We start from the raw sequence: 72089 nt of genomic DNA, 5'->3' as shown, positions 1-72089 counted from the left end.
GTGCTCAGGACCCTCCCAGACCTCGTCCTATGTATCTCTTCATCTGGCTGTTCATCTGTATCCTTTTATAATAAAATGGTAAACATAAGTAAGTGTTTCCCTGAGTTCTGTGAGCTGCTCCAGCAAATTAATTGAACCCAAGGAGGGGGTCATAGGAACCTCAGATTTACAGCCCATCAGTTGGAAGTAGAGGTGACAACCTGAACTCACCATTGGCATCTGAAGTTGGGGGGGAGGCAGTAGTCTTGTGGGACTGAGCCCTTAACCTGTGCAATCTGATGCTCTCTCCAGGTAGAAAGTGTCAGAATTGAGTTAAAGTGTAGGACTCCCAGCTGGTGGCACCGAGTATTGCCTGTTTTAGGGAAACCCACATACACAACTGGCGTCAGAAGTGCTGTGAGTATGGCAGTTGTGTGAGAGTAAAGGAGAAACACAGGAAGGAAAAACAAGATGTTTCTAATTCACCATCTCATTCAGAACAAAAGCCAAAGTCATTACAATGGCTTACTAGACCTCAGCCAGTCATCTGGCTCAGCATCTCCCAAGCCCTGCATCTCCTGCTACTCCCCCTTGCTCACTCTGCGTCAGCCCCAGTGGCCTCCTTGCTGTTCCTTGAGCAAACTGGACATGTTCTATCACAGGACCATTTTGCACCAGCTGTTCTGTCTGCCTAGAATTCTCTTTCCCCCAGGTATTTGCATGGATTGCTCTATCACCTCCTTCAGGTCCTTACTCAGAATCTCCCCTTCTCAGAGAGATTTTCCCTGGCTACACTATTTGAAATTGCAGGCCCCCTCCCCCAAGAACTCCCTATATCCTTCTTCTGCTTTTTCTCCATAGCACTTACTGTCTTTTAACATACTATATATTTTAATTATTTATCTTACTTATTGTTGCTCTCCCCCACCGGGATGTAAACTCAATAAGAGCACGGATTTTTGTGTTTTGTTCACTGCTCTATCCCCAGTGCTGAGAACAGTGACTAGCACACAGTAGGTGCTTGTTATGGACTGAATTGCATGCTCCCAAAATTTATATGTTGAAGTCTCAACCTCCAGTACTTCAGAATGTAACGGTATTTGGAAATAAGGTCTTTAAAGACGTGATTAAATTAAAATGAGGCCGTTGGGAAGGGGTCATAATCCAGGATGACTGGTATCCTTATAAGAAGAGGAAGAGACACCAGGGGTGCACATGCACAGAGGAACAATCACGCAAAGACGCAGCAAGAGGGTGGCCATTTTTAAGCCAAGGAGAGAGGCCTGGAACGGATCCTTCCCAAATGGCCCTCAGAGGAAACCAAGCTTTCTGGAACCTTGATCCTGGACCTCCAGGCTCCACAACTGTGAGAGAATAAATTTCTGCTGTTTAAGCCTCTCAACCTGTGGTATTTTGTTACGCCAGCCCTAGCAAACTAACACAGTGCTCAATAAATATGTGGTTTGAGTGAATGGATAAACAGGTTGATGGATACTACAGGAACATTAGAAAAACCCAAACGAGAAATAGTTAAAAGTGGTAACCCTCAGGGAATGGGACCACAGGTGGGGAGGAGTGGGGCAGGAGATAGTTGCTTTTTATTGTAAGGAAGCCCTTTGGCACTATTTCATTTTTAACCACATGAATGTATCACTTTGATAAACATTTATAAGTGTTCATTTTTAAAAGGGGGTTTTACAGAACAACAACAAAAAACTACGTAAGTTCACCTGGGGACGATTTTGCACCAGAGGACATTGGCAACGTCTGGACGTTTTTTGGTTGTCACAACTGGGGGTGGAGTGCTACTGACATCAAGTGGGCCGAGGCCTGGGACGTTGCTAAATATCTTACAATGTACAAGACAGTGCCTCACAAAGAATTATTCGACCCAGAATGTCAAGAGTGGTCAGACTGAGAAACTGTTTTACATAAATGTGTGGATGATAGCTCCATAACAAGCTACTAAGGAAAGTTATGGCTGTTGAGTAAATAGAATTAACCTCTGAGAAGAACATCATGGAGGAGAAGTACCATACTATCCTACAATCCATTCTTTGGTGCCTCTGTTAGAGAAAAATTCTGGACTGATGGAAGTACTAGGAACGTGGAAGGCATAGAGGGACTGACTGACCTCTGTCCATAGATCCTTATACAAACTTCACTACACACAAACGCAAATGGCCATTCATCCCATATTACCTCACTTTCACTGCACTGCCTCTTCCTGCCAGTCCAATTCATCCCCTTGGCTCTTCACAAATCAACATTCAACACTCCCTTCTTTCTTTTATCCCAAACTCCAAATTGAAGATTTCCCCCAGACCACAACGCACGCTGGAATGCCTCTTCCGCACCTTCGAGGCCAAGGTTTCTCCGTTCTGTTATTTACACAACACCTTTCTGATGAAACCTTCTCCAACTCCTTGGAAAAGAGTGAACAATTGCTCACTGAGTCCATACTGCGTAAAAACAGAACCCCTTCCTGCTCAACAACTAGAAAAAGAATCTACTTTTTCACATACACAACTAAGTAAATATTTAATGTATGGATCTGTTAGGTGTTTCTGTTGCTGTGTATTCCTGATAAATGAATCTGTGTTAGTGTTATGTCCAGTTAGAAGTGGTTTAGACAAATGTCTTGTGATCTGCTTTGGGTATATGGTTTCCAAGGAGGGATGTGAGAACGAGCAAGGGCAGTCACTGTTCCTTGCTACTGCTTATAGCATTAGTTTTCACCTCAAAGAGCAGCATTTTCATGCTGCCAGGTACTGAGTGCCAATAAGGGAAGGGAAAGATCTGGTTCCACCATCAACGCACTGTGGAAGATCTGTAGAAGGAAACACAAGAGACTGGTAATAGTGCTTGCCTTCAGAGGTGGAAACTGGAGAACTTGGATATAAGGGTGGGAGAGAAAGCTAATTTTCAGTGTACACTCTTTTATAGCTTTGGAATTTTGCTCCATGTGCATATATTAGCTATACAGAAATTTTAATTAATTTCTATATCAATGTACTGTACAAAACTACGGTATTTGGATCTCAAGCCAAACATCTACCCAGCTACAAATGGATACAAAATTATCCCATTTCTTATATTCAGAACTAAAGTATTAAATATATATTCAGACAATCTGTTATACTGAATCCCACACCGAGAAAAAACTAAAAAGAAATTAATGTTTGTGAAGATATGTTCCTTGTTGATGTGATTTTCTTTGAATTGTGCTGAAATAGACAGAAGAAAATTGTCTATAGTAAACTATAATGTCCATCTACCTCACTAAAGCACTAATTTTAAGGACATTTAGAGGTCTGAGAAAACGCAGTGACAAAATTTTAATTACATTTTAATATGATATAGAATTGATTGACCAGGAGCTTTTAGCACTCTGTGTTATAGGTGACAAAAGAAGACCATTCTATCCAGGAATAAATAGTCTCTGCCTTGTTTTAATTTGGATGTAATGATGATAGAGACCAAATCCCTTGGCATGAGAGAATGCTTTATTGAGACCTTCATTTCCTGAAAATTTCCACGTTACCCAGTGACTGTAAAACCGAATGTCACAAGTTAAAAACAAAAACAACATAGAAATGTCCCTTGTCCAAACTGAGCCTCTCTTATGAAGATATACTCCTTTTTTATATGAACTTGAGAATGTCTACCAGATCTCTGGCCATCCAAGGTAAACGGTCACTAGTCTGATGTATCTTTCCCTGGAAACGCCACGAAATTGACTTTAATTCCCATTAAGGAACCTCACCCTACTGGCACCTCTCACCACATCTTGCTTCTAATCTCTGAATTCATTTGCATAGAAGGTAAGCTGAAGACTAATTTTCAAAAGGTGATATGAATATGTTAAAACAAAAAGAATGTGCTTCTTAACTTCTCTTCTAAATGCGGAAGGAAGCTGGCTAAGCTGAATCAGCTAAACCAGGCTATCTAACTACCTGGAGCTATTCAGTATATCTTTGCCCTTCTTCTCTCTGTGTTTCTGTTCCGGGTTGAATAATATCCCATTAGTTATTATATTTCTCTGTAGAAATTTGATCTCTGTTATTCTAAAATAAAAAAGGTATCTCTTCGCTCTTACAAAGTCTGCTCCTATCTGATAACAGCTTAATTGGTTGTGCATGTAACTCTGATATGTTCGTCTGCTCTCTCTGCCATAACAAAATACATAGACTGGGTTGTTTAAACACAGAAATTTATTTTCTCACAATTCTAGAGGCTAGAAGTCCCAGATCAAGGTACCAGCTTGATTAGGTTCCTGGTGAGAGCTCTCTTCCTGACTTGCAGACGGCTGTCTTCTTGCTGTGTCCTTACGTGGCCTTTTCCTCTCTGGCATGCAGAAAGAGAAAGAAATGGAGGTGGGGGTGAGGGAGAGAGATCTGGTCTTTCTTCCTCTTCTTATAAGGACACCAGTCTTATTAGATTAGGGCCCCACCCTTATGACCTCACTTAACCTTTATTGCTTCCTTATAAGCTCTATCTCCAAATACAGTCACGTTGGGGGTTAAGGCTTCAATATGTGAATTGAGGGAGAGGGACACAATTCAGTCCTTAACAACTGGTTTAACACTAAAACAGATTGTTTTATATTTTAGTAAATTATCAGTTTATCAGAGATATATATAGGGAGTATGTAGCTACCTACCTACATACAAACATAGAGAACATTAGAACCAGCCAAGAGGAAAAGTGAACAAATTGTTTTGAAATTGGTAGAGATGGTGCATAGAATGCATTTGGGGAAGGAAGAATAAGGATGTTAGGGAGGAATGGGAAAAATCAGCTGGTGGAATAAGAAAGGAGGAGCAGCAGCAACCTATACTGGTAGTCTTTAACCAGGAGAGTGTTGAGTTGCTAGCAAAGTCTTGCATCAAAGCAAACAAATTCCACAGGATTGAATAAGCTGCTTTGATTCCTTACTCCTCCCAATATTCACTGGGGCAAAGCTCTGTCTGGCAGGCTGGACTATGAACATTGGCCTAACCTGTCCCATCCTGATTGCAGGCTCACAGGAGAACAGCAACTATGTCCTTTTAACTCAGTTTCTACAGTATTATTGGGCAAAAAAACACATTTAAATGTTTTCAATGGTGATGATTATAAGAAAAATGGAATATAAATGGCTACTGACATGTTTCATTGTAACAACTTTTATAACCCCGTTATTAAGGAGATGAATATCTTCATATTCCTAAATAAGAAGTAATCACATGTCTAAAGCCTCTTCGCCCCTCACTTATTTTGTTAAAACGCTATTCTCATTTATTTTCCATCTTTTCCCCCGGGTGTGCACTAGTTACTATGGAAACATTGGGATACCATAGTTTGAGCATATCAACATTCCCAAGTTCTATTAGAGTATGAAGCCAATTTATATCAAGGTTATCCTCAGGAGAGGAGTTGTTGCTGAGGGTTATAAATGAATGCAAGACAAGATGAAATGTATGGCACTGCCAGGCAAACACGGGCCTCACTTAGCATCACAGAAGGGATGAGGCTCATTTCATCTGCCCACTCTGTGTACAGAATTCTGACTGTAGTTAACAGTGAGGTCGTGTTGGTCCATTGGTATTGCTATAACAAAATACCATAAACTGAGGGGCTTATAAACAACAAACACTTATTTCTCACAGTTCTGGAGGCTGGGAAGTCCAAGATAGGGAGGCAGCATATCCGGTGTCTGGTGAGAAACTGCTTCCTAGACAGCTGACGTCTTTTCACTGTGTTCTCACATGGTGGAAGAGGCAAGGGAGCTTTCTGGGGTGTCTTTCATAAGGGCACTAATACTTCTGTGGTTTTTTTGGTCTCACCGTGCGGCTTGCGGGATCTTAGCTCCCTGACCAGCAGTCAAACAGGGATGGAACCCAGGCCATGACAGCGAAAGCACAAAGTCCTAACCACTGGACTGCCAGGGAATTCCCTAGGGCACTAATCTTATTCATGAGGGCTCCACCCTGATGACCTAAGCACCTCCCTAAGGTCCCATCTCCTAATATCATCACCTTGGGGGTTCAGTTTCAACATATGCATTTTTGGCAGACATGAACATTCAGTCTACAGCAGAGGTCTACAAAGCAAAGATATTTATCTATAACAACAGTAGCATGGGTTCTTCTCTATTTTTGCTTTATCATGTATTCATAAACAATTTGTAATTTGTTTCTTTTCCACTTTAACCCAAGAGTTTTTAGACAAAGTCATTTAAAATTTCTAAGTGGCCAGATATTTTTTTGCTATGGTTTTATTGTTAATTTATCTTTTTTAATTTTATTGTGGTAAGAACTTTTGCCCACATGTGTATGTTTACCCACTATACATTCTCAACCACAATGCACCACATACGACTAAAACTGAGTTTATCATTTTCTCTCTTGAACTAGATACTCCTCTATTTTCTTTATCTCCATTGTAATGCCACATGCATCTAACCACTCAAGCTAGAAATCTGTAAATTACCTTTGCCTTCCCCCTCTCCCTTACTCACTAAATTAAATCAATCACCAAGCCCTGAAAATTTTACCTCCTAAAAATTCTTCAAATTTGTCCCCTCCTCTTTCTTCTTTGACATTACCTATTAAATAATGTGATGAGAGACGAGGATTAAGCTCACTTCGAGCACTCGCACCTCCCATCCATCCCTTCCAATATAATTTTCACATTAGCATTATTTCCTCTAATGGTTATCTTTTTTACTTTAAATAGTATGCTTAAACTTATGTTTCCTGTTCAACCCAACCAGAGGTATTTCCCCCCTCTTTGTAAGATGAAGAGATAAGTCTCCTATATTTCTCTCTACTTCTCGCCCCTATCTCTCAACCTATGTCCATTTCCATACGCCTCTATTTTCACACTTGTCCAAGCCATCATCTTATCAAGCCTCCTACCTGGTATCCTTATTTCCATTCTTGCCCCCTCTTAACTCTCCACACAATAGCCAGAGTTATCTTTCGTGAGTCTAAAGCAATTTCTGCTTCTGTCAGTGGTGGACTAACTTGTTTCAGACTAACCATCCCACTGAGAACAACTATAATCGCTGATCAACACATGAAAAGACATATTTTGGTCACATTGAAGGGTCCTCAAGGCAGCAAGGACTTGAGAGGCCAAGATTCTAGAGAATCTAGAAAGAGAGAGAGAGAAATGAGCCAGACATCTGGCTGCATTTTTGCTTTTAAGGCATTTGCCAGTCTGAAAGCTGTGAATTGAGAAGCTAAGAACCCAAGGAGAAAACAGTGCAGAAAATAGTGGCTGGGAGTCTGAGAAGCTGAGCAGAGATTTCAGAAGTTTCATGGAGCTGAAAGTGGTAAAATGGAGTTGAGTGCCCATGAAGGAGGAGGAGCCCTGATAAACACCACAGAATTTCAGCTGAATCCACCAAACAGCCATTACCGAGGGTAAAAGGGAATGGGAAACAGATCAGCACTCATAAAGACTGAAGCCCAGTCTTAATCTCTGATCAGATTAAGATGATCTATACCTACCTTGAGTGCTTGCCAGAGTGAAAAAATAAATCCCCTGTGTACAACATCAAGAATGAAGCCCAGGGTAAACTATGGACTAACAGTGATTATGATGTGTCAATGTAGGTTCATCAACTGTGACAAATGGACCACTCTGGTGTGAGAGGTTAATAATGCAGGAGGCAGTGCATGTGTGGGAGCAGGAGTATATGGGAAATCTCTGTATGTTCCCCTCAATATCACTATGAACCTAAAAGTCCCCTTAAAAAATAGAGTCTTACCAACAAAAAAATTTTTTTAATAAAACTAAATAAATCCCCTCTGGAGTAAGATAGCATCAGCCATCCATCACCTCAAATTATCTCTTCAACTTTTTATGTTGTGTCCAACATTTAATCACTAATAATGAAGCATGTTAAAAAATCAAGAGACTGAATAATCAAGAGAAAATAGGCAATAGATACAGACCCACAGAAGATCCAGATATTAGAGTTCTCAGACACAGGCTTGAAAATAATTATAATTAATATACTCATGAAATTAAATGACATATGGAGAATTATAGCTGCAGAAGATTGATTACATATAGGAGGATTATAATAAGAAAATAGGTACCGTATTTCTCACTATTAATCCACTGAGAGGGCCTGGGGGTAACAACACCCTTATCTTAGTCAGGTTGCTATAACAAAATGCCATAGACTGAGTGGTTTAAGCAACAGAAATTTATTTCTTATAGGTCTGAAGGCTGTGAATCTGAGATCAGGGGGCCAGCAGGGTTGGGTTCTAGTGATGGGCCTCTTCCTGGTTTGCAGACCTCTTCCTAGTTCCCACCTTCTCACTGTATCCTCACATGGTGGAGAGAGCTCTGGTATCTTCCTCTTCTTGTAAGGGGACCAATCTCACCATGGGGGCCCCATCCTCATGACCTCATCTAAACCTAATTATCTCTCAAAGGCCTCATCTCCAAATACTATCACATTGGGGATTAGGGCTTTAACATATGAATTTTGTAGGGACACATTCAGTCCATAACAACCCTAACAAGAATGAAAAGGCCTAGCTCCTAGATCTTGGTTTCTAAATACCATTCTCCGTTAAAAAGGAACCAGGCTTCTTGGAGAAAAAGCTAATTCTATAACTGGGGCACAGAAAGAATGAGCAGCTTGAAACTTATTTTTGTCCCTAAAAGTAAAGAAGTGCTCAGAGAATGATGGGGAAATGTCAAAAGGACACAGGAGGCAGCCTAAAAGGGCTCCCACTGGCTAATCTGAAAATCACAGTAAATAATGATAGTATTAGATTAAAACCCATTGAATAAAGTAAGAAGTCATGAGTCCATACTGATATGAATGAATGAATGAATGAATGAATAAGTAGTTTGATTAGGAACTGGGGAGATATATATGTATATAGCCTGGAAGATACCACCTTAATGTAATAAAAGATCAAAGCATCACTTCAGTGATATTCCTGCCAAAAAATTATAAACTGAATATGATCATGAGGAAACATGAGATAAACCCAAGTTGTGGGACATTTTATGAAATAACTGGGACATTTACAAAATAATAATCCTCAAGTGTCAAGGTCATGGAAGTCAAGGAAAGAGAGAGGAACCGTTGCAGATTGAAGAACACTAAATAGATATGCCAACCAAATGCAATGCTTGGTTCTGAATTGGATTCTTTGGCTATAAAGGATATTATTGGCAAAATTGGCAAAACTTGAATGGGATTTGAGTACTGGATAATAGTGATGTATCAGTGTTAATTTTCTTATTTGATGGTTATATTTAGTTTTGTAAGAGAATGGTCTTTGCTTTCTAGGAAATACACATGGAAATTTTTTTTTTTTGCTGTACGCGGGCCTCTCACTGTTGTGGCCTCTCCCGTTGTGGAGCACAGGCTCCGGACGCACAGGCTCTGCGGCCATGGCTCACGGGCCCAGCCACTCCGCGGCATGTGGGATCTTCCCAGACCAGGGCACGAACCCGTGTCCCCTGAATCGGCAGCCGGACTCTCAACCACTGCGCCACCAGGGAAGCCCCACATGGAAATATTTTGAAGTGATAGAGCATCATGTCAGTGACTTACACATAAAAGATTCAGAGAAAAACCTTTTTTGTAGTGTACTTAAAATTTTCTGTAGGTTTGAGATTGTTTCAAAGTTTTTTTTAAAAAAATGTCTTGTGGGTTAAAAAAAAAACACGATGAATTAAAATTCATGACGTTAACAGCACATGACAACAACTCAAAAGGGAATAAAGTGAGTTAAAGTGTTGAAAGGTCCTTACTTTAAGCAGTAATACAAGTACTAATTGCAGGTAGGTTTTAGTCAAGAATGCAGAAGGATCTCATTCAAATTCGATAGAGAAATCAAAAGCTTTACAGACAAGCAAAAGCTAAGAGAATTCAGCACCACCAAACCAGCTCTACAACAAATGCTAAAGGAACTTCTCTAAGTGGGAAACACAAGAGAAGAAAAGGACCTACAAAAACAAATGCAAAACAATTAAGAAAATGGTAATAGGAACATACATATCGATAATTATCTTAAACGTGAATGGATGAAATGCTCCAACCAAAAGACACAGGCTTTCTGGATGGATACAAAAACAAGACCCGTATATATGCTGTCTACAAGAGACCCACTTCAGACCTAGGGACACATACAGACTGCAAGTGAGGGGATGGAAAAAGATATCCCATGCAAATGGAAATCAATAGAAAGCTGGAGTAGCAATACTCATATCAGATAAAATAGACTTTAAAATAAAAAATGTTACAAGAGACAAGGAAGGACACTACATAATGATCAAGGGATCAATCCAAGAATAAGATATAACAATTATAAATACATATACACCCAAGATAGGAGCACCTCAATACATAAGACAACTGCTAACAGCTCTAAAAGAGGAAATCGACAGTAACACAATAATAGCGGGGGACATTAATACCTCACTTACACCAATGGACAGATCATCCAGACAGAAAATTAATAAGGAAACACAAGCTTTAAATGACACAATAGACCAGAGAGATTTAATTGATATTTTTAGGACATTCCATCCAAAAACAGCAGATAATACTTTCTTCTCAAGTGTGCACGGAACATTCTCCAGGACAGATCATATCTTGGGTCACAAATCAAGCCTCGGTAAATTAAGAAAATTGAAATAATATCAAACATCTTTTCTGATGACAATGCTATGAGACTTGAAATCAATTTCAGGGAAAAAAAACGTAAAAAACACAAACACATGGAGGCTAAACAACAGATTACTAAATAACCAAGAGATCATTGAAGAAATCACAGAGGAAATCAAAAAATACCTAGAGACAAATGACAATGAAAACACGATGATCCAAAACCTATGGGATGCAGCAAAAGCAGTTCTAAGAAGGAAGTTTATAGCTATACATGCCTACATCAAGAAACAAGAAAAATCTCAAATAAGCAATCTAACGTTACACCTAAAGGAACTAGAGAAAGAAGAACAAAGTTAGCAGAAGGAAAGAAATCATCAAGATCAGAGCAGAAATAAATGAAATAGAAACAAAGAAAACAATAGCAAAGATCAATAAAACTAAAAGCTGGTTCTTTGAGAAGATAAAATTGATAAACCATTAGCCAGACTCATCAAGAAAAAGAGGGAAAGGACTCAAATCAATAAAATTAGAAATGAAAAAGGAGAAGTTACAACAGACACCGCAGAAATACAAAGCATCCTAAGAGACTACTACAAGCAACGCTATGCCAATAAAATGGACAACCTGGAAGAAATGGACAAATTCTTAGAAAGGTATCACCTTCCAAGACTGATCCAGGAAGAAATAGAAAATATGAACAGGCCAATCACAAGTAACGAAATTGAAACTGTGATTAAAAATCTTCCAGCAAACAAAAGTCCAGGACCCGATGGCTTCACAGGTGAATTCTATCAAACATTTAGAGAAGAGCTAACACCCATACTTCTCAAACTCTTACAAAAAAATTGCAGAGGAAGGAACACTCCCAAACTCATTGTATGAGGCCACCATCACCGTGATACCAAAACCAGACAAAGATCCTACAAAAAAAGAAAATTACAGACCAATATCACTGATGAATATAGATGCAAAGCTCCTCAACAAAATACTAGCAAACAGAATCCAACAACACACTAAAAGGATCATATACCATGATCAAGTGGGATTTATCCCAGAGATGCTAGGATTCTTCAATATACACAAATCAATCAATATGATACACCATATTAACAACTGAAGGATAAAAACTATATGATCATCTCAATAGTCATATAGAGGGCATAGAGGGAAACTACTTCAACATAATAAAAGCCTTATATGACAAACCCACAGCAAACATTATTCTCAATGGTGAAAAACTGAAAGCATTTCCTCTAAGATCAGGAACAAGACAAGGACGTCCACTCTCACCACTATTATTCAACATCGTTTTGGAAGTCCTAGCTATGGGAATCAGAGAAGAAAAAGAAATAAAAGGAATACAAATTGGAAAAGAAGAAGTAAAACTGTCACCGTTTGCAGATGACATGATACTATACATAGAGAATCCTAAAGATGCCACCAGAAAACTACTAGAGCTAATCAATGAATTTGGTAAAGTTGCAGGATACAAAATTAATGCACATTCCTATAAAGTAATACACTAATTTGCATTCCTATACACTAATGATGAAAAATCTGAAAGAGAAATTAAGGAAACACTCCCATTTACCACTGCAACAAAAAGAATAAAATACCCAGGAATAAACCTACCTAGGGAGACAAAAGACCTGTATGCAGAAAACTATAAGACACTGATGAAAGAAATTAAAGATGACACAAACAGATGGAGAGATATACCATGTTCTTGGATTGGAAGAATCAATACTGTGAAAATGACTATACTACCCAAAGCAATCTACAGATTCAATGCAATCCCTATCAAATTACCAATGGCATTTTTTACAGAACTAGAACAAAAAATCTTAAAATTTGTATGGAGACACAAAAGACCCTGAATAGCCAAAGCAGTCTTGAGGGAAAAAAACGGAAATGGAGGGATCAGACTCCCTGACTTCAGACTATACTACAAAGCTACAGTAATCAAGACAATATGGTACTGGCACAATAACAGAAATATAGATCAATGGAACAGGATAGAAAGCTCAGAGATAAACCCACGCACCTATGGTCAACTAATCTATGACAAAGGAGGCAAGGATATACAATGGAGAAAAGACATTCTCTTCTATAAGTGGTGCTGGGAAAACTGGACAGCTACATGTAAAAGAATGAAATTAGAACACTCCCTAACACCATACACAAAAATAAACTCAAAATGGATTAAAAACCTAAATGTAAGACCAGGCACTATAAAACTCTTAGAGGAAAACATAGGAAGAACACTCTTTGACATAAATCACAGCAAGATATTTTTTGATCCACCTCCTAGAGTAATGGAAATAAAAACAAAAATAAACAAATGGGACCTAATGAAACTTAAAAGCTTTTGCACAGAAAAGGAAACCATAAACAAGACGAAAAGACAACCCTCAGAATGGGAGAAATATTTGCAAACGAAGCATCAGACAAAGGATTAATCTTCAAAATATATAAACAGTTCATGCAGCTCAATATTAAAAAAACAAACAACCCAATCCAAAAATGGGCTGAAGACCTAAATAGACATTTCTCCAAAGAAATACAGATGACCAAGAAGCACATGAAAATCTGCTCAACATCACTAATTATTAGAGAAATGCAAATCAAGACTACAATGAGGTATCACCTCACACCAGTTTGAATGGGCATCATCAGAAAATCTACCAACAACAAATGCTAGAAAGAGTGTGGAGAGAAGGGTACCTTCTTGCACTGTTGGTGGGAATGTAAATTGATACAGCCATTATGGAGAACAGTATGGAGGTTCCTTAAAAAACTAAAAATAGAATTACCATATGACCCAGCAATCCCACTCCTGGGCATATACCCAGAGAAAACCATAATTCAAAAAGACACATGCACCCCAATGTTTATTGCAGCTCTATTTACAATAGCCAGGTCATGGAAGCAACCTGAATGCCTATCGAGAGACGAATGGATAAAGAAGATGTGGTACATATATACAATGGAATATTACTCAGCCATAAAAAGGAATGAAATTGGGTCATTTGTAGAGACGTGGATGCATCTAGAGACTGCCATACAGAGTCAAGTAAGTCAGAAAGAGAAAAACAAATATTGTATATTAGTGCATATATGTGGAACCTAGAAAACGGTACAGATGAACCAGTGTGCAAGGCAGAAATAGAGACACAGAAGTAGAGAAAAAACGTATGGACACCAAGTGGGGAAAGCGGTGGGTGGGGTGTGTGTGATGAATTGGAAGATTGGGATTGACATGTATACACTGATGTGTGTAAAATGGATGACTAATAAGAACCTGCTGTATAAAAAAATAAATTAAATTTTAAAAAAAAGAAATAAAAGACCTACATGTAGGGAAAAGAAAGCAACAGTGTGGTTGGTGCTGGCACAAAAACAGACACATAGATCAATGGAACAGAGTAGAGCACCCAGAAAAGAACCCACACTTATATGGGCAACTAATCTACAACATAGGAGGCAAGAATATACAATGGGGGGGCTCCCCTGGTGGAGCAGTGGTTGAGAGTCCGCCTGCCGATGCAGGGGACACGAGTTCGTGCCAGGTCCGGGAAGATCCCGCATGCCGCGGAGTGGCTGGGCCCGTGAGCCATGGCCGCTGAGCCTGCGCGTCCGGAGCCTGTGCTCCGCAACAGGAGAGGCCATAGCAGTGAGAGGCCCGCGTACCGCAAAAAAAAAAAAAAGAAGACGACATGACAACTAGATGCAATGTGGTAGTGATGATTGGATCCTGAAGCAGGATCCTGAAGAACATCAAAAGAAAAACTAGTGAAATTCAAACAAAATCTGAAGTTTAGTTAATAATATATATATTTTTATTTCAACAAATGATAACATTAGGGGAATCTGAAACTGAGTGAGGAGTATATCGGAACTTTCTGTATTATCTTTGCCACTCTTCTGTAAATCTAAAATTATTCCAAAATTTAAAGTTTATTTAAAACAAACTTCATAAATCCAAAAGTAGACAAGAAAGGGAAAAGAGGAAACAACAGATATGACAGATAGGAAACAAACAGAAGGATGGCAGACATAAACTTAAATGTGTCAAAAATTACATTAAATATAGTAATTGGATTAATATTCCAATTAAAGATACGGTCCAATTCTATGAAAAAATCAACCACATGCTGCTTGCAAGAAACACATTTTATTTTATTTTTATTTTATTTGCAAGAAACACATTTTTTAATGTTTGGATGTTCACAGTTTACACTTTTTATTTTTTAGTTATATAAGTATTTTTGGCCACGTGGCATGCAGGATATTAGTTCCTCTACCAGGGATCGAATCCATGTCCCCTGCAGTGGAAGCACGGAGTCTTTTTCTTTTTTTTTTTAATATTTATTTATTTGGCTGCATCAGGTTGTTGTTTTTTTTAACATCTTTACTGGAGTATAATTGCTTTACATTGTTGTGTTAGTTGCTGCTGTATAACAAAGTGAATCAGCAATACGTATACATATATCCCCATATCCCCTCCCTCTTGCGTCTCCCTCCCACCCTCCCTATCCCACTCCTCTAGGTGGTCACAAAGCACCGAGCTGATCTCCCTGGAAGCACGGAGTCTAACCACTGGACCACCAGGGAAGTCCCAGAAAACACATTTTAAATGTCAGGATACAAAATGGTCAAAAATAAACAAATAGCAAAACAACATATCATGCAAGCAGTGAATCAGGATAACTATATGAAAATCAGACAGAATAGACTTTAAAGGAACTGGCATTATAGAGATACAGAGGGTCTTTTCATAATGACAAAAGATTTGATTCAACAGGAAATGATAACAATCTTAAACTTGTATATACCTAATAACACAGTCAGAAAATATATAAAAAGTGACAGAACTAAGAGAAGAAATTTTTAAATTCACAATCAAATTAGGAGATTCATACACATCTCCCCCAGTAATTGGCAGAAAATGCAGATAAAAAACCATTAAGCATATAGAAGAGTTGAACAACATGATCAACCAACTTGACCTGACAAATACAAAACATTATACCCAACAACTAAAGAATACGTATTCTATTCAAGTGTAAATGAAACATTCATCAAAATTGACCATACTATGGGCCATAAAGCAAGTCTTAACAAATTTCAGGGACTTCCCTGGTGGTCCAGTGGTAAAGAATTCGCCTTCCAATTTAGGGGATGTGGGTTCAATCCCTGGTCAGGGAACTAAGATCCCACATGCCATGGGGCAACTAAGCTTGAGCGCCTCAACGAGAGAGCGCGCATGCAGCAAACTACAAAGCCCACGCGCTCTGGAGCCCGCGCACCACAACTAAAGAGAGAAAACCCGCACGCCACAACTAGAGAGAAGTCTGTGTGCCAAAACGAAGAGCCTGCACCACAACGGAAGATCCCACACGCCTCGATGAAGACCCCACGTGCCACAACTAAGACCCGATGCAGCCAAAAAATAATAGAGAAAATAAATATATTTTTTTTAATTTCAAAGGACTGAAATCATATAGAGTATTTTGTCTGACCACAGTAGAATTAAGCTAGGAATCAATAACAAAAATATAGGAAAATCTTTATTTGAAGATTATATAATACATTTCCAAATAACTCAGGGATCAAAGGAGAAATAAACAATAATGAAAAGGTAAGTCATACAAAAATTTATGGGATCCTCTTAAAACAGTGAGGAAATTTAAAACATGAAAGGCAAATACTAGAAAAGCAGTGTTTTAGCAACAGTTCCCCATGAAAGAACCTCACTTAAGACTTTGAATGCAGATAGTTTATTTTGGAAAGTGATATCAAGGAATAGGAGTGGGGGACTTGGATGGGTGGAAAAGGGAAGAAGGGAAAGCTAACCCAAGGGTACGAGGTTACCAATCTGATCACCACCATGGCCAAGTGGGGTTCAATCTCACCAGGGAACCTGTGAGGAAACATATGGAACATAACAGAATTGTCCATGGAAGGAACAGAAGAGAGAAGAATTTATCCACAGACTCACCTCCAAGGGAGAGAGTTGTCCTATGGGGAGTTAATACCCTTCCACTTCCAAATTACATATGCATCATAACAGCTAAGTGAATTCTAGCAAGCATCCCAAAATGTGGCCCCAGAGTAACCCTAGAGCCAAAAGCAAAAAATAAGTACTCCAGATGCGGTGAACTACTGTCATTTTACACCTGTACACAGCTGGATGCCTCAGCAACAACTGGAATAAAAAAGTGGGCAGACATATATGAAGAGAGGTGCAAGATATGTCCAATAGAAGGAAAAGAAAGGTTAAAGACATTTTCAGATTAAAGATAGGTGAGAGAATTCATCAGAAAGAGACCCATACTGTGAAAAATGCTAAAGCGAGTTCTTCAGGTGGAAAAGAAATAATACCAGATAGAAATTTAGATATTCAGAAAGAAAGACTACTGAAAATGAAAATATGTAAAGTAAATATTTTAAAAATCTATTTTTCTTTCCTTAATTCTTTAAAAGCCAACTAATTGTTTAAAGCAAAAAAAAACATGAATTGTGAGGTTTATAATACAGGAAGAAGTCAGATATATGACAACAGTAACACAAAGGACAAGAAGAAGTGAAAATAGACTTATGTAGTTGTAACATTGTTATATAATATGTGCAATTGTACAAGTTTAATTCAGGTAATCTGTGATAAATTAAGGATACCTATTATAATCCCTACAGGAACCACTAAAAAAATTATACAAAGAGTTATAGCTACAGCCAAATATTTATATTATATGTATTATATTATATTACTAGTTATAGCTAAAGCCAAGTATAATGGAATACTAAAATATATTAATCAATCCAAAAGAAGATAAGAAAGGAGCAAAAAAGAAATAAAAACAGAGGGGATAAATAGAAAACAAAGAACAAGATGCTAGTCTAAAAGTCAACTGTATCAATAATTATATTAACTATAAATACCAATTAAAAGGCAAAGATTGTCAGACTGTATCTGAAAAAAGTATGACTCAACTATATGACGCTTACAAGAAATATACTTTAAATAGAAAGGAAGATAGGTTGAAAGTAAAATGATGGAAAAAAATACCCCATGCAAACACTATGTATAACAAAGATGAGGGACTTCCCTGGTGGTGCAGTGGTTAAGAATCCGCCTGCCAATGCAGGGGACACGGGTTCGAGTCCTGGTCCGGGAAGATCCCACATGCCATGGGGCAACTAAGCCCGTGCGCCACATCTACTGAGCCTGAGCTCTAGATCCCGCGTGCCACAGCTACTGAGCCCACACACCACAACTACTGAAGCCCATGCGCCTAGAGCCCATGCTCTGCAACAAGAGAAGCCACTGCAATGAGAAGCTTGCGCACCGCAACGAAGAGTAGCCCTCACTCACCACAACTAGAGAAAGCTGGAATGCAGCAATGAAGACCCAACGCAGCCAAAAATAAATAAATAAATAAATTTATTAAAAACAAAAAGACAAAGATGGTACACCTCCATTAATATAAGGCAAGGCACAATGCACTTTGAGACAACGAGTATTACCAGAGATCAGAAATAATGAGTATCATTTCATAATGACAGAAGAGTCAACTCATCAAGAAGACATAACAATCCAAAATATGAATGAAGTTAATAACAGAGCTTTAAAATACATGAGCAAAAATGGACAGAATTATGAAGATAGACAAATCCATAATCACAGGCAAAGATTTTAATATCCCTCCATGGGTATTGATACAAGTATACAAAAAAATCAGTAAAGCTATGGAAGATTTGAACATTATCAACTAATTTGACCTAACTGATTTATATTTCTAGAATGCTATACCCAGCACCTGCAGAATGCATACTCTTCTCTAGAATACATGGAACATTAACCAAGATAGACTATATGCTGGGCCATAAAATATGTCAATAAAGTTAAAAGACTTAAAATCTTAGAGTGTATATTCTCTAACAACAAAGTAATTAAATTAGAAATCAGTAATAAGATACCTAGAAAATCCCCCAAATGATTGTTTCTGCTTCTAGACAGGAAAGATTAACAGATACCGGATTTACCCTCCCATCTGAAACAACCAAAGAAACTAGACAATATATATGAAATGGTTGTCAAGACACTGGACATCAGATAACAAAGTACAATGATCTCTGATAGGTGGGGAACAAATGAGGGTAGCCTTACAATTTGTCCATCTTACTGCCTGGAGAGAGATTCTAGGCTGTGGCACACGAAGGAGGAAGCCAGGTTGATGGCAGCAGACTCCCAAAGTTGAGATGGAGCTGAGAGTCTAGAGACAATATGGTGGCTAAAGTTGTCAGAATAGAGGACCAGAGAGAAGAAAGCTGCATAGAAAGAGAATTTCAGAAATCTTCAGAGGGTCCTCCTCAAGGATCCATCTGAGTACTGACCAGATGGACCAGCACATGTGTATGAGGAAACTACCCAAGGCTGGGGAAAGAACCATCCAAAAGGATTAGAGGTAACAGTGGCTGGTACTCTAACAAGACCAGGAAAGTTGCCTGTTCTCACCAGCTAGATTGAAGAGCTCGAGATTCATGGATCATTGGGTAGAGTACACAGAAGGGTCTTGCCTCACAGTGGGGAATAATTAGCACTAGACTAAGCACTACTCTGGTCCCACATAACAAATCCTAAATGCAAGACCCAAAAGGATCAACCTGTGTCCAAGTAATTTAACTGCATCCCAAAACATAATTTAAGAATATTTATAAGAATACAAAAATATATAGCACTCAACAAGGTAAAATGCACAATGTTTGGTATCCAATCAAAAATTACTAGGTGTGTTCTAAAATTAGATTGTGGTGATGATTGAACAATCTTATGAATATACTAAAAATATTGAATTGTACAGTTTAAATGAGTGGAATGTATGGTTTATGAATTACACCTCCAAAAGTTGTTTTAAAAAATGACTAGACATCGTGGGACTTCCAGAATGGCCCAGTGAGGACCTTTCCAAATCCTCTCGCCCCAAAATAATGATAAAACTGGACAAATTGTCAAAATCAACCATTTCAGAACCCTGGAAATGAACGAAAAGCATACAACACATTGAAAAGTGTTTGTACAAGAAAAGCTGCTGAACGGCAGCAAGAACAGCAGGATCTGTAGTATTTTGACTTGGGGCTGCTCCCATGTCCCTACTTCCAAGGTGCAGTGACCTTGAGGACCAGAGAACTGGCAGTCTCATGGTAGCTGAAAGGGCTGACCCAATCTGAAGCTCTACAGAAAGCCTCATGCCCAATAATGATCTTAGGGGAAAATAATCAGGGAAGGTCAGTGTCACAGCTGCCTAAGGCTATGATACTGGTTAGAGCAAGCAACAGACCAGTCCGAAATTTTAAAAGGAGATCTGGAAAATGAGACCAACCATAAGGTGCTTTGATAAGCCCTCATTTATTCCAGGGGATCTGGAAGGTTATGTATCAATACACACACAGGGCTGCACACATGCTCAGGGGAGACCAGAGATGGCCCCAGTTATCTATTCATTCATGGCTGACTTTGAGGCCGTGTATAAGCAGAAAGTGAAAATCAGAGATTTTTTAACTGCCTGAACTTAGAATGAGTGTACCAACACATAAATAGATTCCCTAGGAAAAAGGATGGAAAGCCTTACAGGCTAAAGTGTTTAAGCAAAATCTTGGACCAATAACTGGCTGACCACTAAACTATGATGACCCAGGGGTTAATTCTAGGTAGCTAGGCTTAAAAATGAGAATGAGGGAAAAAAGAAAGAAAAAATAAGGGCAAGATCATTCTTTAACACCATACACAAAAATAAGATCAAAATGGATTAAAGACCTAAATGTGAGACCCGACACTATAAAACTCCTAGAGGAAAACATAGGCAGAACACTCTATGACATAAATCACAGCAATATCTTTTTTGATCCATCTCCCAGAATAATGAAAATAAAAACAAAATTAAACAAATGGGACCTAATTAAACTCAAAAGCTTTTGCACAGCAAAGGAAACCATAAATAAAACAAAAAGACAACCCACAAATTGGGAGAAAATATTTGCAAATGATGTGACTGACAAGGGGTTAGTCTCCAAAACTTACAAACAGCTCATGAGGCTTAATATCATCAAAACAAACAACCCAATCAAAGAATGGGAAGAAGACCTAAATAAACATTTCCCCAAAGAAGACATACAGATGGCCAAGAGGCACATGAAAAGATGTTCAACAGTGCTAATTATTAGAGAAATGCAAATCAAAACTACAATGAGGTATCACCTCACACCGGTCAGAATGGCCATAATCAAAAAATCCACAAACGATAAATGCTGGAGAGGGTGTGGAGAGAAGGGAACCCTTCTACACTGTTGGTGGGAATGTAAATTGGTACAGTAACTATGGAGAACAGTATGGAGGTTCCTTAAAAAACTAAAGATAGAGCTACTATATGACCCTGCAATCCCACTCCTGGGCATATATCTGGAGAAAAACATAATTTGAAAAGATACATGCACCCCAATGTTCATTGCAGCACTGTTTACAATAGCCAAGACATGGAAGCAACCTAAATGTCCGTTGACAGAGGAATGGATAAAGAAGATGTGGTACCTATATATAATGGAATATTACTCAGCCATAAAAAAGAATGAAAAAATGCCATTTGCAGCAACATGGATGGACCTAGAGATTGTCATACTGAGTGAAGTAAGTCAGAGAAAGAGAAAGTTCATTCTCTAAGTCTGTGAGTCTGTTTCTGTTTTGCAAATAAGTTCATATGTATCATTTCTTTTTAGATTCCGCATATAAGGGATATCATACAATATTTCTCAAAACTACCTGACCATGCCTTCCAAGAACTGGGCGCATTGGCAGGGCCATCTCAATAATCAAGGGTATGTAACTCCCTGGCATCCTGGGATCTCATGAATCCAGTCAAAGTTCCTACTGGGTCCTGTCTTCAGGTTCTGGAAGCTACAAGGAGAAAGCTCCTCCATCAGATTTACCAGTTGCTGGTGCTCTAAGGCAGCCCCTGTTCTACTGAGTGGAGACACAGGGGTGAGCACAAGGAAATGCTGGATCGGGAGTGGGCTCCTCCCCCTCCCCCCATGCCAGGCCCCTCTGGTTCAGCCCCAGTGCCCTCTGCTCTTGCCTCCTCATGTTTCTGCCTCAGAGGCTTTATTGGTCCCTTCCAGGAAGCCCTTTCCTCCTGTCTGAACTAGAACCTCATCCCTATGGCTGAGAAAATTCCAGGCCCTAACCTTCTGTGATTTCAAGACTGGGACCAGACTCAGAGCTGAAAGTTAAACTAGCTCAAAAAATGTTTGGAGATAGAGGTTTCTGTCCACCCTGTGAACAATGAAGTGGTCCCCTGAGCCCAACCTTACCCTGAATTGTATGGTGTATATAATTATTTTGTTATTTTGAAATTCTTTTTAAACATGGAGAGAATAAATGAGCAATATATCTGCCGATCATAGGTAATAAATGTATTATTTTGTCAAAAAAATAAAATGGATAACCAACAAGGACCTACTGTTCCTTTTCCTACAGGGAACTCTGCTCAATGTTATGTGGCAGCCTGGATGGGAAGGGAGTTTGGGAGAGAATGGATACATGTATATGTATGGCTGAGTCCCTTTGCTGTGTTCCTAAAACTATCACAACATTGTTAATCAGCTATACTCCAATATAAAATAAAAAGTTTTTTAAAAAGTATTTTAAAAAAACAACTGAGCAGAGATTCCAGTTCTCACACTCTACAGGGGAAATAGACACTACATAATTAGTCCAAGCACATCACTAAACAAAAATAAAAAATTAAAATTAAAAAACAAAGAAACAAGGTGCAGCCCATACACAGAAAAAAAAAGCAGCTTATATAAATTGTCTCTGGGAGGGTCTAGGTGATAGATTTAATACATAAAGACTTCAAATAAGCTATTATAAATATGTTCAAAGAACTAAAAGAATCCACGTTTGAAGAATTAAAGGAATATATGATGACAATGACTTCACATAGAGAATATAAATAAAGACATACAAATTATAAAAAAGAAATGAATGAAAATTCTGGAATTAAAAGGTACAACAACTGAAATGAACAATTCACTCAAGGGGCTCAACAGCAGATTTGAGTTGATAATAGAAAGTAGATCATCTGAAACATTGTAAATCAACTATACTTCAATTAAAATTAAAAAAGGTAGATCAATAGAGATTATCTAGTCTAAGGAACAGAACGTAAAAAGAACGAAGAAAACTGAAGAACCTCACAGGCCAGTGAGACACCATCAAACACACCACGTATGCATAATGGGAGTTCCAGAAGAGAAGTGGAGAAAAAAGGGACATAAAAAGTATTTGAAGAAATAGTGGGTGAAAACTTCTCAAATTTCATTTAAAAAAAGATTAATCTACACATCCAAGAAGCTCAATGAATTCTAAATAGCACAAACTCAAAGATATTCACAGCTAGAGAGATCATAGTCAAACTGTTGAAAGCCAAAGCCAAAGAGAGAAACTTGAAAATAGTGAGAAGAAAATTATGTGTCATATACAAAGGAACCACAATAAAATTAACATCTGACTTCTCATCAGAAACAGTGGAGACAAGAAGTCAGTATTATGACATATTCAAAGTGCTGGGGGAAAGAAGCTCAACCAGGAATTCTGAGTCAGTTCACCATACCAACAGCTCATGACAGCACTTTCTCATCCCCAGCTTCTGGATGTCCCTTCAGGTCTTCTGCTCCAAGCTGTGCTGAGGGGAAGGGTGTGGGAGATCTCTGACCTGACACTATGGGGGGTGAAAGAAGTGACACCTTCTAAGGCATGAGGACTGACCTCCTTAAACTGGAGTTATTGGAAGAAATCCATATGAAAGACTTAGTACAAATCTCAATACTTGAAATAAGACAAAAGGTAGTGGAACTGGAAGCCAAACTCAGTACTGACAACAAAGGCAGTGAGTGGAAAACCTGTTATGAGACACAACTTGAACAGAATGATCAACTAGAAAAGCAAGTTGTTAGTCTCAGAGAGAAAGTGGAAAAAATTCCGTGGAAATCCTTCACATAGACTATCTTCTATTCATGTCTATGAGCGGATGCCAGTGGAATCCTTAAGTACATTACTTAAACAGCCAGCAAAAGAAAAAAGGAGCCTTGAAAATCAAGTAAAAGACTATGTACTTAGACTGGAACGAGAATCAAAGGCTTACCACAAGATCAATGATGAACGTCGTATATACCTAGCTAAAATGTCTCAGGTCTCTGGCTCACACCAAGTTTCTAAAAGACAACCAATGAATCAACTGCATACAATGAAAGAGAATCCAGTGAAAACAGAAAGATATAATCCAGCTAATCAGAAAATGGTAAATGCCAAGAGAGGACCAGCAAAAAAGATTACAAGATCAAATCATCTTCCAAAACTCAATCCATAATTCCAGAACTGGGTGGATTTCTATTTCTTCCCCTTTTTCATTTGTAATATTCAAATTGTGAAGTTACTGCTCGACACATTTTTCAGGTGATGAGATAGATAAGAAAGAGCTATTAAACCTCTTTAGCTCCTCTTCCAGAAGTGTGTTCCTTTGTCACCTGAAAGTAATTTTCTTAGTAATTTAGTCTAGTTTCAAAAATTATTTTAGAAAGTAATTTTAGTGACCCTAAAACACGTACTAGCAGAACTTAATGATTCTTTTTTTTAAACATCTTTATTGGGGTATAATTGCTTTACAATGGTGTGTTAGTTTCTGCTTTATAACAAAGTGAATCAGTTATACATATACATATGTTCCCATATCTCTTCCCTCTTGCGTCTCCCTCCCTCCCACCCTCCCTATCCCACCCCTCCAGGCAGTCACAAAGCACTGAGCTGATCTCCCTGTGCTATGCGGCTGCTTCCCACTAGCTATGTACCTTACGTTTGGTAGTGTATATATGTCCATGCCTCTCTCTTGCTTTGTCACAGCTCACCCTTCCCCCTCCCCATATCCTCAAGTCCGTTCTCTAGTAGGTCTGTGTCTTTATTCCTGTCTTACCCCTAGGTTCTTCATGACATTTTTTTCCTTAAATTCCATATATATGTGTTAGCATACAGTATTTGTCTTTCTCTTTCTGACTTACTTCACTCTGTATGACAGACTCTAGGTCTATCCACCTCATTACAAATAGCTCAATTTCGTTTCTTTTTATGGCTGAGTAATATTCCATTGTATATATGTGCCACATCTTCTTTATCCATTCATCCGATGATGGGCACTTAGAGAACTTATGATTCTTAAAATAGCCTAGGAAACAGGAAGGCTGTCATCATTACACTTGCTTTTAATAATATATCCATTATCTACTCTGATATTAACATTGCTATTATATTTGGTTTCTAGTTGGCTGATAGCTAAAAATGTGAGTTCATCAAAACTGCTTGCTATTTTAGGCTATATCATGCTCATTCTTTTAAAGGTTTAAACAAAGGGGCAAATCAAATGCATTTTAAACTTTGACTTAAAGCATCATGGTATTGTAGAAATAGCCTCCAATCAGGAATCAGCTTGGTTATAGCCCCTCTCTGCTGTAAATTTATGAGAACTTGAGAAAGTCTCTTCACCTCATCTTTATTTTCCACACCTGTAAGATAAATGAGGCAAACTATATGCAACTTCTCAGCCTTCTTACCATTCTAGAAAACCAATACTCATTCAACTACTACAAGGACCTGCCACTTAGTACATGGTGATTTAAGTCATTTTGTGATGTTTATTAATTCACAGTGATGGCCTAGTTTTTTGGAGCAAACTTTGTAAGTGTTCACAATACTCAAGTCAAGTCTAGAAATGGACATTGAACGAGGGTAGGAGAAAGGTTCTTTTAAGGCATTTAGAAAATGTATCAAATTCTCTTATTCATGTTTAGACTGTTTTTGCAACTGTCACATTGGTCTACAATATACATATAATTTATTTCCCCAAGTTAATAAGTGAAACTGTTAGCCTTTAAATTTCCAGAAACCATCCATTGGTTAGTATAGTTTCTAGCTAATGTTGTTCTCACCTTATATCACAAAACCTAAATTCTTTTTATTCAGAATCACCAGTAATGAATACCAAATGCACTTCTGTATCTCTATAGATGTTCCTTTCTTTAAGGAAGAATGCATAAATTTCATATAGCCAAATAATTCTTTTATATGACTTTAAAATGTAATGCAGTGAGGGACTTCCCTGGTGGCACATGGTTAAGAATCCTCCTGCCAATGCAAGGGACACCGGTTCAGTCCCTGGTCCAGGAAGATCCCACATGCCACAGAGCAACTAAGCCCGTGCGCCACAACTGCTGAGCTTGCAATCTAGAGCCCACGAGCCACAACTACTGAAGCCTGCACGCCTAGAAACTGTGCTCCGCAACAAGAGAAGCCACTGCAATGAGAAGCCCACACACCACAACAAAAAGTAACCCCTGCCCACCACAACTAGAGAAAAGCCCGCGCACAGCAATGAAGACCCAGCACAGCCAAAAATATAAATAAATAATAATAATCAGAGGAAAAAATGAAGATTTGGGGTCCTTTTTTTGTTTAATACTGAAATATGTATTAACATTAGTATTTAAGTTGAGAATTCATAAAGCAAAACAGCAGTAAACAATATTTAACATATTTCAAATTTTAAAATGTCTAAATGTATTACAAAATATCAAGAAATACCATTTATAAAACAAATGCTGCTATAATCAGAAAGACAGATAATAGCGAGTGTTGGTGAGGATGTGGAGAAATGGGAGCCCTCATACATTGCTGGTGGGATGGAAAATGGTACAGCCTTTTTGGAAAACAGTCTGTCAGTTCTTCAAAACTGACAGAGAAACATCATATGACCCAGAAATTCCACTACTATATATGTAGCCAAGAGAAAACCTGTGACCACATAAAAACTTGTCCACAAATGTTTATAGCAGCATAATAGCCAAAAAGTGGAAACAACCAAATGTCTACCAACTAATGAATGGATAAACAGAATGTAGTATAGTCAAACAATGGAATATTATTCAGCAACAAAAGGAAATGAAGCACTGGTATATGCTATGACATGGACAAACCTTGACAGTAATGCCCTAAGTGAAAGAAGCCAGTCACAAAATACCACACGTTGCATAATTCTATTTATATAAAATGTCCAGAAGAGGCAAATCTATACAGACACAAAGGAGATTAGTAGAGGCCTAGGGATAATGGAAAAAGGTAGAGGATGGGGAGTGACTGCAAAGGGTACAGGGCTTTTATTTGGATGATGAAAATTTCTAAAATTGATTGTAGTGATGATTGCACAACTCTGTGTATATACTACTAAAAACCATTGAACTATATACTTTAAATGGGTTAATCATGTTATATGATTTATATATCTAATTCTGTTATTAAAAAACTAATTTTAAAAAAATAAATAATTCTATATATAGAAAAATAACTCTTAAAAAATGAAAGCCCCACAAACAAAGACAGTCTCAGAAAAATAGCCTAAGAAAACAAATTGCTATCAGACCTGCTTTATACGAAATTTTAAAAAGGAAGTTCATCAGGCTGAAGAGAAATTGTAACTCAGATCCACACAAAGAAATAGAGCACCAGTGGGACTTCCCTGGTGGTGCAGTGGATAAGACTCCATGCTCCCAATGCAGGGGGCCTGGGTTTGAACACTGGTCAGGGAACTAGATCCCACATACATGTCACAACTAAGAGTTCACATGCCACAACTAAGGAGTCTGTGTGCTGCAACTAAGGAGCTGGCGAGCCGCAACTAAGGAACGCACAAGCCACAACTAAGGAGCTGGCAAGCCTTAACTAAGGAGCCTGCGAGCCACAACTAAGATCTGGTGAAAAGAAAGGAAGGAAGGAAGAGAGAGAGAGAGAGAGAGAGAGAGAGAGAGAGAGAGAGAAAGAAAGAAAGAAAGAAAGAAAGAAAGAAAGAAAGAAAGAAAGAAAGAAAGAAAGAAAGAAAAAGAAAAAGTAGGTAGGTATGGAGGGAGGGAGGGAGGAAGGAAGGAAGTGAGCACCAATAATGTTAATTACATAGGAAAACATAAAATACAATATAAATATATTTTTCTATCCTTACAACTGATTTAAAGGACATCTGCATAAAACAATATTATTAAAATATTGTTAAGTTTAGAATATATAAGATGTAGTATATATGATAATAATAGCACAACGGAGGGAGGAGGAAAGGGAGCAATATGAGAGCAAAGTTTCAATACACTATCATAAATAAATTAGCATTAATGTGAAGTATATTGTTTTAAGTTAAGATATATATTTTAATCCTCAGAGCAATGACTAAAAGAATAATTCAACAAATAGAGTAAATAATGGGAACTAAACTGGCACACTAGAAAATATCTAATGAAAAAGAAGACAGTAAAGGAGAAATAGAGGGAAAAATACATGAGACATATAGAAAATAGGAAAATGGCAGTTATAAATAATTATATTTATATCATAATCAATAATTATATTAAATGTAAATGAAATAAGCACTACAATAAAAATACATTATCAGACTAGATTAAAGAACAGGATCCAACTGCATGCTGTCTAGAAGAGACACACTTTAGATTTACAACGCAAATAAGTTGAAAGGATAAAAAATGATATACTATGCAATCAGCAACCATAAGAGAGCTGGAGTGGCTGTACCAATGCATTAGTTTTCTACTGCTTTGTAACAAATGACCACAAATTTAGCACCTTAAAACAATACCATGCAAGAGGGAAGAGATATGGGGATATACGTATATGTATAGCTGATTCACTTTGTTATAAAGCAGAAACTAACACACCATTGTAAAGCAATTATACTCCAATAAAGATGTTAAAAAAAGGAAAAAAAATAAGTAAAATTACATTAAAAAAATTAAATGCAAATACTTTTGAAGTTTACTGTATAAATATCTTAAAGTCCCTGATACCAGGTTATGTTGTGGGTGGATCAATATAATACATTTTGTTTTTAGTCATCTCTAGTTGTTCCAATTTATTTATTATGTATCTTGAGTTTTAAAAACTTTTATTTTTGTCTTCCTCAAATTTTACAACCTTTCATTAAACACATGAAGTATACAGAGAGATGTTAACATCTGGGAATATGTAACCCGTTGTGGATTATTTTATCTACTTGTTATTAAGGAAATTTATACTATCTAATAAAAATGTAGATTATTTGTTATTTTTCTTTAACAAAAAAAAACAGACAAAAAAACAATACCAATTTATTAGCCCACAGTTCAGTAGGTCAAAAGACAAGGCACGTTCTCTGCTTTGTCTCAAGAAGCCAAAATCAAGGTGTGGACAGGCTGGCCTCTTATATGGAAGCTCTAGGAAAAAGTCTGCTTCCAACAAAAAAAGCATCTGCTTCCACATTCAAAGAATCTACTTCCAAGTTTGGGTTGTTGGCAGCAATTCAACAGCTATTCCTTGTAGCTGTGAAACTGAGGTCCCCATTTCCTTGATACATGGTCCCAACTACCTTCAAGCAAACAATAGAGCATCAAATCCTTCTTGTGCTTTGAATTTCTGATCACCTCTTCTAGCACCAGCTGATGAAAACTCTCTGTATTTAAAGGGCTCACCTGATTGGGTCAGGCCTACCAGATAATCTTTGTATAGTAAGGTTAACTGTCTTGGGACTTCATATCTGGAAAATTAATCACTTTGTGTTAATCACATAGTATTTGATTGAATAAGAAGGAAACAGGAATCTTGTGGAGCCATCTTTAGAATTCTGCCTACCACAACTAATATCAGCTAAAACACACTTTAACACAAAAAAAAGTGTTATTAGAGGGAAAAAAAGACATTTTATAGTGATAAAGTTTCAATTCATCAGGAAGACATAACAACTGTAAAAACACACCTAACAAAGGGGCCCCAAAAAAGTGATACAAAAACTGACAGAAGTGAAGGGAAAATAGTCTCCAATATCTTACTCTCAACAATTAATCGAACAACTAGAGAAGAAAATCAGCAAGGATAAAGAAGACCTGGACAACACTATCATACAATTTGACCTAAATTATTTCTATAGGACATTCCATCCAATAACAGCAGAATACACAGTCTTTTCAAGTGCACATGGAGCATTCTATATTGTTCATGGTTATGGTTTATGCTAGGTCATAAAACAAGCCACAGTAAATTTTAAAAGATAGAAATTATACAATGTATATATCTGACCACAATGGTATTGAATTAGAAATCAGCAACAGGAAGAAATTTAGAAAATCCAGAAATACTTGCAAATTAAACAATCTATTTCTAATAACCTATAGGTAAAAGAAATCACAAGGGGAGTTGGAAAGAAATTTGAACTGGATGAAAACTAAAACACAACATGTTAAAATGTATAGGATTCAGCTAAAGCAGTGCTTAAAGGAAAAAATTATAGCTTGTAATGACTATGTGAGAAGAGAAGAAAGATCACAAATAAATAATCTAATTTTTCACCTTAAGAATCTAGAGAAAGTAGAGCAAACTAAACACAAGGCAAGCATAAGATAGAAATAATAAAATTACAGCAGAAATTAATAAAATAGAAAACAGAAAAACAATAGAGAAAAATTAATGAAAACAAAAGTTAGTTCTTTGAAAAGATCAACAAAATTGACAAACCTTTATCTAGACTGACAATGAAAAAAAAAGACTTAAATTACTAAAATCAAGAGTGGAAAAGGGAGGCTTCCCTGGTGGTGCAGTGGTTAAGAATCCGCCTGCCAATGCAGGGGACATGGGTTCCATCCCTGGCCCAGGAAGATTCCCACATGCCACGGAGCAACTAAGCCCGTGTGCCACAGCTACTGAGTCTGCACTCTAGAGCCCGTGGGCCACAACTACTGAGCCCGCACGCCTAGAGCCCGTGCTCCGCAACAAGAGAAGCCACCGCGATGAGAAGCCCATGCACCGCAATGAAGAGTAGCCCCCACTCGCCGCACTAGAGAAAGCCCGTGTGCAGCAACGAAGACCCAACACAGCCAAAAATTAATTAATTAATTAATTAATTTACCAAAAAGGGGACAACACAACTGACTCTACAGTAATTAAACTGTTTATAAGAGAATGTTATTAACTACTTTATACCAGCAAATTAGATAACTTAGATGAAATGGACAAATTTCTAGAAAGACATAATTGACCAAAACTGACTCTAGAAGAAATAGAAAATCTGAAAGATTATAAGAGGTAAAGGAATTCAATTCATAATTTAAATTCTTTCCACACACAAAAAAACCCAGACCCAGATGAGTTCACTAGTGAATTCTATCAAACATTTAAAGAATAAATGATAACAATGTTCCAGAAAGTAAAGAAGGAAAGAACACTTCCCAACTCTCTCTACAAGGCCAATATTATGTGACACCAAAGCCAGACAAAGACATCATCAGAAAAGAAAACTACACATCAATATCCCTCGTGAATAGAGATGAAAACTCCTTTTAAAATTAATCAAACCAAATCTAGCAACATATAAGGACAATTTACACCATGACTAAATGGGATTTTTCCCAGGAATGCCCAGTTGGTTTAACATTCAAATATCTTAAGGGTGGTCTTTAGTTGCCTGGTACGTGGCCCAGGGATGACTAAGGCATAGGAATATTGCCTCTTGGGGTACACTGGCCAGATGGAGGAGGTATGGCTCTGGATTGGTTAGTTTGCATATCAAAGGCTGAGTCCTTTGCTACTCTAAGAATTGGTTAGCTCTGGGAGGGGTAGTCTCTCCCCAGCCAGGAAGATTTTTTTTTAGAATGTCAAAGCATCATAATATACAAAAACAAATTGAAAGCATGATTAATACAATTACTCCTTTGATTTTTTGACATCATATTAGGAAACTTTGGGGTGGTGATAATAAAGACCTTCAGTATTAGGGCTTAAGTTAATCCAAACAGCATAGAAACCTTTTATTATGAGACTATGAAAGGTCTTAGCATCTGGGAGAAAGTTGTTTCCAGCACGGGGAATGAAGTCATCTCCAATGGTGAGGTCTTGGGCTGGGGTGATGTCATCAGAGGCGATGCCATCTCCAGCGGTAAGCTTCTGAGTCAAGATGATGTAATCTAGGATGTGGGACTAGGAGTATCATTTCTAAGGGGATACCCACTCGAGTTGCTGTGGGTCTTAGCATTTGCCATGTTTGGTTGAAACAGTGGCTTACTTGAAGGGTTGGGCCTCCAGATTGTAAACAATGAAAGCATCCAGACCAGTGGTAGTAAGACCATGGTCACCAGAATAGTGTGCAGTTGCACTTGACAGGTTTTTGGTGGAAGTTTAGTTTCAAATGGGTCCTGTATCAGATGAGCAGCTGCCTGGCCTATGGGACAATCTACGGTTAAGAGGTCCCAGGAGAATATGCACCATCGATCTGGCCTCCAGCCCTTATGGAATGGGACAAGATTGAAAATGTATAAAGATAGGTTAACACCTGGGGCAAGATAGAGAGTCATTTAGGGATTTGTTTAGACTGGAACTTGAAAAGGAATTGTTTAAGGAGACCATTGTGTCTCTTAGTTAAAAGGGCTATTTGAGACCTATTAGTGACATGAAAGTTCTATTGAGTGCTTTTTCCAAGAGCCCAGCATTGTGTATTTTGAGTAATGAAATGTGTGCCTTGGTTACTATTAATAGTGTTTATAATGAGTAATGAACCCTTGGCAAGGCCTTATATTGTGACCCTAATGTATAGAAAGACATGTGTAATTTTATATTTTGGGTATCTGTGAGGCAAGAGTTTCCAGAGTTCTTTAACCTGGCAGAGATGATTTTTAGGCAATGCCCACCAGTTTATAATAAACGTGAAGATGTGACCATTTGTTGGTCAGGGCATCCAGTGTTAAGATAACTGCCTGAAGTTTGGCCAAGTGTGTGGTTTTTGGTGTCCTGTCGTTTATATTAGGGACATCCTAGCTAAGGGATGCAAAACAGCAACATTCCACTGAGCTCCATCATGTATGATGTTTAGCAGGGCCATTTGCATAATCTACTGCTGTTAGCACAGTTAATCCCAGGGGGTTTCCCAGGTAGCCAAGGGTCTGGGGGAGCGGTAACTTCCTCCAGCACCCTGGAATCTGGCAAGGGACTAAGGACAGGGGAAGCCATCCCCTCCTGCAAATAGAACATGTCAGAAGGCCCAGGTTTGGTTGCGTGCTGATTAAGAAGGCCTCAGTTGGGCTTCCCTGGTGGCGCAATGGTTGAGAGTCTGCCTGCCGATGAAGGGGATGCAGATTCGTGCCCCGGTCCGGGAGGATCCCACATGCGCGCGGAGCGGCTGGGCCTGTGAGCCATGGCCGCTGAGCCTGCGTGTCCGGAGCCTGTGCTCCGCAAATGGGAGAGGCCACAATAGGGAGAGGCCTGCGTACCGCAAAAAAAAAAAAAAAAAAAAAAAGAAGGCCTCAGTAGCTGTGCCAAGTTGGTGGGGTGCTGTTTCTATGACTCAAAGCATAATGGGCAGCTGGCTATGAAGGGTCACAGGCTCAAGATCTGTGAGAACCTCTATCTTTAGGAAGGTCAAGTAGGTAGCCAGGCATTTTTTGTAAGGGCAGTTTATTGCACCAGAAACCCTTGGGCAACCTACGGCCATCAGGAGTGGTCCAGAGACGCTGGGAGGTATGAGAAGAGGTTGCCAAAGTCTCTTTAGTGAAGGAGTTTGGAGCAGGTATTAACAAGAGTGACTGTTGATTTTCATTTGGGAGTAAAATTGGTAAATGAGAAATATGTTGTCATTAGAACCCAAGAAGAGCTAAATTTGTGTTTGGATTTGTATGTCCTTAATGAGTGTGTCTAATGAATTTCCTTGGAGGAGGATGTTATCAATGGAATGTCATACGTGTGCTCCTGGAGGAAGGTGGATGTAGTTAAGATCTTGTCTGTAAGGACTGAGTGCGATGGCAAAGCTGCTGAGGTGCCCCATGGGTAGGCTGGAGAAGATGTATTGTGTCCCTTCAGGGGTAAAGGCAAATTGCAGCTGAGAGGCTGTTGAAATGGGCACTGGACAGAAAACAGTAGCCAGATCTATAAAAGAAAAATATTTCCCAGTTGTTGACTGAATAGAATCATTGATTTTGATAATATTGGATATCTGGTATGGGGGCCTTGGTGAATGGGACCACAGCATAAAGGTAGTAATAATCCATCATGAGGAGTACCCTCACACACACCATTTTTCTTTTCAACTTTTTTTTTTTAGATTTAAGAACAGGCAACATTGGGCTATCAAATGGAGAAGAAATGCAGATAATCACTCCTTTATTAATTAGGTTTTCTGTAATAAGTTTTAATCCTTGAGCTCCATGTTTTAACTTATACTGAACCAGGTTATTTTAACTGCAGGTCCATGGGGTCCCATTTTATTAAGCCAATTTGTAAGTCTCAAAGACTTACTTTAGTCTTAATTTATTATATTGTGTCAGAGCATCTATGCCCAATATAGAATAGTTTAGGGCAATAGGTATTATGTCTTTGGATATTTAGGCAAGGCTACAATTAGAGTGAGGTATACCCATTTTTTCTTCATTTTATATTTAGTTACCTTCTTTAGATTTTAGGGGACATGATGTTTAAATTTACTGGGATCCCCAGACACAACTGCAATTTAAGCCCCATCTTGATTAAGTCCATAAAGTTCTTGTCAAGTGATGTATTTTAGCAAGTATTAAAGTTAATTTAGAACCAAGCCTGTAGAGGCACAAAAGCCAATCAGCATTTTTTTTATCATTTTGTTATATAAATTCTTTAATATATAAATTCCAAATTTCCAATTGGATCAAATTGGGGGATTTTGTTTTAATTTAGCTATATATTTTATATATACTCACAATTCACCTATTATATATTTATATGAAAATATTATACATGTTTACATAATTTAATTACCTTCTATTTTCTCCTCCTGTATCTAGCTAGGGTTTGTTTCAAAATCAATAAGTAATCTAGGGCTAGCATTATGCTTGTTAGAACTGGCATTTGCTCAGTACATATGGTTTAAAGTTCCTCTTTATTTTCCCTTGGGCTTGTAGCCACCAAAAGTGGCAGTCTTTTATCTTTATCTTTTTTTTCCTTTTTCTTCTGTTTTTGGCTTGTAGCTACCTAACTAAAGCCACAGTCTAGTTTTTGTGTCCAGATGAGAAGAGGGAAAGGGGGGAGAAAAAAGGGACCTCTTGCCTCTAAGCAACCTCTCCCTGGGACCAACGCTGTCCCTATTAAACACGTTTCTAGAATGGTCTGTAATATTTATAGGCGGCTAAACTTCTCCCCCTCATTTTTTTCTTTTGGGTGTTTACCTGATAAGCTCCTGGTGATCCCCAGTAGCCTCTGCTCTGAGCAGTGGCCTCTATTTCTAGGGTACCCCAATCAACCTCAGAGGGGTGACATCTAGGAGAGCAATGGTGGCCTCAGCTTTACCTTTTACATTTTTTGTTTTGTGATAATTTTGTTTTAAACATGAGACTTTAGCATATGCATAGGCAGCAGCATTTGAGAGTGCCCAAGCACAGGGACCTGGAGATTTATAATCTCAAGTGAGCTGAGAGACCTACTCAGGTGTTTTAGGGGGAGTGGGATTAAAGTTCCCCTTCTTCTCCACATCCTTTTTTTTATTTAAACATTGAGCCACGGGTCTCCAAGGATGGATCCCTTACATCCCACTTGATCAAAGGAAAAATGTGACAGCAGTAAAGCAAGCAACAAAAGGATTTGCCTTTGAAACAAACTTTAGTGTTTGGGTTTGCTGTGAAAAGGCACCCTGAGTTGCATCACCAGCAGATCTGTAGAGCTCACCAGGGACCAACGCCAAGACTCTTCCCCAGGGACTCCCTCTAGAAGAGCAGGCCATGTCTTAATTGCTTATTGGGAGGGGAAACTCCAGCAGGAGCCTGAGTGTCCACTGCTAACTTCAGCCCTGTTGGGTCGATGGATCAGACTCACATCCAACATGCTCTCATCAGAGGAAGCCTCTCTTCACTCCCTTGGGCAGGGAGCTTTATCTTGTAAATTAGCCAGTGATCCTAATCACCTCCAGTGTCACTGCCCAGGATCTAGAGGTCACTGCCCGGAACCTAGGTGCATCAAACCAGGAAAATCAGGTTTGGCCCAGTTGACCCAGCTGTCCAAGGTAAGATGCCAACTATGGAATTACAGCAACCATGAATGGAGACTTTAGCACCTGAAACTAAATGAGGAGTACCATAGACGCAAGTGCCTTTGAGGTCCTCTTAGATTTAATTGGAGGACCATGGCAGTGTGTAGCAGATACAGCATGAAGCAGTGCAGCCAGAGTGCCAGTGTGCCAATGGTCAGCCATGTCTTCCTGGGCAGTATTCGCTGTTTGGTAAGTCCAGTTAGTAGGCCAAGAGCAGTCTAGAGGCAAGCTCCCTCCATCAAAAGCTGAGTCACCTTGCACACTGCGCCTATTGTTCTATGCCCAGGTCTTAATTTATAAAGGTGACTGAGTGATGAGTGAGGGATAGACTCAGGCCAGAGACTTTAGTGGGATTGCCAATGGAAAGGCAAGACAGGGCAGGGTAAACAGTTTCGGATTGGCTAGTTTGAATAATTTCGGCAGGTTCTAAACTATAGGGGTGGTCTCTAGTTGCCTGGTACCTGGCCCTGGCATGATTAAGGCCGAGGAATATTGCCTCTTGTTTCTAGGGGAACTGTAAGTAATATTAAACTTTTCCTTCAATGGTATTTTTCTCTCCGTGTTGCCATTCAGTCACCTTTATAAATTAAGACCCAGGCACAGAACAATGAGATATTGATTGGGATGGGAAGGAAAGAAAGGAAAGAAAGGAAAGAAAGAAAGAGGAAGGAAGAAAGAGAAAGAAAGGAAGGAAGGAAGGAAGAAAAAAAGAAAAAGAAAGAAAGGAAGGAAGAAAGAAAGAAAGGAAGGAAGGAAGGAGAGAAGAAGGAGGAGGAGGAGAAGGAGAAGAAGAAGAAGAAGAAGAAGAAGAAGAAGAAGAAGAGGAAGAAGAGGAAGAAGAAGAAGAAGAAGAAGAGGAGGAGGAGGAGGAGGAAGAAGAAGAAGAAAAGAAGAAGGAGAAGGAGAAGGAGGAGAGGGAGAAGGAGAAGGAGAGGAAGAGGAAGAGGAGGGAGAAGGAGAAGGAGGAGAAGGGGAGGGAGAAGAAGGGAAGGAAGGGAGGGAGGGAGGGAGGGAGGAAAAGAAAATAGAGTGTTGGCAAGGATGTGGAGAAATTGGAACCTGTGTGCATTGCTGCTGGGAATGTAAACTCGTGCAGCTGCTGTGGAAAATGATGGCAGTTCCTCAAAAAATTAGACATAGAATTACCATAAAGTCCAGCAATTCCACCTCTGTGTATATACCCAAATGAAATGAAAGCAGGGACTCCAGCAGAAATTTGTACACCCATGTTCATAACAGCATTATTCACAATAGCCAAAAGGTGGTGCTATGGTCTGAATGTCTGTGCCGTTCCCCCCCAGCCCCCACCAATCACATCCATATGTTGAAATCCTAATTCCCAAAGGTGATGGGTCCCACCAATTTATTAGTAGGTGGGTCTTTGGGAGCTGATTAGTTCATGAGGGTGGAGCCCTCATGAATGGCATCAGTGCTTTTATAAAAGAGATCCAACAGTGCCCCTTAGCCCCTTCCACCATGTGAGGACCCAGAGAAAAGGTGTCGGCTATCAACCAGGAAGAGGGTCTTCACCTGAACATACTGGCCCCTTGATCTTGGCCCTCTAGCCTCCAAGAGGCCAGAAATAATTTTAGAGAATTTATGAGAAATAAATTTCTGTCGTTTATAAGCTACCTAGTCTGTGGTATGTTCTTATAGCAGCCTGAACGGACTGGCAGGGGGCAAGCAACCAAGTGTACATCAACAGATGAATGGATAAACAAAATGTGGTATATACACACAATGGAATATGATTCAGTCTTATAAAGGAAGGAAATCCTGACACATGCTACAATACGGAGTAACCTTGAAGACATTATGCTAAGTGAACTAAGCCAGTCACAAAAGGACAAATATATGATTCCACTTACATGAGGGACCTAGAATAGTCAAAGTCATAGAGACAGAAACTAGAATAGTGGTTGTCAGGGGCTGGGGGAGGGGAAGTGGGGAGTTATTGTTTAAGGGGTACAGAGTTTCAGTTTGGGGAGAGGAAAAAGTCCTAGAGTTAGGTGGTGGTGATGATTGTACAACAATGTGAAGGTACTTAATGCCAGTGAACTATACACTTAAAAATGGTTAAAATGGTAAATTCTATCTTATGTATATTTTACCACAATTCTTTAAAATTCTCAAAAAGTCAGAATAGAAGGTAAATTTCTCAAACTGATAAAAGGCGTAAGAAAAGTCTATAGCTCACATCATGACATCATCACAGCATCAATGGTGAAAGAGTGAATGCTCTCCCCCTAAGATTAGAAACAAGTCAAGGAATCCACTCTTGTCACTTGTATTAAACACTGTACTGGAGATTCTAAGCCAGTACAATCAATAAAGGAAAAAGAAATAAAAAGCATTTAGATTGGGAAGGAGGAAGTAAAAGTGGCTTTTTTGGCAGATGAGAATCATTAATATAAAAAGTCAAATGAAGGCTTCCCTAGTGGCGCAGTGGTTGAGAGTCCGCCTGCCGATGCAGGGGACACAGGTTCGTGCCCCGGTCCGGGAAGATCCCACATGCCGCGGAGCAGCTAGGCCCCATGCCTGTGCATCCAGAGCCTGTGCTCCGCAACGGGAGAGGCCACAACAGTGAGAGGCCCGCGTACCGCAAAAAAAAAAGTCGTCAAATGGAAAATTACAAAGAATTTTGAACTGAAAAAATTTTAAGCAGTATATGAAAATTTGTGAAAGGTTGAGAAAGCAATACTTGAAGGGGGATACATAGTACTAAATGCCTATATTAGAAAAGAAGAAAATTTTCCAATCAATGACCTTAGCTTCAACTTAAAGAAACTAGAAAAGTAAGAGAAAATTAAAGCCAAAATAAGCACAAGAAATGAAATAAATCAGAAATCAACAAAGTTGATAAAACTCTAGCCAGTCTTATTAGGAAAAAAAGGAGAGAAGACACAAATAACAATATTACCAATGAGATAGTTTACATCATTTCAGATTTTACAGATATTAAAAGAATAATAAGTAACTTTTATGAATAACATCATGCCAATAAAAATGAAATTTTATATTAAATGGACAAATCCCTTAAAAGACACAAACTACCAAAGCTCACTCAAGAAAAACAAAATAACCTGAATAGCCCTCTATCTATTAAAGAAAATTGAATTTGTAGTTAAAAATCATCCCACGAAGAAAACTCAGATGGCTTCACTGATAAATTCTACTAAATATTTAATGAAGAACTAATTCCAATTCTGCACAATCTCTTCCAGAAAAACTGAAGAGGAAGGAATACTTCCCAACTCATTCTATGAGGCATTATCCTGATATCAAAACCAGACAAAGAAATTACAAGATAAGAAAACCACAGACCAATATCCCTCATGAGTAGATGAAAAAAGATAAACAATCGACAGATGGTGCTGAGACAACTGGATATTCACATGCAGAATGTATTTGGACCCCTTCTCATGCCTTATGCAAATTTAACTCAGAATGGATCATAGAACTAAATGCAAGCACTGTAAAACTCCTAGAATAAAACAGAGGGGTAATTTGTGGCCTTGGTTCAGCAAGGTTTCTTAAATACAACACCAAAAACACAAGTGCCAAAAAAAAAGATAAATTAGATTACATTAAAATTTAAAACTTTTGTGCTTCAAAGGACACCACCAAATAAAATGAAAAGAGAACCCACAGAATGGGAGAAAATATTTGCAAATCATGTATCTGATAAGGAATTTGTATCCAGACTATATAAAGAAATTTACAACTTAATAATAAAAAGACAATTAACCCAACTGAAAATTAGACAAAGGATCTGAATAGACATTTCTCCAAAGAAGGTAGGCAAGCGACCAATAAGCATGTGAAAAGATGCTCAACATCATTATTCATTAGGGAAATGCAAATCAAAACTACATTGAGATACTACTACTCCACACTCACCAGAATAGCTATAATCAAAAAGACAAACAACAGGGCTTCCCTGGTGGTGCAGTGGTTGAGAGTCCGCCTGCTGATTCAGGGGACACGGGTTCGTGCCCCTGTCTGGGAGGATCCCACATGCCGCGGAGCGGCTGGGCCCGTGAGCCATGGCCGCTGAGCCTGCGCGTCCGGAGCCTGCGTAGCGCAAAAAAAAAAAAAAAAAAAAGACAAACAACAACAAAGTTTTGACAAGGATGTGGAAAATCTGGAAGACTCATACATTGCTGGTGGGAATGTAGAATTGTGCAGTCACATTGTAATACAAGTTGGCAGTTCATTACTGTATGACCTAGGAATCTTATTCCTAGGTATATATCCAAGAGAAACGAAAATACCACACAAAAACCTGTACACAAATGTTCACCATGTATATAATATAAAAAATAATACCATCATGATAGTCAAAAGTGGAAACAATCCAAATATCCATCAACTGATTAATAATAGATAAGTGAAAAAAGAAACAAATAAAAAGAAACAAAAAAAGAAGAAAGTAAAAGAAAAAGAAAAAAATAATAGATAAGTAAAATGTGGTATATCTATACAATGGAACATTATTCTAAAATTAAAAAGGAAAGAGGTACTGAGACATGCCGTAACAGGGATGAGCATTGAAAATTTATTCTAAGAAGCCAGTCACAAAATACCACATGTTGTATGGTTCCATCCATATGAAATGTCCAGAATAGACAAATCTATAGAGACAGAAAATAGATTAAGTGGATGCCTACAGCTGAGAGGGATTGGGATGGGGCTCCAAAATGTGTGTTCTTTTCCACACCACCAAGCAATTTTCCACTTCTCAGTGGATACTGACAGGGTGTCCCACAAATTTAACTCCATTCTGACACTATCTACATGGAGAGGGCATCAGATCCCACAGGTTAAGGGCTCAGTCCCACAGGACTGTTCCCACCCCACTTCAGATGCCAATCCCAAGTCCAGATTGTTACCTGTGCTTCTGACCACTGACTATAAAGCGAAGGTTCCCACAACCCCCTCCTCAGGTTCGATTCATTTGCTAGAGTGACTCACAGAACTAAGAAAACCGGCTTACTTACTAGATTACTGGTTTATTATAAAAGGATGTAACTCAGGAAGAGCCAGATTGGAAGAGATGCAAAGGGCCAGGTACGTGAGAAGGTGCACAGAGCTTCCATGCTCTCTGGGTGTGCCTCTCTGCCCACATCTCCATGTGTTCACCAGCCCAGAAGCTCTCTGAAACCCGACCTTTTGGGGTTTTACGGAGACTTCATTACATAGGTATAATTGATTAAATCATTGGCAAAAGGCACTCCTATCACTCAGAAAATTCCAAGGACTTTGGGAGCTTTGTGCCAGGATCCAGGGACAAAGATCAAATATAGTTCCTATTATACAACCATGGGATGGTGGCTAAAGGGTACAAGGTTTGTTTTGGGGGTGATGAACATGTTCTAAAATGTATTGCCATGGTGGCTGCACAACTGTGTAAATATACTAAAAACCATTGAATTATACACTTAAAAAACAACAACAACAAAAAGAAATGAATTACTGATATACAGAATAATCTGAGTGAATAGGCAGCGAAAAAATATAAACCCAAGAAGTTGCATCCTGTATGATTCTATTTATATAACATCCTTGAAATGACAAAATTATACCAATGGGGAGATTAGTGATTGGCAGGCATTAAGGAGGAGGTAGGGGTAGGAGGAAGGTGGGTACGCTGTAAAAGGTCAACATGACTGGTCCTTGTGGTGATGAAATTTTTCTGTACCTTGACTATATCAATATCAATATCCTGGCTGTAATATTGTATTAGAGTTTTGCAAGATGTTACCATTAGGGTAAACTGGGTAAAGGATACACGGGATCTCTGTATTATTTCTTACAATTGTATGTGAATCTATAGTTATCTCAAAATTAAAAGTTTAATTAAAAAAAAGAACAAAATGGCATAATGGATATAAAAGCACCGTCTTAATTTGCTCAGGCTGCTATAACGAAAGATCACAGACTAGGTGGCTTATTAAATACTGAAATCTATTTCTGGTGGTTCTGAAAGCTGGTAGTCCAAGGTCAAGGTACCATCATGGTTAGGTGAGAGCCCTCTTCCTGGTTCATGGCCAGCACCTTATTGCTATGTCTTCACATTGTGGAAGGGGGCAAGGGAGCTCTCTGGGGTGTCTTTTATAAGGGCATTAATCCCATTCATGAGGGCTCCACCCTCATGACCTAATCACCTCCCAAAGGTCCCATCTCCAAATACCATAATATCGGGGATTAGGATTTCAACATATGAATTTGGGGGGGACACAAGCATTCAGACCATAGCAAGCACTCTGTACATTCTAAAGTTATGTAAAATAATTATAATTATGCAGTTTTATGATTATGAATAGCATGGACTATCATGACTTCATTCACTAATTCAAAAAACACTTATTGGGCCCCTACTATATTCAAGGAGTAGGTTAGATGCTGCAGGGCATACATCATGAATTTATCATAAAATCACAATTGTTGCCATGTTGCAAGTTTTGGCTTGAGCCTAGGTCCTTTTTGTGAAATGTAAGCCAGTTGAAATATAAACATACTTGTGTGTGGGGGGGATATATTTTTATTTTACTGATAATCACTAATAGCTCTAATCAAGATCAAGAATTCTTATGGGAGTTCCCTGGTGGTCTGGTGGTTGGGGTTCAGTGTTTTCACTGCCATGGCCCGGGTTCAATCCCTGTTGGGGAACTGAGATCCCGCAAGCTGCATGGTGGTCCTTTGCCCAGAACATTCATCCCCAGTTCCCCCCAGTGCTGGCTCCTTCTCCTCCTTTAGGTCTCAGCTGTTCCATAATTCTGCATAAGAGGGAAATGGGGCAGCAATCTGGTTAGAGCTAGGAAGGGGGAGTACCTAGGGGACTTGTCTTAAAGCTGCATTTTCATAGCATACACACTGTCTTTACTTAGATTAAGTATAAATCAATAAAACACGTCAATGTTTTCTTAAAATGCTTTTATTCATACTTTATATAAGATTAAGAGAGCATCATCTGCCCATTAAAATATAATTAGAATTGCCGTGGGGGAAGGGGCAAGCAATTCCAACAGGTTGAAGAAGTAGACAGGACAAAAGAGTTTTTTCATTTTTTCTTGAAAGTCATTAGGGTCTATTTGCTTCATTAAGTAGGGGAATGACATGGTCCAACTTATGTGATTGGATGAAGAAAGACTAAAGACTGAAAACCCTAAAAAATAATTAGTAGAGCTAATATCTATTGAGTGAGCATTTTAATGTGACAGGTATTATACTAAGGGCTTGTCCTTTATTCTAGTGCTTTATGTATAGTAATTCATTTAGCCCTCACAACTATCCAATGTATTATTATAATTCCCATTTTAAAGATGAGGAAACAAAGGCATAGAGAGGTTAAGTAAAGAATTACAAAGCTAGGAACTTCCCTGGTGGCGCAGTGGTTAAGAATCCACCTGCCAGTGCAGGGGACACGGGTTCGAGCCCTGGTACAGGCAGATCCCACATGCCACGGAGGAACTAAGCGTATGCACCACAACTACTGAGCCTACGCTCTAGAGGCCGTAAACCACAACTACTGAGCCTGAGTGCCACAACTACTGAAGTCCGCGCACCTAGAGCCCGTGCTCTGCAGCAAGAGAAGCCACCCGATGAGAAGCTCTGGAACCACAACGAAGAGTAGCCCCCGCTCACCACAACTAGAGAAAAGCCTGCGGGCAGCAATAAAGACCCAAGACAGCCAAAAATAAAAATAAATAAATTTTTTAAAAAAAGAATTACAAAGCTAGTAAGCAGCAGAGGTAAGATTCAAACCCAGAGAGTCTAGTTCAAAACCCATGCTCTTCATCAATATGCTTTTTAAAAAAATTATTTATTTTATTTATGGTTGCATTGGGTCTTCATTGCTGCACGCGGGCTTTCTCTAGTTGCTACTCTTCATTGCAGTGCGTGGGCTTCTCATTGAGGTGGCTTCTCTTTGTTGCAGAGCATGGGCACTAGGCGCCTGGGCTTCAGTAGTTGTGGCACGAGGGCTCAGTAGTTGTGGCTCGTGGGCTCTAGAGCACAGGCTCAGTAGTTGTGGCACACGGGCTTTGTTGCTCTGCGGCATGTGGGATCTTCCTGGACCAGGGCTCGAACCCATGTCCCCTGCATTGGCAGGCAGATTCTTAACCACTGCACCACCAGGGAAGCCCCATCAATATGCTTTAATGCTCCCCTTTTCTATAATAGATTACAGCAATGCCATGGGCTTGAAATTGTAAGGGTCTGATACCACAGCAATAATGACAGAAAGGTAGGGAGATACGTGAGAGAGATTTAGGAAGTAGAACCGACAATGTGAGGGAATCACTGTAAAGCATAAAGGAGAGAGGAATCTAAGATGACTCAGACTTCTGACTTGACTAACTGGGTAGTTGATGGTGCCAGTCCCAGAAATGGGAAATACAGAATTCTGATAGAAAAGATAGGAATCACTGACCACTTCACAGTTGATGTGCCAGTGGGATAAAAAGGAACACCGGAAGGCAGTCCGAGATACTAGTCTGGAGTTCAAGAAAGAGATCTGGGCTAGAGATATAGATTTTTGGAATTCTGATACAAGTGTTAAAGGCTTAGGAAGAGCACATGGGATAAACAAAGAGCACTGAGTACAGAACCTAAAGAACATCATCATTTAGGGAGTAAGCACAAAAGTCTCCAGCAGTGAAGACGTCGGAAGATGGTCATAAAGCTAAGATACCAGGAGAGTGGTGTCATGGAAGCCCAGGATGGAGTTTCAACCACGACAAAATTGTCTTTAATCGCACTAGAAAGTAGACTATATAAGGCCATGGAACATGTCTGTTTCATTCACCAATGTATCCCCACTGCCGAGAGGCCTGGCACATAGTAGATGGTCAAAGACATTCCCTGAATATGACTAAGAAGACAAACCAACAGTATCGAATACCACAGAGTTCTTAGAAGAAAAAGACTGAGAAGTGTCCGTTTTATTTAGCAACCTTGGGTGTCACTGATGATCTTGTCCAGAGTAGTTTCAGTGGAATGGTGGGGTGAAAGCAAAATGGGAGTGGCTTCGAAGAATAAATGCCAAGAATGTTTTCGTGTGTTACTTTTCTACATTTTTTTAATTAAAGGAAAATTCATCTTTTTAAGCAGGAAAATAAAACATGGTTTATTGTTGCAGAATTTGAAAAATCAATGCTATGACTTTTAGATTGTCCAGTAATTTCCTTTGCAACTAGTAATTTTTCAAATATAGCTATAAAATAGTTTTGCTATTACCACCAAATGTTTAAACGGAGGCTGGCAAATCATTTTCTTACCTCAACAGTTAAAGGGCATTTGTGTAAAAAATTCTTAAAAGTTGATGGGAGATGAGGAAGTTGCAGCCACTGACACAGCCCATTCTTGGATGAAACTGTTACGTAGGGAAGTAGGAACCCAGAGCTGCAATTACAAAAGGGCGCGGGGTGAAAGGGGATTTTCTCCATGGGCGGATCGCAAGGACCTAGCACGATGCTGGCCACTTCCCGGGCGGTCAATAAAGCCTCGAGCTGGCTGGCAGCAGGCTCGCAGGACGCTGTCGATCACGGACAGACGCAGGAAGCTCTGCCCGGTTGCCAACAGCACAGCACCCTCCCGCTAAGCTCACCCACCTGCGCCGCGAGGGAACCCGGAGGGCCGGGAGGACGGACGCTGGCGCGCCAGAGGGCTGAGGGGCGGGTGGGGTAAGCAAAGCATCGTCCGCTGACAAGCTTTTATCTCCAGTCTCCCGCTTCCCAGCGGAACCCTCCCGAAGCGGCTCCAGTTTCTCGCACGCCTCGGGGCGGGCCGGAAGTGACGCACCTTGTCGCGCGTGATTGGCGGAAGCAGAAATTGCTTTGCGGCCGGCACGGAAACTGCTTTCCTTTCGGCTTCCGCTCCGGGCCCATGTGAGATCCAGGCTGGTGAGATGAGCTCGAGTCGGGCTGCGGAGAGGTGAGGCGTAGCGGAGGGGAAGAGGGGTCTGGGTTTCGTTGTGGGTCGGGTTCCCGGGCTTTTGAGAAATGGAGTCCGCCTTTTAGCTGGCGTCGGTTGTTCCCCTCCCAAGACTTCGCCATTCGTTACTATTTCCATGATCCATCCTTTAAAGCCCTTTTAATTTAATTTAATTCGCTCCCTCCACTCCCCGGCTTTTTAGTCTCATCCCTGTTGGTCCTGATGCGGCCTGTCCCTCTCCAGCTAAGTTAACGTGTTGCACTTTCCTCATCACGTGACTCCTTTTTCTGCAGCTGCTGGGAAGCATTTCAACCTTCTGCGCAGACAGTGACTGCGTTATAAAGTCCTCTTATCTTGGAAACCTTTGCTCATTGGAGTCATCCACAACATTTTCTGTGGCGTTTCATGCCTGCCGCCGGGGGAACTAAATATAATCTGTTTAGTAATGGGTACCTAGCAGAGTTTGACATATACCATTAGATAATGGTAGACTCTATAATTTGTTTCTGGGTACCAGTCTCCTAAATTAAGCACCTACTTTGCCAAGCAAGCTCCAGCTGCTTTCTTCCAATTCCCCGTTTCCCTATTCCTGAGAACAAATGATCAAGATGTCACTTTTAAGTAAGCTTGCACCTTTACAGGTATCTTCCACGTGGAGGATTTAGAAATGTTGATTGTGATATTGCCTTGCCTCAAGGGCTAGCAACAGCGTCTTCTGCCACCTTACCTAGGGTCTGACATTTTTACAGCCTACCAGAGGTCAGTGGGAAATGGAGTGCCAATCAGTCACTGAAGAGTGTTAGATCTTTTTCATTTTCATGCAGTTCTGTATGGGTATTACTAACCAGTGCTCACCTCTTGCAGGTGATGCCTGCCTTATGCAGTCTAAATTTTACGTCTTGACAAATTTCCAAAGATGCTCACACTGCTTGGTTTGCACCTCTTCCAGGGGATAGGACTGTTCTGTACTAAGAACTGCAGTTATGTTTTAGAGATCATTTCAACATAAGAAAAATTGTTTCAAGTGATAATATTTCTCTTTTATCTCCTTTAGCAGCCTTCTGGCTTTAAACCAACAGGAAGAACTAGAGGATTTGCCAAGAGAGTACCCCTTGAGCACCAGTGAAGATGAGGTGGGTGACACCCACTAAACCGCCTTCTCCAATTTCCCTTCTGCCTCAAAATTAGGGTAGATGCCACATTTCCTGGAAAGAAAAGGGGTGACAACATTGTTTATACTTGCTCAGGTCTCACAAATAAATTAGTTACAGGTTTCCACCACTACCCAAATTAGAGTGTTCCTACGAAACTTTTCATGAGCTAAAATGGCATAAAGCAAAGAAGCTATTACCTTAGGACACATCTTGCTAATGGAAACACAAAATAAATCAAGATAAAGCATAAATTCTCATAGACAGTTCAAAGCTATGGCAGCTTGATGCTGAGATGCTAAGTGTAGTTTCCAGGGAAGGGGCTTGGTGGTGCCACTCTGAGTATGTGCTGCCTCTATAACAACTCACTGCAAAACAAATGCTAGACGCTATTTTCATTTTAAGGCTTTTTGTTTGTTTTTGTAAAAGCAAAAATCCTCTTCAGATTTTGTTCAGTTAGCAAAAGCAGGTACTAATGTAGGTCTTTTGTGAAAGTGAAGCGGCGTAAAGCAAAGCAAACTTTCAAAAAGCAGAGAATACCTGTATTTAGTGTTTCATGTATATGATATTGTATTAAGTGCTATGGGAATTCCAAGATCGTATATAAGATACACTGTCCTCAGGTTGCTTAAGTTGAGTATATAAGACCAAAACACATGGTATTATATGATTTCCCTATTTCCCAAGTTTGGATTTCCATAAAGGGTTATTTGATTATCCGACTGAAATATACATATGCATAATTAAGCTGGGTCTCCAACAGCTGCTATAGGAATTCCAGCTCTTTATTCTCTTGACAAAACTACTTAAATTGGTTTTATTATGTCAGTTTCTGTGTCAGATCACACTATATATTCTATACAGAAACATTTTTCTCATGGCACTTTTCTTCTCAAAACAAGTTAAGACAGAGGCATGGCATTAGCTCCTGGTTACTAAGGCTCTATGTTCCTTACAGTGAGGGAGTTTGGCTTATTGAAGCATTTCTTTCCATTTGAGCTGGAATGCCTGCACGCCAGACCTCATCTGATTCACCAGTTCTCCACTGACCAAAAGAATGAGAGATTTTACATGGGCCTCAATTGCCATACTGTCTTTTCCCTCCCCTCATCATTCTGATGGTTTTTCCTTTTCTGTTTCCAGGGGGACAGTGATGGAGAAAGAAAGCATCAAAAGCTTCTGGAAGCAATCAGTTCACTTGATGGAAAGAATAGGTAACATTCCCTTCGATTTGGACAGGTTATAACTAGCTGATTCCATGAGACTTATCTGCAGCTAACATTTATTGAGTGCCTAAGACAATGAAGATACAATTGTCAGAGCATGTACTTTGGAGACTGTAGGCAAGTTTTTTATCCTCTCTGCATGTCAGTTTCTTCAACTAGAAAATAAGATTGACATGTCCCAAAGTCACTCAGCTCATAAGTGACAGATCTAGTATTCAAATCCAGATATGTTTGAATTCAAGTCCAATACCTTTTTCATTATGCCTACCTTGCATTGCCTTGTGTTTTTGAGGGGCTGAGCCTACATTAAGAGATGGTTAGACTACCATGTCCAGCTTAGGAACAGATTTCCTGGTTGCTTTATGACAAAACCTGATTCTAGAATAGAAATGAAACCAAAGCATTGTTTGAAGAGAGAAGTGTTTGTTCCCCAGAAAAATGTATCCATTCTTTCTGTATTCTGTTTTGCTTAATTTCAGGCGGAAATTGACTGAGAGATCTGAGGCTAGTCTGAAGGTGTCAGAGTTCAGTGTCAGTTCTGAAGGTAAGTTAACCAAAGGAAACTATCTGCATGGAACTTGTGGAGTTCCAAAAGCATAATGGTCACTTCCCAGCGTTTGTTTTTTTTGTGTGTGTGTGGTATGCGGGCCTCTCACTGTTGTGGACTCTCCCGTTGCGGAGCACAGGCTCAGCGGCCATGGCTCATGGGCCCAGCCGCTCCACAGCATGTGGGACCCTCCCAGACCGGGGGCACGAACCCGTGTCCCCTGCATCGGCAGGTGGACTCTCAACCACTGCGCCACCAGGGAAGCCCCCAGCTGTTTTTGATGTGGTTAATGAATCATACCATAAACACTACCGTGCGAGGGGGTGAAGAAGGGTAGTCAGATGCTCTTGAATTTCTTCCATTTCTAGAAGAAAGCCAAAAGGCCACAGTCAGGATCTCCCACTGAGCTTGATGAGCTACTTCTAGGATAGAGGGATGTGAATGAAGACAGCTGCCTCTCACGAGCTTAGTCATGTCCCTGATTTCATTTTTATTTGAGTTCTCACAGTGCATTGAGTTCGGACAGGCAGATAATCTCTCCTCTACTGCTGGAGCTCAGAGAAGTCAAGTTACCTACTCAAGGACCTTCACCCAGTACAGTGTTTCTCAAACTTTTTTCTTTATTGCTCCCCTGAGGAGCCTTTTTAGGCATTTCTTTTCCTCACTTCCTCCCTCCCTCCTCGCCTACTCTGCCACCAGGAATAAGATTTTCTTAGGTAAGGCTGAGCTTTGGAGGGACACAAAACTAATACAGTCAGCCCTCTGTAACTGTGGGTTCTACATCTGTGGGTTCAACCAATGTGGATTGAAACTTTAAATTTCAAAATATTCCAAAAAGCAAAACTTGAGTTTATCCCGCATACCAGCAACTATTTATATCGAATTTACTTTGTATTAGGTATTATAAGTAATCTAGAGATGATTTAAAATATACGGGAAGATGTGTATGGGTTATGTGCAAATATCAGTGCTGTGCCATTTTATACAAAGGACTTGAGCATCCTTGGATTTCTGTATTCTTGGTGGGTCCTGGAACCAGTCCCCTGTACATGGATGCCAAGGGATGGCTGTATCTAAGTGTTTTTTTTTTTTTTTACCCCTGCCCACCGAAGAACCAGTTTTTACCCCTGGGTGGGGGAATGATATCACCCCGATTGAGAATATATGATCTAGTAAGTGGCAGTGTTTTAACTTGATTTTTTCTTGATAACAAGTCTAGATGCCAAATCTTTTCCACCATATTCACAGCTTATGCAGCTTGAATGACTTATGTGCTTCTAGTAACCATTAACATAACCTCCCAGAACTGGTAACAATATATTCTTCCAAGCTTATCCATTCAGCAAATACTTACCGTGCCTCTACCATATATCAGTTTCTGGGACTACAGTTAGGAATAAGTCGCAACTTCGTGGAGCTTACATTCTAGTGCAGGGAGACAATAAGCGAATTACAACAGGATGATGCAGTCAAGTGACGTAAGTGGCTGCTTTCGGTTGGCTGGGCATGAAAAGCCTCTGAAGAGGCAAAATTTAAGCTGAGATCTGAATAACAAGAAAAGTCACCATGCAAAGATAGGGAGCAGTATTCCAGGCGAGGGGGCAGCTAGCGCAAATGCACTAAGGAAGATACACGTTCAGCATGTTTGAAGAAGAGGAAGAAGGCCAGTGCGGCTGGAGCATTCTCCATCTGTGGATGACATGAGGTTGGAGAGACAGACAGGGACCAAAGTATAATGGGGAGCCATTGGAGGATTTTCAGCAGGATCATGACGTGCTACGATTTACATTTTCAAAACACTCTGGCTGCTGTGTGAAGAATGAATTGAAGTGGGGCAAGACTGGAAGCAGAAAGACCAGGAGAAAAGCAAATGACTGTTTTAAATAGTTTTCTGTCTTCCACCTTCCAACACGTTTGGGAATGTAGGAAGGCAGTGGCGTCACTCTGGCTAGTGACTGAAGTAAGAGGACTATTCCTGCTTCCCTGCACACCTGCCTGTCCGCCAGCATTTTCTACTGAGGTCTCTCCCTATGTGATGTTGAGGTTTTGCCTCACTTCTCAGTCTGACCAGAAAGTTTGTCCTTTCTGCAGGATCAGGAGAAAAGCTGGTCCTTTCAGATCTGCTTGAGCCTGTTAAAACTTCATCCTCATTGGCTGCTGTGAAAAAGCAGCTGAATAGAGTCAAATCGAAGAAGACTGTGGAGTTACCCCTTCACAGAGAAGAGATTGAGCGGGTGAGTCAAAGAAAATGTGGTCCATTAAGGAAGAGAAATTGAACTGACAAGGAAAAATAGCGTAAGAAGAGAAGGGGGGATGGCCTGAAAAATGGGAGGAAGGAAAGTTGTGGTTGCCTCACCCTGGAAAAGATTAAAACTGATCTCAGGGGAAGCTTAGTCCTGAGAAGTAAGCAAGAGCTAATCTCAAGCATCCTGATTTCTTTCTTAAACTAAGAAACATGGCCTCTTAGTTTCCTGCTGGTCCTTTGAGTTTGATGCTTAATTTCATGGCTCTTTCTTTCTGTGTGCTTTGCCTGTTTCAGATCCACAGAGAAGTGGCATTCAATAAAACCTCACAAGTCCTCTCCAAATGGGATCCCGTCGTGCAGAAGAACCGGCAAGCAGAGCAGCTGGTTTTTCCCCTGAGCAAGCAGCAGTCCATCTTTGCTCCCATCGAACATGTGGTCAGTGGCTGGAAGGTAAGTGCAACACGAGGATAGCACACCTTGGAAGGTGAGATTGCACCGCGTGGACATTGCAGAGCCTGCAGTTGGTCTTGTTGGACACCTTAAGCCGAAATGGTAGCTGCAGTCATTTTAGTTGAACGGTCAAAATGGGAGGGGGCGGGGGAGCAAGATTCGTAGCCAGTTGCCATAGCTCTGTCATCGCCCTTCCTCAGCTTCCTCAGCTTGGATAGTCCACTGCATGGTTATTTGCATGTGTTTGTGTGACCACATCTGATTGCCAATAGAGAAGGAACATAATGATGTTTTCTTTTTCACACACTGGATTTTTTTAAAAAAGCTTTTAAAGCCAACATTCTGACCTTGGGACGATCAGGAACCTGGCAGCATTAATGATGCCTTAGGAGGAATATATGAGCAGCAGAACCAAAGTTTGCTTGAAAAGGAATACCATATTAAAATATAGCAGATTGCTGATAATGACTAGAAGTCTAGCAAGTAACTCATTATGACTGAGCTGCAGAAAATAAAAAAGGTATTTTAGCACTGGGTTTCCCAAACAATGATCTCTGGCAGATGCTTCATCCGTCTGAAGTAAAAGGACAACTGTGAGTATGCTGGTGTAAGGTTGCCAGCTCTTTTTTATTATGAGGTTATTCTTTCCACTTTAATGGTGTTGAAATAGCTTTTCCTTTACAAAATGATGGTGGTAGTAAATGATGGGGTTGGGGGTGGAACGGTAGTTATGCCATTGGCAAAATTAAAAGTTAGTAATCCTGTGTCAGTCCCTAAAGTTTCAATTTTTAGTCTGAACAACTTCAGAACAGCTAGCCTTTCTTTTCCAATACACCATGGGTTATGCAGTCTATAATGTGGTGTTCTGTCTTTAGTAGAAAAATAGTCCAAAACATCAGTGCCCAAACCATGGATAGATGGCTTCTCTGCTTTCTATAAATCTGAAAATGGTGTCCTATGTGTCAGGAAGTTGAAGTAATTAAAGATCATCAAAGTAAACATGGCTTGCCGCCATAGCTAGAAATTGAGCAAGTCATTGCTCATTACGGGGATAAGCTCTGTTTCGGATACTGTTGTTGAAGTCACCACCATTCGCTTTCTAGGATGCTTCCTTTTCCACATGAAAAAGAGACCAGGTTTAAAGTGTGGCTGCAGGATGGAAGGGAGACTTTAGGGGGAAAAAATTGAGGTAATACAATTTGCAGGATTCAAAAATAAGTATAGAAAATACATAGAGAAAAGTCTGACCCCACCCTTGTCCCCCCATCTGTTCATTTTTACCTCCATACTCACCCAGAGATCACCACTTTTTTATACGTTTTTTGTTGTTGTTAACTTAAGAGTTTTATGGATATATTTATGTTTACCTCATTTTTTTAATCAGAAAAGTAGTAGTACTACTACACGCTATTCTGCACCTTGCTTTTTCCAGATGCTGGTATGACCTTAGAGATGGCAGGTCAAAGCCGAGTTGGTCATTAAAGATGAGAAGCCGGGGGGGGCGGGTTGCACTGAGAATGGCATAGCCTCTGATCTCCAGGAACTCCCTGTGCGAGACAGAGTGGGGCCCAGATGCTGTACACAAACCTGCTGTACCATTCATTCTAAGGTTCATCTTTTTTTTTTTTTTTTTTTTTTTTTTGCGGTACGCGGGCCTCTCACTGTTGTGGCCTCTCCCGTTGCGGAGCAACGTCTTCAGACGCGCAGGCTCAGCGGCCATGGCTCACGGGCCCAGCCGCTCCACGGCATGTGGGGTCTTCCCGGACCGGGGCACGAACCCGTGTCCCCTGCATCGGCAGGCGGGCTCTCAACCACTGCACCACCAGGGAAGCCCTAAGGTTCATCTTTGAGAAATTACACCAACATGGCACAGAGAAGTCAGGGGGTCCTTTGTGGCTGGCAGTGCCTTAGAGGGCAAAGCCCAAGGACTAGCAATATACTAGTATTTCTGGAAATTAAGAATCCAAAATGTCTGCACTTGTAGTTTTGGTCCAGTTTCCTAAAATTCCGTTTGACTCTAGCTGAGAAGAATTAAAGGGGATAATGTGTGAGAAAGCATTTGTAAACTGTAAAGTGCTAGAAATGATGTGAGGTAACTTCCCACCACTCCCTCCTTCCCTCCACTGGCAACCGACACTAGCATTTCCCAAAGTGTTCTCCTCAAAACCTTCTTTTCTTAGTATGCCCTGGGAGTGGGACTGGGTGGGGTGTTTGCTAGAAAATGCCACATGCCCCTACTGGAGATTGGCGGTCCACGGTGTATGCTAGACTTTTTTTTTAAATAAATTTATTTATTTATTTTTATTTTTGGCTGTTGTGTGTCTTCGTTGCTGCGCACGAGCTTTCTCTAGTTGTGGCAAGCAGGGGCTACTCTTCGTTGCAGTGCACGGGCTTCTCATTGTGGTGGCCTCTCGTTGTGGAGCACGGGCTCTAGGCGCGCAGGCTTCAGTAGTTGTGTCATGCGGGCTCAGTAGTTGTGGCTCACGGACTCTAGAGCACATGCTCAGTAGTTGTGGCACATGGGCTTAGTTGCTCCGCGGCATGTGGGATCTTCCTGGGCCAGGGCTCGAACCCATGTCCCCTGCACTGGCTGGTAGATTCATAACCACTGCGCCACCAGGGAAGCCCCTACGCTAGCCTTTTAAAGGCTATGAAAAGATAGTAAAGAAACCCCTATGATTTACTCTAACCCAGGTAGGACAGGCTGATTTTATTAAAAATCGAACACATTGAATTTTAAACTTTTAAAAAATGAAGTAAATCTTGTCAGCTGCTGAGGAACATGCTTTGGGAAGAGCTGGTCTCCATTCTCTCACCTTCTTCCCCTACTGCCTTCCTGAAACTTCTCTCAGAAGGTGTTAGCAAGGCGCCTCCCAGTAGCCAGATCCCAAGTCCTCTGCGTCTTCAGCCTATTTGACGCTATTAACACATCATGTGGTTAAAACTTCTCCCTTGGCTTCTGTGACGTAGTCCTGCTGTTGTTTTCTTGTCTGTTTGTTTTGCTTTTTATCTGACTCTCCTTAGTCCTTTTTATTCTTGCTCTGTAAACATGGTACAGATCACTCTCAACTCCTTCTGAGTTCCAGACCCATGTTCCATATGACTAGCAGGCCTCACCTGGCTCTCCCCTGTGCACCTAAACTTCTCAACAACAAAGAAAGCCTGGCATTTTCCTTCCCCAGACCCTGAAGCTCTATACCACGACCTTCATGCTATAACTCAGTCAATGGCATAACTCCTTCTCCCCTCAACTGCCAGCACCCCCAGCCCATGCAGGGGGTCTAGTCCTGTAGTTCTGTCTCTGTAATAACTCTCACATCCCTGGTTCCTCCTCATTTTCATTTGACACCTTCCATAGAACCCCTTACACAATCACCAGGATTTTGTCTCCAAAACACAAAACCGATTATCACTTTCCTGCTTAAAATCCTTCAAAAGGCTCTCCACTTACCGAATGAGACAGAAGTGCCGGCATCTTAGCTACACTGGACAGTGCATTGTTCCCTGACATACCTTTGCTTTCTCTAGGTCTGTGTTTTTGCTTATACTCATCTCTCCATTTGGCTTTTTCCACCTCCTTGTAGAATTGTGCTTATGCCTCAAAGCCTAATTCAAAAAGTCTCTTCCTGGGGCTTCCCTGGTGGCGCAGTGGTTGAGAGTCCACCTGCCGATGCAGGGGACACGGGTTCGTGCCCCAGTCCGGGAAGATCCCACATGCCGCAAAGCGGCTGGGCCCGTGAGCCATGGCCGCTGAGCCTGCGCGTCCGGAGCCTGTGCTCCGCAACGGGAGAGGCCACAACAGTGAGAGGCCCGCCTACCGCAAAAAAAAAAGTCTCTTCATTCCCCGAGCTGCCCCACCTCCTAATCAGAATTAATTGTTCCTTCCTCTGTGATTACTCCTGTGGTCTAATATTTAACCCATTATGTTGTTAGTGGTGCATATGTCTCTTTCCTCTGAAAGGCTATGAGCTCTATGAGGACAGGAACTATCTTAATTGTGTATTCGTAGCACCCTGCACAAGTGCCTGGAATGTAGCTGCAATCAATAAATGTTTGTAAATTGAATTGAATTGGAGGGAGATTACAACATTGTAATATAAATCACTTTGTAGCCTGTGATTGATTACTACTGCAAATACTAAAAATGGAAGAACATGCACCTTTACTATTCAGTAGGTTTATGGTTAGATCAATAGTGCCGTGTAACGTGTGATGATGTGTGTTTATGCATTTGTCCAGATACTTGTAAGTTTTAACACTGACCGTGATGTATATGGTCGTTGAAGAAAACCACATAAAATACGTGCATGAGGTTTGAAACTGGCTCTTGCCCCAGGCTGTCTTTGTGCCTTGCCAAAGTGGACCATGACACGATCAGCCTGATTATTTTAGCCATCCTCACAATATCAGTCAAGCAGCAAATGGGGTCTTTTGTTGACATGTAAAGTCACTGGTTCACAGTCCATTCATTTCATCAGCGTAGACACCACCTAGTATGCAAAGTTAACTGGCAACTGAGGAGTTGGAGCCAAAGTTAGAAACTGATGAGAGTTAAATTTGAACTGTCAGGAAGCAGGCTAATTACCTGAAGGTCTTATTGTTAAAGGCAGTGTCTTTTTGTGCTCATCTTAAGACCTAACCTCCCCTTTTCTCTAGAAGTATTCTTAAAAGGAGGCTGATATGGATCTGAGGTCCCTAACTTTATGTTAAGAGTATTGTGCTTCAAATATACATAACAATACAGGGACCGTTTTGTTTTGCAACTCTTAAGACTGACAATTTGGTACTGCTGTTCCTCTCTCCTGCCAGCATTGACCTTAAGGGCATCCTGCTTTGATTCTTAAGAGGATGGTATTGTTTTACATACATTGGTAATCTGAACACAGAGTGATCCCCACCCCCACCCCCGGTAATATTAGAGAGTAGCCTCGGAGTCCCCTTGCTGAAGTTGTCTTAAATCAGAATAAAAGTTAAGGCTTTATCTACACAGCTGAACAGCGAGCCTGGAACCCCCTTCTCTTGCTGTAACAGTCAGTCCTATCCAGTTCGTGATTCCAATTATAATGTCATAGAGTATATGGCCATAGGATTGTAAAGAGGGAGACTCTAGGAGCATGATTTAAGACTTAGAGTGTTCTGTTACCTCCTTAAGGCAAGAACTCCCCTGGAGCAGGAGATTTTTAATCTCCTCCATAAGAACAAGCAGCCAGTGACGGACCCTTTACTGACTCCCATGGAAAAGGCCTCTCTCAAAGCCATGAGCCTGGAAGAGGTAAGTGTGCTAGGCCCTTTGATCCACCCAGACATGCTCTCTTTCTCCCAGCATTTGCCATCAAACCCAGGGGTCACTGTAAATGTCATTCATTATAGGTGAAGATGCGCCGAGCAGAGCTTCAAAGGGCCCGGGCCCTGCAGTCCTACTATGAGGCCAGGGCTCGAAGAGAGAAGAAAATCAAAAGCAAAAAGTAAGGAGGCCCCTGTGTACCGGCCTTGGGTTCCATGGAAGAAAGTGACGAGGAAGAATCACGAGTCCTTAGGAGAGAACCTTGCCCATGGCGGCTGGGGTCATGTAGGAGAGGTCCCAAAGAGTAGTGACTAGCCTCTTTCTTTTTCAAACCAACCTCAGAGAGTTTTGCCTCCTTCAGTAGTACCTGCTCCTGTGGCTTTGGCTTTCCGTCTTGGTTTTGCTAAAAAGAGGACTGTTCAATTACTTTCTCTCCCTTCCAGGGCATCACAGAGTGGTTCTGCCGAATGAGCTCTTGAGTTCTACAGCTGTGGAGGCCAGTAGGGCTTCCTTCCTGCCTTTTTGCCTCTTTGGATCCTATTCTGCTCTTCCCTTGCGTTCTAGAAGCAGAGGGGACTCTTTGCTCTGCAGAGGTCTGCCCTTGGGGGCTGCAGGGACTGAGAGTCCCGCGGGGCGTCGCATGTCTCGAGCCGGCTCCCTGCAGCCAGCTAGCTCTGTGATGTCCTTTCCATTCCCCCACATAGGGAAACCCCTTGTGTGGCGGGGCACTCGTGTGTGGCGCCAGTGGTTCAGCTAAATCTCTTCCCCCATACCCCTCTCTCATCCTATAGGTATCACAAACTTCTGAAGAAAGGAAAGGCCAAGCAAGCCCTAAAAGAGTTCGAGAAGCTGCAGAAGGTCAATCCTGCTGCAGCATTGGAAGAACTGGAAAAACTCGAAAAGGCCAGAATGATGGTGAGGCTGCCTCTGGCCTCCAACCCTTGAACCAGCTTTCCCCGGAAAGCAATAAGGATCTCACTCTGCCCTTTCTTTCCAGGAGCGAATGAGCCTTAAGCACCAGAACAGTGGGAAATGGGCAAAGTCAAAGGCAGTTATGGCCAAATACGACCTGGAGGTAAGAGACCATCAGGGTGAGAGACCATCCAGGCTCGCTGTTCAGCTGTGTAGGTAAAGCCTTAACTTTTATTCTGATTTAAGACAACTTCAGCAAGGGGACTCTGAGGCTACTCTCTAATATTACCGGGGGGATCACTCTGTTCACATTACTGATATATGTAAAACAATACCATTCTCTTAAGAATCAGAGATGGAATTGGAGGAAAGAAAGGAAAATCCATAAGGATGCTAGCAGAAGCAGAGTTGGGAAAGAGCCATGAGGATGCTTGGAAAACCAGGACTCTAAAAAGGCATCAGAAAATCTCTGAGGCAGAGAGGAAAATGACCGGGAACAAGGTGGAAAGGGAGAGATGAAAGGGAAGCAGCATTGAAGGCAAGTCCAGTTAAAGGGGAGAGGAGTTGTGTGTTTTTTTTTTTTAAACCTTGTTTCACATGTTGATTCCTTGAGGACAAAGAATTTGTCTTCTGTTTTATTCCATAGCTGTTAACACAGTGGTGTATGTGCAGTTTGAACAGTAGGTACCAGTAAGAAATACTTAAGTCAGATTGAGAGGAGGCAGCTCTAAGAAATGGACCAAGAAAGGTGTTACTGTGGTCACTAATGACAAGGTGCTCGTGCCGTGACCCTTTCCTCCAGGCTCGCCAGGCTATGCAGGAACAATTGGCCAGGAACAAAGAGCTGATGCAGAAGATCCAGGTGGCCTCCGAGAGTGCGGAAGAGGAGGGAGGTGCGGAGGAAGAGGGTGAACCCTTTGTCCCTGACGTGGTGAATGAGGTGCAGGTGAAGGCAGACAGACCGAACCCCTGGATGTTCAGGAATCACTCAGGTGACACAAAAGAGGCTGAGGTCCAGCGGGACCCTGAAGAACTTGCAGAGCCTGCAGCCCAGGAGGCTCCTGAAAGTGAGGAAGAAGGACCAGTGGTGGCGGAAGAAATTCTGTTGAAAGAATTTGAGGAAAGGCGATCACTTAGACAAAAGTCTGGGCTCAACCAGATCGCCAAGCCGGTGGGCAGTCAAGAAGCAAAAGGTGAGCAGTGGTGGACCAGAGGGGAGGAGTGCCTAGTGCTGGTGCTCTTGGCAGACTGAGAGGGAAGCCGGGTCCACCCACCTGTGTCACAGAGTGATTAGGCTCTAGGTACTTTCAAGAGAGTGCCCTGGGTCCCTGAAGAGAAAACAGATTTGTCATGACCATTCTCCTTCAAAGGCATTTAATAAGCAGGCATCTGCATGGCTCTAGAGTGTGTGTCCAGTCTTCAGAAAGACAGAAGTACACCATCCTTGAAGGAAGGGCAGGAGCTAACATCACTGGTACCCACAAGCCAGTGAGAAGTACATGTGGTGGACTGGCAAATCTGAAAGTTGTTCACACCCACAGACAGAGGCGTATTTTGAGACATTATGAAGTGTCTTCAAATCATCACTGCAGTTGTCTGTCGATATGTTGATATGGGGTGTGATTTTCTTGATAGGAATGAATGACTTCACAAGGTACAGGGTAAATTAGAATTGTTACGCCATGCTCAGACTCGATTTGCATGTTATATATTAATTAGCAGCCTTAGCACCCTTGAGGCAGGTCAGAGTTCCCATTCTGGGGACAAAGCCTTATAAGCCTGCTTAGGAAACTAACTGCCTTCAGAAATCACCTGAATCTGGACAGATTCTTGGGTCCGATTATATTTCCTAGAGGAATAATGAATGCATTTACACGACAGCAAGTGGCAAAAAAAAAAAAGTTTGTTTTTCAAGCTGTCATTTAGAATGTATTGGAGGACCTTTACTTAGGGTTTTCAGCTAAAGACTTCTGGGATTAATAATTGGCAAGCAGTCGCTTCCGAGAGGATTGTAGAAAGCAGCACCGCAGGCCGAGATGGTTCCTCCCAAGCCCCCTCAAAAGCTGCCCATCTAGTGAAATGTGTAGAACAGTTGGTTGCGGAATGAAAGGTGGATTTGGACTTCCTTGGATGGTAAATAGAATGATCCCAAACCTTTGGGGAAATAGTATCCTAAAATAGTGGGAAGGCATGGACCCCAAACAGAATGAGCAAGGAAAGTTAGTCCTTGAAAATAAACATGCATGTCCTCAGGCCAGATCTAAGTAGCTTCTTCCAGTGGCTTCAAGCCAGAGCTAGAGAGCAGGATGAACTTGGGAATGGAGGCAACTTGAGTCAACGCAAGGGACAGTTTAAAAGCATGTCACGGCTGTGTTTCCCTCGGGGCTCTCGGAGACTAGCAGTATTTGCTCAGATGATGCTCGTGGCTGGAAAGTGTGAGCTACTTGACTCTGCCACAGCAGATTGTGAAATGCTGCTTTAAGGTAAAACAATGCTGGATACAGTTTTTACAAGTAGGAAATTACAGTGTAAATTACAAATTAGAAATCACAGTTTTTTAGCAATTACAAATCATAAATGACAATGAAGTTGAATTTAGAGGCCACTGGCTAAAACAGCTCTTTTAATACAAATTTGGAATTTGGGGTGATCTTCCCAAGCAGAGTTTACGGGGAAATAAGCCACAGCTCCAGTTACACAGTGAGTCATTGGCAAAGCTGGGAATAGGACCCGGACATCTGCTTCCCAACATGCTGCTTTTAACTCCTAAACTCCATTGTTCACGACTTGACAGGTAATGATTAGTGAACTTGCCAGGAGATCCAGCGAATGGCATCTTCTCTTACCCGTTTGTCCCCGTTAGCATGTCTCCCATGGTGCCCAGCGCCCAGCGAGAGGCCAGTAGACGCTTGTTGACAAGGCAGCTCCCACCCTACTTTTCCGACAGCTTTCATTTCTTCCCCCAGATCTTAGCAGCCAGGAGGTGCTGTCTGAATTGAGGGCACTGTCTCAGAAACTCAACAGGGAGAGCCATCAGTCCAGGAAGCAAGAACTGAGTTCAACGAGGACAGTTCTGGCGGTCCAGAGAGAGGAACCTGCCGGGGAGGAAGAGGAGCCTCTGTTGCTGCAGAGGCCGGAGAGAGCACGAACTCTGGATGAACTGGAGGAGCTGGGCAAAGAAGGACGTTTTCAAAACAAGGAGCTTCCCAGAGTTGCGGTAGAAGGGCAGCAGTTGGAGAGGAACCCAAGTAATCATCTTGGTGTCCCCAAGGAGAAGAAAAGGAAGGAGCAAATGATTGATCTCCAGAACCTCCTGACCACAAAATCTCCTTCCATGAAGTCCTTGGCAGTTCCCACGACAGTAGAGGAGTTGGTGAGCAGAGCCAGGGTCGTGGGCCATTGGGGGGTATCAGAGCTGGTGTGGAAAGTGTCCTTCCTCCGCGAGGAATAGAATCAGTGAAGTTCTGTGCTGGGGGCACATGGCGGCAGTTAAGAGGTCTGGAGTAGTATGGGCCCGGCTTGTCCCAGTGACAGTTTCGTAGATGCAAATTTGTGAGTGCTGCTGAGACTCCCTCGCCTTAAATTCTGAGCCACCGAATCCTCCCTGGGGTGACTCTAAAGCCCTCAGAGGAAAGAGGGAGTCACTCAGAGCTCTGACCAGATGCCAGGCAGGACAACTCAAAGGTGAGTCAGTGAGCTGTTGACAATATTTTGCTCTACTCGGTGGGATCTCGAATGATGGGGGGGGGCGGGGGAGCGGCTCCCGGATTAAGTCACTGAAACTGCTCAAGTGAGGAGCCCTGGTGCCTGTCTTTTCAGAGATATAAGCTGGAGGACCCCCACATTCTGGCCAGGCCCACTTGGAGCTCCCCCTCCTAACACAGGCCGTTCCTTCCTCTACCCTGCAGTGTCCTTATTGAAAGTTGAAAATTGTGTCATATGATAATGAGCTAGGGATATTTACCCTAGAGAGAAGATTGGAGCTTGATTGGCTGCCGATGGGTTTGTAGTGCAAGACCATCATTGTTCCGCACTTCCCCCTAGGGGGCGCTAAAATGTCACGACCCAGCAGTTGAGCGGTCTTGCCACGAACCTCGGCTCAGGAGGCAAGCTGTAGCTGTTGTTCATTTCTTCCCAGGAAGATGAAGAGAGAGATCAAAGGCAGATGATAAAGGAAGCTTTTGCTGGGGATGATGTCATCAGAGACTTCTTGAAAGAGAAGAGGGAAGCCGTGGAGGCGAGTAAGCCGAAGGATGTGGACCTGACTCTGCCTGGCTGGGGCGAGTGGGGTGGTGTGGGCCTGAAGCCCAGTGCCAAGAAGAGACGCCGGTAAGAACAGGGAAGAAAGCCTGTTAGAAGGGCACCAAGTTCTCCCACTTGACCCTCATGTGTCCTCTCTGCCCTTTTGGCTAAGTCCTTAATGCTCTTAGTCAGACGTCCTGCCGTTCTGCTTTCCAGGTTTCTCGTTAAAGCCCCTGAGGGTCCTCCAAGGAAAGACAAGAATTTGCCAAATGTGATTCTCAATGAGAAGCGGAACATCCATGCAGTGGCTCATCAGGTGAGGGATAGAGAGCCTTTAGCAACCTCCTCTTTGCTGCCTGGCTCTCCTGCTTGGGAGGAGCGTTCTGGTGCTCTGTGGTCAAGAGGGATGTGTGATCTTGGCCACAGAATCGGATCTATTTTTCTTTTCACTGGCTCTGAGATGAATAATTCCAAACTGACTCTGCTGTTTTAATTACTGGCTGGGAAAGTTAAAACTTAAAGGATAATCTTTGCAGCAATGGTGAGGCCCCCAAATCTGCATTTTCAGCTAGTACCCCCAGATAATGCTGATGCAAATGGGTCTCAGCAAACTAAGAATTGCCATTCTGCAGGCTTTTGTTTATAGTCCAGGTAATGTTCAGAGGCTATAGGTTTAAGCTGCATCTTAAGAAAAATGAAGATCAACCAGTACTTGTTCAGGACAATGAAAAGATTTAAAATTGTGTCATGTGATAATGAGCTAGGGATGTTTACCCAAGAGAGGAGCAGATTTGAGCATGATCATGGTCTTCCAGTATAATGAAGGCTGTCGTGTGGAAGTCACATAAAGCAGAAGTTAGAGGAAAGGCAGAGTTCAAGGAAAAACTTTCTGCCGGTCAGAAGAGAGAAGGGGTTGCTCTGGGGTTGTAAGCATGTGTAAAAGGGACTTGGGAATGAGACTGGACTCGGTGACCTTTATGTTCCCTTCAGTTCTGAAAGCCTGTGGCCCTGTGATCTGTCCCCAGCCGGTTTAATATTGAAATGAGTTGTATTTTTCCTTCTGAAGTGGGGGAGGGCTATCTAATAGGTACAGAAGAGAGGAGAAAATATCATTTCAGTAATACTCTGTTGATCTTATTTTGCTGCATAAATTGAATTGTAATCCCAATTGAGGATATATAACCAGAAAATAGGCAATGAACAAGCAGTTATGGGATAAGAGGGAGAGAAAAGGGGTGCTTCACCGGGCCCGGATTCTAGGCGAAGGACAGAGTACAGACCTCAATAAAGATCACCTTTCCCTTCCAGGAATCTTAACTATTTGTTTTTTAATACAGTCACAGTAAATTGACAAATAACTTTCCAAGAATCTCCCTTGATTTTCTTCATCTTTTTAATAAGCTATATATACTTCAGGTCCCAGCATGCAATAGAATAAAGCACTTTGAGCCAAAGGGGGAAAAACCTCCCAAGACTGCATATTTTGTGCAGGTGTTTTTTTCTATTCTTTTGCTCTGGGTGACATGCACAGATCTAGCTGTCACCCCCACTAAGACCCTCCCTTAACCTAAAGAATCTGTGTCCTTCACCACCACCAGGACTGCCCGGCAGTACTCAGCTTCTCTTGAGTCTTCCATTGAGTATCTCTAGAGACTACTGATTGTAACTTACCCGTTTTTCTGCTTACATCTTTTTGCTCCTCTTTGGCCATTGGGGAGGTGTTTAAAGATTATTTATATGTCTGAAGGTAGCGCTTTGGTGGAGTGAAGAAGAATCCTGGGCAAGGAAATGAGACTTGGGAAGAGCATGAAGCTAAGTGTAATAGCCTGGTAGAGTTCAGGATTCAGGAGTAAATCTTTGGGTTCCATAAAACATCAATCCTGTGAATCAAGGGGAGGAAAGGAAGGGATTAAGAGCATGAAGAGGGTAGGAGAGTCACAGAGATACACCAATACTCAGATGTGTCTTGCAGTCACAATGTTGTATAGGGAGACCCACTAGGGGCCAGCAACCTGCAGCTCCTGTAGTGTTCCTATAGCTGCAGGGGCCTTGTTGGGATGGTTTTTCAATCCCTAGATTGTTGTGTAAGCCTGGGGGAAGGGAGGTTCTAATCCAAATTAGGCCCCTCTACTCCCATATGCCATCAAGCAGATTGGCACTCCTAAGGTTGGATGGGGGCATGGGGATACCTTAGCCTCTCAGAAGCTTCACTCACTGCAACCATTGTGTAGAACTATGGCCTGTGTGCTAAAACTACCTGACCAGGTGCCATCAGAGTTTACAGGCCTGGCTCATGCCACATCACTCTGCCTTCCTTTCTAGGTGCGGATGCTTCCATATCCATTCACACACCATCAGCAATTTGAAAGGACCATTCAGACCCCTATAGGATCTACATGGAACACCCAGAGGTCCTTCCAAAAGCTGACTATGCCCAAGGTTGTCACCAAGCCAGGCCATATCATTAAGCCTATAAAAGCAGAGGATGTGGGCTACCGGTCTTCCTCAAGGTCGGACCTCTCTGTCGTACAGAGAAATCCAAAACGACTCTCCATACGTCACAAAAAACAGCTGAAGAAAAACTCTGTAGATTGAGTTGCTGGAGTAGTGACACCTTGGTGCCTGTAACTGGGAGCCCTGACTGCTCCTCCATTGGTCCGGTTTTACTCCGAGCTGCAGGATCAGTTCCAAAACTGGCTTAGCACACCGTGGGTGTAGTTAAGCCACATTTTAGAAATAAAGGCGTTCTTTTAATCTATTTAACTGGAGTGTGTTCTGTGTTGTTTCCCATTTCCTTCAAGTTAGACAAGACACCTTTGGATGCTCCTCATTGCATTTCTCCAGTCGCACTTGTCAGGGGACCTTATTTTCTTACCAAGGACTATGTTGTCCTAAATTGGACTGGAGGGAAGTTACCCTAGCCTACAACCTTAAATCCATCACGTCGGATATAACCATAAACAACCAGTTTAAAGAGTCAGGGATAGTAATTAAATACTGTATATTCTTAACCTCTGAACCTAGCAGCATTATGCACAAATCATTCAATTGGATTCTGCTCGAGGCTGGTCCTAGGATGGTGCTGAAGCTGGGTTCAGCTTTAAGTCTAACCACTATGGTTTTCTTTTCATGTGTGAGCCTCCCGGCTTACACAGGTTGCTATCTAGAGTAGTTAGCACTTTTACCCTTACTTTACAGATGAGGTAGATGAGCTTTCAGAAGTAAAGCTCTATTCCCTTTACTTCCTAAGCAGGGCCAGCTCCTCACCATTGTTTATAGTTTATTCAAGCATTACTTTGCTGCATGGCAGTTTACGTCAGCTTCTCGGCTCTGAGGAACCTGCCTTTCTCTGGATGACAATACGTATCGAGAGGGCCCCTGCAGCCAAGAGTCCTCACAAGGAATTGGAGAAACCCCTCCATTGATTCCGAAAGGACATAGCCACTACTGCACTTCACCTCCTGCCTTGGAGATGGGTCCCCCTACTCTTTTTAGACCAAGATGGGGGTTAATTATTGTGTGTCACAGAACCCTCTGAGAATTTGAAGTTATGAACCCTCCCCAGAAAAATGCACAAACACCTACACCATTTTACATACAGTTTCAGGAGCTTTGCAGACATTTGGAATCCCTGGGCCAAAAGTTCTGCCACTCCACGAATATTCTTTTGCAATGGCCCCCACCAATATGGCCCTCTTTTCTGAGCCCATCACTCTCCAGATCAGTTCCCAAGTGCTTCCACCTCAAAGGTAACTAGTCCCAATGCCTTTATTTTAGAGGCTTAAGATTTCAGTTAGTGACTAAGCAGTGGGACCCTAGACTAACTCCGAAGCCAAAAGCCACGCCATAAATGTCTATAAAATTCCCAGTGGCAGCTGTGGGCCCGGACTACCACTGCTCATCCTCTCAAGAACCTGCCCGGTGCTGGGAAGGGAACTGAATATGTTGATAGTGTTCAGAGCTCAAGAGGTATTTTTAAGTTATCCATTGGTTTGAGATTATCTGCGATCCACTTGCTGGTTGTCACTTTAAGTCAGTAGCCAGTGAGGGGGAATGGTGGACCTCTGCCCACTCCTGCCTCCCTCGAAGAGACCATAACCTTCTATTTCACTCTTTTGAGCACAAAGCTGCCACCTCCGTCCCACCCACACCACCCCCCCAAATCGAAGCACCCAATCAAGTGCCCCCTGTAAACGGCCAATCCCCGTCTACTTTCTCGGGACCCTCTTCAGCTCCGTGTGCTCCCCGCGGCCCAGGAGTGATGCAAACGACCCCATCCTTCAAAGGGGAGGGCAGGCGCTGGAACGTGCTATAAACGACGCCCACTCCCAGCCTTCCAAGCCCCCAAACGGATTCGATTGTTGTTTCGTGGGGCTTTTTTTTTTTTCTTTTCTTCCTCCGAACCTCCGAAGTGTTCTCCCTTCCCATTGGCCGGAGCTGCCCCTTGACGCCACCCTGGCCTTGCTCGCTGATTGGTCCATTCTGGATGTGCCCAAGCCTTTTTCCCAGGGTGTGGCCCCCCCCGCCCCCAACAGGGTTCTGACCCCTGGCTCCTCCCTTCCCCCCCAGCCCCCCTCTCTGTTCCGAATGGTACCGCCCTGGCTCGGCTCCCCCTCGGCCCAGGCCCCTGCCCTTAGGGCCCCCGGACGGGGCGGGGCACGCTGGGGACGGGCAGAGGGCGGTGGTGGCGCCTTCCTGCCGAGCCCGAGGCCGCCCCCGCCACCCTTCTGCAGCCCTCGTAGGTCCCACTTTCCCCTGGGCAGTTTTCGTCCTGCCTTGGTAGCCCCGTCCCGTCTGTGCGGCCCCCACCGTGGTCTTTCGGTCATCCCGATCGGCAGCGTTAAATCCCTGCCCTCAGCGCTCCACACACGCCCATCCGCCTCCACCCTCGGGTTCTTGCAGCACTCCCTCTCCCCGCGTCTGCTCACCCTTCCCCTCCCGAGCCCGCCGAAGCCCCGGCCCGCCTTCCTCGCGGACTGTCCATCCCCAGGATCCCCCTCCCTGTGTGTGGCCCTTCCTCCCAGCGGCCTCCCCTTCGCGGCTTCCCCTCCCCTTCGTGGCCAGCGTGGTGGAGCACTCCCGGCCCACCCCCCTTTCTCCGTACCCCCGCGCTCCCTTCTTATGTTGTCCCTTCACGTCCCTCTCTAAGTCCCTCCCACACCAGCCCCCCCACACCGTACACACATACCCTCCCTCCGAGGCGTCCCCCGGCGCCCCTCCCCTACCCCCGCTTGTCTACGCCCCTCCCACCCACCCCGTCCTTTTGTCTCCTCTTTGGTCTCTAAGTCCCCCGCCCCTCCCTCACTCCCGCCCTCGTTCCCCGCGAGCACGCTCTTATCTTCCCCAGGTCCCGGCGCCCCGCCCCCTGGCCGCGCCCCGCCGGCCCCCTCCCTCCCGCGGCCCCATCTCCGCCCTCGGCGCTCCGCCCTCCCTCCCCGCGGCTCCGGGCCCGCCAGCCCGGCCGACCTCCCTGGTTCCCGGCTCGCTCCTCCCGCCGCCGCCGCCGCCGCCGCCGCCGCCGCTGCCGCCGCTCCCCGACCCACCCCTTCCCGGGTCGGCGGCTCGCTCTCCCGCGCAGTCCCGCCGCACAGACACAAACGCACACACACATGCCTCGCCCGCTCGCCCGCTCAGGCCCTGCGGCGGCCCGGCCCCGCGAGGCGCGCAGCCTGCCCTCGGGGGAGCCCCGGCGTCCCCCGGCCACCAGCACCTCGTGGGCGGGCGCATGGCCCGGGAGCGCGAACCTGGGCCGGGTCGCCCCCTCCCCCGCCTGGCCCTCGACGGCCGCCCGGGACGCAGGCGCCCGTCGGAAGTGTTTGGGGGACGGGCGGGCCACGGCGCCTCCCGCAACCCGGGCCTGGCCGGCGCGCCCTGGGGACACGCTGCGACCCTACCGCATGGGATGACTGTACCCAGAGCTTCCTCCCGGCTCCCGCCCTAAACCTGTGCCACCAGCGCTCAGTGCACAGCAGGGACTAGCGACTAGCGGGATGGGGTGGGAGGGGGACTGTCCCGAAAATACCCTGAGGAAACTTAGATGCGGACCGTGAGGCCCAGAGAGGTGAGGGCCACTGACACGCCCCGACCACCCAAGGAGAAGGGGCGATCCCACGCGGATCGCCTCGGCCCCCGCCTCCCAGTCCCGGGCTGCCCACCTCCCGGGCGCAGAGCTACGTTGCCTCTAGCCCTTTGTATCCACCCCACGCGCGTGGAGGACTGGAATTAAACCTCAGTCCGGGGTGGCAGGCGCGGCTCAAGTGAACAGAAAACCCAGCCACAGGTCAATGGGCACTTTTTTCTAAAACAGTCTGTTCGGTGATGCCCAAATTGACCGCGTTTCCTCGCCTGAACCTCTTCCCCCAAGCCCTCACTCAGTCTTACCTATTTACCCACCAGATTGGAAGCTCTTTGAAGGGGGCCCTGTTTGTCTCTGTGGCTCCCTCAATGGATCCCTTGTGATTGGCGGACAAGTGGATTTATTTGTTAACTGCCCGCCTTTGGGATCTGTGTCATTATCGTGTGACTTAAGGTTGTAAACTCGGGAGGGCCAGGACCGGGTCGGGATTACTAGCTCGTGCCAGGCACAGCATGATGCCCAAAGGGATGGGCCGTCAATGTTTTTTGAGTCTGATGTAGCTAATTATGCAGGAGGCAGATGCCTACCTCCTCCTGGTCCTCAGAACTCCCAGTTCCAGAGCTGGATGTCCTGAGTAAGGAAGAAAATAAGGAGCTGCCTTAGTTCATTCCCAGTCCCAGGCCGACTTCATAGGGCCAGAACCGGCTGCACTCATCAGAACACACTGGGTGATGTGACTTTCCAGTACTGGGAATGGGTTTGCAGGGAGCCGTAAACTCCCCACTTTAACTCCCATCAGTTTGCAACTGGAGCTGGGAGGAAGGAAGTAGCCAGTTTTTTTCTCCCTGTAAAGCAAACTGTCCCATATAAGGATCAAACCTGAAGCTCCTCATCCATTTACCCCAAGGTCAAGCTGAACCCCACTGTGTCAGAGTAAGGAGGCTACAAACAAACTGGACCCGATCAACAGCAATCAACCCCAGGGAAAGAGGGACAGTGGAAGTGCTCCTTCCTCCCATTTATGGATGCAAGATTGATCCCGTACTTTGCAGCGGTTTATTTGTAACCTGGTCACTTTAGAGTCAGTCCAGCTCCCTGCCCAACTCACACCCCCACCCCCAGTCGGACAGGTCCTCTCTGTCCTTCCTCAGCCCTACACTGTCTTTACCCAAGCCAGCCTGCTCTAAATGGACACGGTCAGTGATCCAAGCAGAAACTGAAACAGTAACAATCGGACAGTGTCAAGAGACTCGGGCAGAGATGCCTCGGAGCGCCCGGCCTCCTCCTCTGCCTTGGCACAGATGTTCTTATTGTCCTGGAAAGAAATACGAAATTCCCTCCCCAAGTGTGGAGGGGGGATGCTCCAGGGCTTAGCCTCCAAGGACAGAGTTGCTAGCCCAGCCCCAGTCTCTCTGCCCCCTAATTATTCAGAATGGGACAGTCACCATCCCTCTTCCCCATCCTAGCCAAGGCTGGTCCCCAAGCCATTTGTCCCCCTCACTAAGGAGATTAAGGGGAGTGGGGCTGGAGCTACATGAGGAGATTACTAAACTGTTCCGATGTTCTCTTTAGGGACCGTTAGCACATCAAAATACATATTTGGAAAATACAATTAACACTGGGAGAAAAACAGTAAACACAGTGTCACTATGCCAGCCTCAACAGTTTTGTTTTGTTTTGTTTTGTTTAAATGCTAATGGCCTCAAATGGGGAGCAGCATCCATCAGTTAAATAAACAAGCCATTAGACTGAGACTAGAAGTGTCAACACATGACTAATCTACTAATTGGGAGAAGGCATCGCTAGTTAGGAGCAGGGCAGCAAAGCACGCTGGAGACTGTGGAGCGGGCTGCTGAAGCACATAGTATGTGGGTTTTGGAGACCCACATACTGAGTTTGAATCCTGCCTCTACCAGTTGTTCGCTATGTGGCCTTCAATGAGTCAAGTTGTTTCATTTCTCTGAACTTCTGTTTTCATTCTGTAAAATGGGGACCAGCACAGTACCTCCATCACGGGGCTGTTGTGGGGATGAACTGAGATAATACAAGTCAAGTTCTGAGCCTGCCACGCTGTAAGTGTTCCACGCCTTTTAGCTATTACTGATGATAATAAAGTACCTAGCACATGGTATACACTCCAAAAATGGCAGCAATGAAGATGAAAAATAAATGACTTTTGGTTGCTAGATATTAGCCATAAAAGGTGAACATGGACCCCTGGTGTCCCCAGAACCTCCCAAATATAGCTGGCAAAGGGATGCTGTTGGTTGGTTAATTCCAACTTCTCAAGGCCATCCCTTTAACCCGGGATTAGCTCTAGCCCATGAGGATCACTGTCCTGTTCCAGGGTTGCTGGATTCTAGGGCCTTCTGTCCTGGCACCTGCCTAAGAAGCTTGAGTTAAGCTGGCTCTCCCAGGTGGAGACCAGCCTGGTAGTGGCCTGGGCATCCTTCCCCAGCTAACCAGACCCATCCTATAGAGAGTATTCTGGGTTGTTCTCAGTTGCCTTCTTCCTGTTGTGTGTGAAGACGGGTGGGGACCACAGTACTGAGAGGGGCCAAAGTGAGGAGGAAGGGGTCAGGGAGGGGCCCACAGGACGCTCAGGAGAAATAACTGTGACCTAGACAACGTTGTTGGCCTTTGCTTCTTGACCCTTCCTCTCCTTTTGAGGCCCGCTCTCCTCCCTGTCACCTGCCAAGGAGGTCTGTCCTCAGCCAAATGGAGTGTCCCTCTTCACTCGCCAGCTCCACTGATGCCCCCTCTCCCTTTGTCCCTTCCTGTTTCAAGAGAGTGTTGCTCTCAGTCTGGAAGGTTGGTAAGTACTGGTTTAGAAAATTCTCTCTGCACAGGTAAGGAGTTAAGCTAGTACTGGCTTAGCATGCCACCCCCTCCCCAGGTCTTGTGGTTGCATAGGAGCCTCTTTAACTTGGAAAAAAAATCCTCAAGGTGCCTAGGAAAGAATGCAAACAGATGGCAGGGGATTTCTGGGCCTTCAACAGGCTGAGGTGGCACGGGCAGGGGAGAACTTTCACCCTTCGTTGGCCGTGATGCTGCTCTGTTTTGCCTCCTTGAAAATTCTGCCTTGTACTCTGGGCCCTGAGCAGGCCCAGCCAACACCCCGCCCCCAGGCACTCACCCTCTCCCCTCCAGTTCTACACCCGGAGTAACCCCACACCCCAGGAACCAGTTCAGTCCTCAAGCTCCATGCTCCTTCATCCACATCTCCCAGCTGAGCTCTGAAATAGGCCCCCTCCTGGCTCTGCCCTTCACTAGCAAAGAGCAGATTAACCTGATCAATTCAGCCTTCTCCACAACTGTTTATTGAGCACTCAGGGGTTAATGTGTTCTCCCTCCGGCCACACCCAGCTGGACTGCAGTTCTCAAAGCACACCAGTCAGGTCTGTGCCAGAGTCTATGCAGTTGGCAACTGTTCTCTGAGCCTGGACCACTGTAACCAGGCCCCCAACCCTGTTCTCTGCAAATCAAAGTCTCCTGTTCAAAGGACCAGCTGAACTGCCCCTGCCTCTGGGAAGCTGCCCACAGTGCCCCAGGTGAAGTCATCTTCCCGCCCACCCGCCTGGGTTTGCAGCACTCAGTAGTCCCTCTTTGAGGGCCTCCTTGCACATTCTGCCTGGCATAAAAATTAGTTGCTGGCTTGCTGCTCTCCTGTGGGATAGATGTAACCTTTTTTGCAGCTGAGGAGGGCTTCTGCTTCACTTTATACTTTGGGTTTCAAGCCCACACAAAGGACTAGATAACACAACGCACACCCATCACCTAGATTCCACAAATATCAAGATTTTGCCACATTTGTTTCTGCTTCATGTTTGTGTCCTGCATCCCACACAAACAGTGCCTAGCACTGCCTGGAACAGCTCTTTCAACAAAGGAGCTGAGGCTTGGTGGGAAACGGTGGGAATTCAGGCTTGCACAGCAGGTTCCCGGGGTGGGGGGGTGATGTGGGCCTGGGGGAGTTGGGTAATTAATATAAAAAGTTGTCCATGCTTGAGTATCTATTATGAGCCAGGTGGTTTCCTGTTGATCTCATTTCACCTTCACCTTATTGGGGGAGGTACTGTTATCCTGATTTTGCAGATGAGAAAACGAGACTCAGAGAGGTGAAGGGACTTACCTAGGTCCCCCAGATGGACAGTGGCAGAGCTGAGATTCAAATCTAAGTCCTGTGCTCTTCTGCTATGCTGTGCAGCCTGCCTCAAAGAGTGCCAAGCAGGTTGCCACCTG

At 42.5% G+C, this 72089-nt stretch overlaps 2 protein-coding genes across 4 annotated transcripts; both read left to right on the top strand.

Annotated features, from left to right (window-relative positions):
• Positions 1–23390: 23390 nt before the first annotated feature.
• CCDC169 (coiled-coil domain containing 169) lies at positions 23391–24036 on the top strand. Its single transcript, XM_060138731.1, is given in 2 exon segments — positions 23391–23648; positions 23650–24036. Coding segments are annotated over 2 exon segments (645 nt in total).
• A 21598-nt stretch (positions 24037–45634) lies between these two features.
• UTP14A (UTP14A small subunit processome component) lies at positions 45635–64529 on the top strand. Of its 3 annotated transcripts, none has more exons than XR_009538465.1 (15): positions 45635–45714; positions 46769–46847; positions 48009–48079; positions 48571–48635; positions 50730–50872; positions 51178–51333; positions 56486–56605; positions 56704–56798; positions 57409–57532; positions 57615–57692; positions 58332–58722; positions 60496–60902; positions 61668–61766; positions 61988–62087; positions 64094–64234. XR_009538465.1 is itself a non-coding variant. In XM_060137740.1 (15 exons), exons 1-15 carry the CDS (start codon positions 45689–45691, stop codon positions 64364–64366), a joined length of 2319 nt encoding a protein of 772 aa, XP_059993723.1. In that variant the 5' UTR covers positions 45636–45688; the 3' UTR covers positions 64367–64529. The 3 variants fall into 3 exon arrangements, 2 of the variants coding, with proteins under 2 accessions (XP_059993723.1, XP_059993724.1); XM_060137740.1 differs by having other exon boundaries at positions 45636–45714; positions 61668–61858; positions 64094–64529; XM_060137741.1 differs by having other exon boundaries at positions 45663–45714; positions 46772–46847; positions 61668–61858; positions 64094–64529.
• Positions 64530–72089: the final 7560 nt, after the last annotated feature.

This window comes from Lagenorhynchus albirostris, chromosome X (assembly GCF_949774975.1).
Source record: "Lagenorhynchus albirostris chromosome X, mLagAlb1.1, whole genome shotgun sequence".
In the NCBI taxonomy this organism is placed as follows: Eukaryota; Metazoa; Chordata; class Mammalia; order Artiodactyla; family Delphinidae; genus Lagenorhynchus; species Lagenorhynchus albirostris.
Note: the sequence above shows the minus strand (reverse complement) of the source record. Positions and strands in the feature narration are given on the sequence as shown.

What these genes read in the sequence shown, in the direction of transcription:
- UTP14A (XM_060137740.1), top strand. Translation starts at nt 45,689, where the DNA reads ATGAGCTCGAGTCGGGCTGCGGAGAG. An exon ending in AAGAAAATCAAAAGCAAAAA is followed by an intron (nt 56,799 to 57,408) that starts GTAAGGAGGCCC and finishes CTCATCCTATAG; the next exon opens with GTATCACAAACTTCTGAAGA. An exon ending in TGGCCAAATACGACCTGGAG is followed by an intron (nt 57,693 to 58,331) that starts GTAAGAGACCAT and finishes CCTTTCCTCCAG; the next exon opens with GCTCGCCAGGCTATGCAGGA.